The sequence below is a fragment of the Simochromis diagramma genome, unplaced genomic scaffold (genome assembly GCF_900408965.1).
Source record: "Simochromis diagramma unplaced genomic scaffold, fSimDia1.1 OVJJ01000091.1, whole genome shotgun sequence".
Lineage (NCBI taxonomy): Eukaryota > Metazoa > Chordata > Actinopteri > Cichliformes > Cichlidae > Simochromis > Simochromis diagramma.
The window spans coordinates 1,664,130-1,726,502 of NW_024386901.1; the positions used below are offsets into that span (position 1 = coordinate 1,664,130).

At 42.4% G+C, this 62,373-nt stretch overlaps 1 protein-coding gene across 2 annotated transcripts; it reads left to right on the top strand.

Annotated features, from left to right (window-relative positions):
* The first annotated feature begins 13,331 nt into the window (after window positions 1-13,331).
* arhgap20 (Rho GTPase activating protein 20) lies at window positions 13,332-58,861 on the top strand. 2 transcript variants are annotated; one of them, XR_005696238.1, is made up of 16 exons: window positions 13,332-13,648; window positions 16,303-16,388; window positions 23,496-23,672; window positions 24,775-24,924; window positions 25,473-25,514; window positions 25,777-25,861; window positions 26,009-26,086; window positions 26,322-26,388; window positions 28,056-28,265; window positions 32,157-32,347; window positions 32,958-33,122; window positions 33,836-33,939; window positions 34,385-34,574; window positions 42,099-42,210; window positions 43,534-45,894; window positions 58,851-58,861. XR_005696238.1 is itself a non-coding variant. In XM_040034731.1 (15 exons), exons 1-15 carry the CDS (start codon window positions 13,556-13,558, stop codon window positions 45,216-45,218), a joined length of 3,435 nt encoding a protein of 1,144 aa, XP_039890665.1. In that variant the 5' UTR covers window positions 13,332-13,555; the 3' UTR covers window positions 45,219-46,668. The 2 variants fall into 2 exon arrangements, 1 of the variants encoding a protein (XP_039890665.1); XM_040034731.1 differs by lacking the exon at window positions 58,851-58,861 and having other exon boundaries at window positions 43,534-46,668.
* The last annotated feature ends 3,512 nt before the right edge of the window (window positions 58,862-62,373 follow it).

A 62,373-nucleotide genomic window follows, 5' to 3' on the forward strand; every position in this document is an offset into this window, starting at 1 on the left:
TAAAAGGATGAGGCTGCTGACTGAAGTGTACATAAACACAGTTGAAAGTGTCTGATTGATTAGCGCTTCCTTCTCTGCTGCCTGTCTGACTCCTCCAGCAGAGAGCAACCAGTGTCATGAATCCCTGAGTGACTCTCTGTCTCCTCCTGTCTCCTGGCTGAGCTTCCAGACACATTATTCACAATCTAATGTGAGTCAGCACAAAAGAAGATGCTCAGATCTTTTATGCAAATTAGTATCTAGCTGGGTACCAGTTCAGGAAAGTTTTCCATCTATTGTTGTTGTTATTAACTCAATTAAAGCATCTCAGATGACAATTAAAATCGTTAGAAGTGGAAGGAAAGGATGGATACCTGCAGTGTGTATAGTGTTGTATAGTTTCTGCATAAACAGAACACACAGCCGCTGCATTAAAACAATGTGGATGGAGAACTGAAATACAGCAAAGTTGTCAGATTAAAAAAGAAATGACACAAATTGCTGTTAACACTCAAATGTGACCAGAGGAGCTATTATACTGAAGTGAGAGAGATTTTCTAATGAGTTTGTATTATTCGCTCCACCTCATCAAGCTGTCAGACAAGTCGCTGGCAGGGCTGATGGGGTCAGCACTTCAAGTCCTGCTGAGAGGGCTCAGCTGATGGACCGGATGGGAACAGATATTAAATGCCTGATGAGCGACAGTGTTGGCTTGCAGGGGGTGGGGCAGACTGACTGCAATTCTAGCTGGTAGAATAAGAACGGGTGGTAACCCAAGTTAACTATCTAACTATCCATAGTCTAGCATGCAAAGATAATACATTTTCAGTGGCACAGAGACCCTCAGGCTCAAGAATAACTAGCAAATAGGGTTTGACATCAAGTTCTGGACAATTCTGACATGGACAAAGACACGTGCTTGTACATGCTGTTTTCCAGCAGATCTGCCCATAAAGTTGTTCTGCTTGCTCTTTACTGGCAATCCACTCGTCATATACAGGTTTTAAGAAAACGTGCAGCAACCTGAAAAAGTTGTGCACTGAATAATCTCATGCACATTATCTCTGGCCAGCTGATCCTCTGCACCAAGGTCAAACTGCTTGAGTGCAATTCTTGCTTTAGGCTCTCATATTTTGGGAGTGCCATAACTTACGGGGGTAAACATGACCACGTTTTTACTTAAACAGTTCACATTTTAGAAATTATCCAGAATCCTATCTGCTGTCTTTGATTGTGCATTATCCTTTCTTTGTGTTGCTGTGCAAACGGGTCAAACGTGATCGTGTTTACTTTGGGAAAATATGCTGCTCAGCTGATTTAAGGGTGACCTCTGCGCATACCCGTCATAGTCATTTCCCGGAGGGATTTGTTCCTACATTTTTCCCTAAAAAAATACTAAAAAAAGACATGTTGAAGTGATGTTTCCCGTGTTGTTTAGATGACAAAGTTTCAAAACATTACAGTCAGAAACTGCCAGAAATAGATGCAACATTTCCTGGCAGCTTCGTGATATATTGTATCAACAATTCTGAAGTAACTCCTTTTCCTTTTCTTGACTGAGAAAGAAAATAATCAGATATGGATTTTACACTGAAGCATTTTTTTTTCACTGTTTATGGAAGAATATGGCTGCAAAGTGCAGTTAAAAGATTACCTTTGTTTGAAGATGTCATTGCTCAGTGGATGGGGTCGTGAGGGTCAGCCTGCAGGGATCTGAGCCTGTAGCTCCAGTATGTGCTTCCGAAACAGACTGCTGAGTAAGTGCAATGGTTTCATTACTTGGTGAGCAGTGGAAGAGCAGTAATTGATAGAGCTAATATTTTTATTAAACATGTATGATTAAAGTGTTATTGGTTGTATTACTGGTGTGCATCAAACTGTGCAGACCATGAATTTGCAGCGATCCTGGAATAATAAGAACAGTACACTTTCAGGTTTTCCACTCTATGGATTAATCAACACTTTGGAAGCTTCAGTATAACCATCAGACATTTTTATATTACACTGTGAAATGTGTGCAGAGGACAGGCTGTCTCAAGTGAGGATCAAAAGTTCTCCAAGTTCAGTATAATTTATAAATATTTAATCTTTGACCCAGACTGCGGGCGTAAATGTGCACAACTCTCCTACTTTGGAGAAGCCTGTGGAAAGGTTCTGCTGGTGCCTGATGCTGCAGGTATGTAAAACACTCAAATTAAACAGTGCTATTAACATCTGGAAAAAGACGATTTTTAGCCTCCTTTGGCATTTTAGCCAAAACTGATCATTCACTGCCTACAGGTGGTATCCTGAAGCTGCAATTTAATTGAAAAAATAATGTGTAAAGCATATAAAACTGAAGAGAACAGTGAATTAGAGGTGTGTGGATTGATCCAAATATCCATAGTATTAATATACATGCAGGTATTGGTATCAGAGCTATACCAGCACAATAGGACACAATCATATTTTTTTATCCTCTAATTTTAGCATGTCATCCACAAATTGTGTTAAATTATTTTATTTCTTTAATGAACAAATATAACTCAATCATTCACAATGAAAAGTGTCTGAACCTTTTTGTACTGATCGACACATCTGCGTTTTTTTTATAGCCCCTGTCACATTTATACAGCAGGCACTGACCAGTGATGCTTTAGAGACAGACACACAAAAGCGACAGTTTTTTTCAAATACATGAAAAGCTGAAAGGTGTATTTCTTGTGTTAACTCATTATTGTGGACATAAAAAATCAATGTGATATAAAAAATCAATGTGATTTAATAGTCATTAAAATGTGTTCAGAATGATTCACCTCATAAATTATGGCACTCTGCTGTCCCCTACATGAGCTACCTCTATACGTTAAAAACACATCAGTGTCGGTATCGATATCGGCGATGCTGGAGACTCGGTACCTATAAAAGCAGTTCTGTGTGCGCCTCTGGCAGCACGATGCGTGTTGTAATCCGTTCCGATTTTATCCATCATTCAGTAGAAAGCGGGTTTTAAAAATTCACCAGCGTTTTGAGGCTATAGTTTGCGTTCTCCAGAGCGAGAATTTTCGAGATGCTAGGAGCAGCAGATGGGTGGGGTGCAGCGCAACGTGCAAATTTTCAGGTAAGCTTCATCTGAAACAGCTGCATACCTCGAATAGCTCACACTAGAGAATGTCACTCACACCCTGGAGACGTTTAAAAGAGGAACACGCACCTTTTCTAAGTTTGGAGGAATGTGATGAAGCCACACCAACTTACTTAAATTAGCTGACTTTAAGACACAGGTGCACATAGATAGTGCCCCTTAATACTTGATTTTATAGAAACGGGGGATATCCAGGGATAGGCGCACGTGTGCCACAACATCCCAGTACCACATTGGCTGATCCACAGCGTCAGTGCACAGAGGATCTCTGGCTCTGTAACACAGAAATGTGGTGTGGTTGAATCTGCACCACGCACAACATTTTTTGAGTTCTGATTAAATAACCTAACCCGTGTTGCTGCATCCTTAAGATATCTGTGGGCGAGCACGCGTAAACACATGTAAGCAAAACATGTGCACACTCTCCCATATACGCAGGAAAAAGGAATCCCTGATTATGAGCCAAGTCTCAAAAGCTAAATGAGTCCAAATTGTGGAAAATCACACGGAATTAAATTAAAGCGTAATGAATGTATTCTTTTTTTTTTTTTTTTGTCCCGTTTGGATCTATGGCCATCAGAATTGTTGTCTTAAGGCCAAGAAAGATGCCAAGCGGATTTATTTTACCAAGTGGATCATCATGGCCTTGCCATATTGGTCCATTTGATTGACCTTTATTATAATTATGAATTTATTTCATTTTCAGTTGCTACAAACGGGACAGACATGACTGGGGGATAGGACAGGGAGAAAGAATGAAAGAAAGAGAGGGAGAGAAAGAAAAACAGAGGGGAGAAGAGACGGTGAGAAGGGGGGGAAGAGAGAAAAAAAAACAAAAAAACAAAACAAACAAAACACCTGGGTCACCTGTACGGAGAAAAAAAACAGAAGAGAAAGCAAACAACAAAGAGCAACATAATAAAAAAAAACGGCACCATTACAATAAACTAGCTAGCAGTAGATATCAGCAGTAGATACTAAATAATAAACGATATTGTGCAGCACGCAAGATAGACAGCGCACAATGTGTTTTGAGGCAGCAGCCAAGAAAGGTGTAGTCCGCGTCTGTGAATACCCGTGTGTACACCTGTGTGGATCAGCATGCTTGTATTCCAAAGGTTTCTCCATGTAACGATCTGCTAGGGAGTGCACTTACTCCACACTCAACCAACGTGGAGACAGACATAAAGAGACGCTGTACACACGGTCACACTCCCCAAGCGTACTCTACGTACTCTAGGTACCCTTGCCCCTGGAGGGGGGAACTGCACCCAGACCCAGGTGGTGTTACCCTTTTCCCTGCGGTGGGGAGAGGCAGACCGCCCCGACTCCGTAGCAGCAGGGAGGCCCCACACTCCAGACCGCAGTCGGACGGCCAACTCCTCCTCCTAGCCCCCCCGCTCCAGCAGGTCGCAGAGAACGGGGGTGAGAGAAGACTCCAAACCTCCCTCCACCCGCTCATTGTAGTGTTGATGCATGTGTGTTCTAAGGTGCAATTAAAACCCAGGAGGGCATGGAGCTACCTGCCAGAGAGCAGCAGGTAAGCGCATGGTCCCTCCTGCTAGCCCTCAATGTCTACGTGTATTTAAAATTGAGAGGTGGGCAACGACGCCAGGGGTGAGGTGTACACCCTGATGGTAATTTGGACTCCGTGTATCGTGCCCACCCCCAAGATCCTATATGTATGCGTAATGAGAGTGTGAGTAATGTGAATGTCTAAGTTGTGGGATAAAATTGAGGCAGAGGCAGCCAGAAGGGGACAGGGGGGGGGGGGGGGGGGGTAGCCTCCTCTGCACCCTGGTGACATACCCCTACTCCAAGGCCCTGCATGTGTGGGTGGTTGTGGTGGAGCGGGAAGAGGGAGGCAGCTGGAGATGGGGAGGGAAGGAAGGGAGGGGCAGGTGACCCCTCCCTGGGGCCAGCTCCCCCGCTGACCCCAGTAGGCACTCCCATACTCCGCGACCCGCCAGGGAAAGGGGGCCCAGGCCCATCCAGACCGGGACCCAGCGCAGCAGCGCCCCCCGGCCCCACAGAGCCTGGGACAGTCCACCCAACCCCACCACAGAGAAAACTGCACCCACCCCACCATCCACTCATCTTCCAGACTACATGAGACAATAGACGCCCAGGCTGAGATCTTCCTCCACCTCTCCTGTATCTCCCCCTCCTGCAGAGAGTTCCTGAGGAGAGGAAAGCTCCTGCAAGGTGTGACAATCTCCCCCACCAGTTGAAGAGCCCCCCAGGTGGCTCGACGCACCGGCGGCACCCTGCGCCAGGGGTGGGCCCCCATGCACCCACCCGCCCACAACCCCGGCAACACACCAACCAGGACCCAAGGCCCCGAGGCCCGGCCAGGGCCCCAGCCCAGAGACGGAGCGCCCCCAGAACCTCACGCCCATCCCGGACCCACCCAGGGGCAGCCAGGCTACCAGGTCAGTAACCCACGTCCGTCAGCACAGACCCTCCCCTAGCCCCGCTGCACACAGCCACGAGGAAACAGTCACCTGAGAGCCAAAAGAGCCCCTAACCGGACATGATCGCTACCCCGAGTTGAGCCCCCCAAGGAAGATGCCTCCGGGGAACCCCCCGACGCCCTAAGCCTGTCCCTACCCCCACACCAATCACAACAGTGAAGGCGGGACCAAACTATGACCCCCCACCCCCACTAGGTGATGGAGCTGATCATGAATGTATTCTAAATGGCTTCTATGTTCTGGATCTGAGTTTAGCTTGATATATTTCGTATCGTTAAGATACTGGATGCAATGCACACTGCAAACTAAGCGAGTGATATAGTGACAGAGAGTCCATCACAACAACTATAAAGCACAAACCTTCAGTGCATCAGTAGCATCTTTCACTCTGTAGGGATACTGTGCTAATCAGATTACAAGGGCTAGAGGGTTTGAAGGCAGGAGGGTGTGTGTGTGTGTGTGTGTGTGTGTGTGTGTGTGTGTGTGTGTGTGTGTGTGTGTGTGTGTGTGTGTGTGTGTGTGTGTGTGTGTGCGCGCACCTAACTAGAGAGCAGATGTAGCAGGCCAGCAGCCAGGCTTAGACCGTCTGTTTCTCTGATTTCAGTCTCAGTATCTCTGACTGAGTGAATGACAGTCTGTCTGTCTGTCTGTTTTTCTCAGACAGCAACGTTTTAGACAGCAGGAGGTTTCACACAATTCAAAATGGCCATTAAAAAAAATGCATTTTTCACACATCCTCCTTGTTTCAACAATCAATTGAAATTGTTTTTTGGGTTGTTTTTGCTTTCTGTCTCAGAGTTTTATGCTTGTTCCCAGGACAGGGCAACAAAATGGATTGTTTGACCTTTTTTAATGTACTGAAAACAGCTTTACAAGTTGGAGAGGCAGTCCTTAGACCCTCTGTTTGCAAAGAGCCGCCAGTAAGAAGAAAGCTGGCTTAAAGGGAGTGAGGCTAATTTTTTTTTTATAAATGGCTGCTTCCACAGTCTCTCTACAGCACTCACCATACTTCTACTAGATTAGTTAAACTCTTCCTCTTTTCATTAATAAAGAATAGAATAGAATAGAACAGAATAGATCTTTATTGTCACTGTTACAAAAACAATGGGTTTGGCATCTCTCCATTAGCAACATGTAGATTTTTACATTAATGTGGCTTTAGAAGGGGAAAAACAGTTTAAGAGGTGCCTACACAGGGAATGTATGTAATAACGTATAAATAAAGTTGAGCAACTTCTGTTTTTGAAGCTATACACCGATCAGAGATAGCATTTTGACTACTGACAGGTGACATGAATAAATCTTATTCTCTTATCATGACACCTGTTGGTTGGTGGGATGTTTTAGGAAGCAAATGAACATTTTATTCTTAAAGTTGGTGTGTTGGAAGCAGGAAAAACAGGCACGTATAAGGATTGGAGCATGTTTGACAAAGGGTTCAATTGCATGTAGGGATGCATAGCTGCAGATCAGTCAGGGTGCTCATCCTGACCCCTGTCCATTGCCAAAAGCACCAACAATAGAAAAGTGAGCATCAGAACTGGAGCAGAGAGCAATGGGAGAAGGTGGCCTAGTCTGATACACACAGCATGCCTTCAGGGGCCTAGTGGAGTCCATGTCTTGATGGGTCGGGGCTGTTCTGGCAGTAAAAGGGGGACCAACAAAATATTAGGCTTCAGGTTGTGAACTTGGCAGCTCCACCCACCTGCTGGACCAACCTTTCATTTGCAAGAGGCAGCCAATCCGAGAGCTGAAACAATATGTTTAAGACAGTGGATGGAGTGTGAACTGAGGATATACATCAAGGTCAGTTACTGTGAATTTTACTCTGGTAGAGCCCTTGAACATACGCATGTGGCAGAACTGAGCATAACAGCTTTACTCCAAACGAGAAGAAATGTGACGTATGAACCACAACCCACAAGATAATTATAGAAAGCATAAGTAACTTTTAGAACAATTTCTCCAGGATTATAGGCTGGATATATATACTATATACTGTCCTAAAAACCAGCTAATTTTGTGCCATAGTGCTATGATTAAAAAACCCTGTCTTTTATCTAGTAAACAGGCAAATAGAAAACCAAAGGAAGTTCTCAGTTTGGCCTGAAACAAAGAAAACAAACAGCATTTTGGTATACAACTTGTGGGGCATAGTCTGCTTTAAAGTGGCCTTAACGTGATTGAGACCTGACTGTTATGTAATTTAAAAAGCTTAAAACCAGCCCTGAAAATGGCGCACCACTTGAGACAGATCTGTTAGAAACAGTTGCCAGCTAACCCACAATTTCCATCTCCAACACAATATTGTTTAGACGTCTTTCTTCGCTCTCCTCCACCTGACTCAGTCTCTCACCGCAGGCTTTGTCACAGTCTGTTTCGCCCAGGCCGCCTCCGTCTGTCTCCTCCACATGTCTCCGAGGTCTGATATGCCTCGGCCTCCCCACGCCACAGTGTTTAGACAAACCGAGAGGCACAGAGACACGCTGACTATGGCAAAGAGAGATGCTAAAATTTCTTGCCTTCTCTTGCTCTGAAACTTATCCTGATATTGGTCTCAGAGGCTTTAAAGACTGGATGGTTAAATCCCATAGGAGTAAACAGATGATGGGCTCAGTATGGGAAAACCCAAACAGTGGAAATGAAAACTAGCTTTCACTTTCAGCTGTAGATGAGCTTTCACTATAAACATATTAGGAATTCCCCCGTAAAGGTTTAATCAGAATAGAGTTAGGGGTTTTAAATTCTTCGTGCCTGTCCTCATCTGAAAAAAGAGAGCACAATTTACTTTTTCAAACACTTAATATACATATTAGCAGGAACACGAAAAGGCCAAACACCGAGAGTGTTGTAACAAAGAAACATGCCTTATGGAAAATGCTGGGTGTGCAAAGCATTTGGTTTAAATGGTTTGAATCCAGTGTCCTGGCAAAATTTATTCTTGTTCCATGAACAATATTTTCCCTGCATAAATGAAGCCGTTTCTTGCCTAACTACTACTAATACTATGAAATACAGACTGGAGTATCCGCGGGTTGAGCCACTGACCCTCTGACTGATAGATAACCTGTTCTCCTTCCAGAGCTACAGCCGGCCCATAGTACCAACTTTAGTACTAATAATTAGAAATATTTGTTTTCTGTATCACTCTTTATCAGTCCCTCAAACATCAATGTGGAGGAATTTTGGCCCATTGTTCTTAACATTGTTGCTTCAGTTCATTGAGGTTTGTGGGTATTTATTAACGCACAGCTCTCTTAAGGTCCAACCACAGCGTTTTAATCAGGTTACGTCGGGACTTTGATTGGACAATTTCAACACTTTGATTCCTTATTTTTTCAGCTATTCTGTTGTAGATTTACTGCTGTGTTTGTGTTGCATGACCCAGTATCAGCCAAGCATTAGCTTTCTAGGACAGATGGCCTCACATTTGACTCTAGAATACTTTGGCATACAGAGGAGTTCATGGTCAGTCACGACTGCAAGGTGCCCAAGGTCCTGTGGCTGCAAAACAAACCCAAATCATCACCCTTTTAACCACGTGTTTTGAGGTCTCTGTGCTGATATGCTGTATTCGGTTTTCACCAAACGTCATGCTGCACATTATCGTCAAAATTCGTCACTTTGGTCTCGTCTGTCCAAAGGACATTGTTCCTGAAGTCCTTTGGTTTGATCAGGTGCAACTTTGCAGACCTACAGTAAGCTGTGCTACTATGTTCTGTTTAGAGAGAAGAGGTTTTGTGCTGGCAACCCTTTCAAACAAGCCATACTTGTTCAGTATTTTTTAAATTGTACTATTATTAACTTTAACACTTCACATGCTAAATGAGGTCTGCAGAGTCTGAGCTGTAGCTCTTATGTTTTTGTTTTTACAATTTCTATGAGCAATGCACAATCTTTTAAGTCACACCTGAATGTTCCAGAGCAACAAACTGTCAACATTTCTGCTTTTATAGAGGTGCTCACACCTACTGGTAATCAGTTAACTGAGCGAATTTGATTTGCTGCACTTGGCTGCTACTTACCCTCTTAATTCCTATAGAAGCTGTAAGGTTTTACTTAGTTTTTCACATAACTGAATAGATTTTTGTGAAAACTTTCCTTTTCAGTAATAATTGATTATTCAAGAAAGATTCCAGCCACGTGGAAGTCTGGCTTTTTAAAGTAGCAGCAGCGACAGTGGCTGCTGCAGTGGCGGTCGAGGCTACGGTGGTGGATGCCGTTTTGGGTCACAGTTACTCCCTGTCTGCCTGAAGTGTCTCCGTCATCTAACACACATGTATATGTCCCTGAATCCGTCTATCCGTTTATCCACTAGAGCCTGTCATCAACCCCTCCCCGTACACGAGTATGTGTGTTTGTAAGTGCGCTCTTTAAATAGACACTCTGCTATGTGTTTAAAATGCAAAGTGAAAGCCTAACACCATAACCCTCCAAAGACATGAATGAATCCTTCATAAACAGCTCCTGTCAAAACCCTGGACTCTCTCCAGCTCACTGTCTCTCTCAGGAATCTACTGTTTGTTGTCCAAGTCAATACTCTCCTCGCCTTCAGGTTTTCAATAGCCCAGCTTCCTGGGTGTGACAGAGACATTCCCTCTTCCCACACTTCAAAGAAAACGTCAGATGAAATTCTCAAGGACACGTATTGAAGGTCTGTGTTTCATGCCAGGACAGAATCCCTAGAGCAGATTAAGCTCCCAGTTGTTTCTTCTGACCTGAAGCCATTTGGGCAAACTTGGTTCAGCTTGGTTGGAGTTTGGGGCTGCCGTCTGACACAGAGATTCGTGACCCAATTTGGATTTCTGGCACGAATTAAAAGTGTGCTTTTTGAGCTACCATGCAGAAATGTATTGCTTTGCCATGGTTACCAAAAACAAAATCCAAAGCACACTTTTTATTGGTGCAATCTAAAGTGGAACATTTAGGTGGTAAAAGAAAAAACAGTGCAGTGCAGTGCAGAGGCAGTCATGGTCAACCATTGGTGTTTCCAACCACATTTCTGACACACCCTCAATTTAGTCTAACTTTTTTTCTTTTTGTTTCCTTTTTCTTTCTTTTTTTGGTGTTTTTTTTTCTTCGTTTTGTTTGTTTTTTGCTTTGGGTCCCTCCAAACAGCAGGAAGCAAAGGCAGTCATTTAACCCCTAAAAAATAGAGTGCACAAAGTGCAGTTTAGGTTCAGGGACAAATATGACTTGGCCGCACTCTGTTCTGGAATAAAAGCATTGATTTAGTGGCAGAATAAAGGAATGCAGCTTTTTGTGCATCAAGCTATTTTCTCTAGACAGAATCCAGGTTCCCCGGCTGCTGTCTCACGTAACTCGTGACGTGATCAAAGAGGATGGTCAAACACTATCAATGTGTTCTTATCATTCGATGCATGCCACTTTTCACAGGACAGATAAGATGGAACAACCACTGCATACCTTTACGTTTGTGCAGAAGAGACAATGGTCTACAGTGGGCCGTTATTGTTCTTTAGCTTTGGAATTTCATAGACAGCAAGGCAAAGAAGAGAAAGAAAGACGACTTGGTACCTACATGTTCTTCCAGGTGAGCCAAACGCTTTTTAAAGCTTTGAAACACACCGCAGTGGCACAAAAATACAGATGTATTCAGATATCATTTATATCAGGTAACACTCATGTTGCTGTTGATTTTATACTCCCTGGTTTCTCCTGTATATGTAAGTCCTAACCGTGAAACCAGTGGACATGTGCAAGAGCTTAAAATTCAGTTCACAGACTCAATAAATCAGTTTAGCTTCAGTGGTGGTGGGTGCTTTTTGATTGCCTTCAGACTTTTAAAAGTAAACACTCTCAATCCACAGAGGAAGGTATCCCACTGAGGTTTACTGTAGCTGCAGCTAAAATTCAAATGAGTCAAGCGTCATGCCTGTGTTAAAAAAAAAAAAAAATACTGTGGACATTCCTCCTCATCAGTTATTATTATTATTGGCCCTGGAAGTACATTCTTACACCTGAACTGGATCCTCTGTAAACTGCATTACTGTACTGCAGAAACAGGCGTCCTCTATATGGCACCGACTGCCAAAGAAAACACGGAGGGCGCTTCAAATGAAAACACACTCACATGCATATATACACGGGCGGTTTAAGAGTGAAACTAAAGCGTGATTTTAGCAACAGAACTGGGTCAAAACATGAAGATTAGGCCATGACGGGCAGTCTTCAAAATAAAAGGGCCAAATTTGGCACTCATATGAACAACTTATAATAATTAGATAGAAAGTCTTCATTTGACATCAGTTTTTGTTGCAATACAAAAACTGCACTGAAGTCAATTCAAATGCTTGAAACAAGATTCTTTTATTTTGTTTTTACTGACATGTGTCTGTGGAAGGGACATTGCAAGCAATAATTTACATAATCATAATTTTTAGCATCCTGGTGCCATCATAGTGTTTTCAGTGTTGTCACTGACATCCACCCTCTCTCACAAATGCATACTTGCTCCTGCCACAAATTTGTTCCTTTTACATCAACCAGTCATCAGTGATGTTGGAGTCACCGGTGGACTGAAACAATTATTCAGGCTAATCTTCTGATTCTGTTCCAGGCCTCTCAGACCAGTTATATTCATATTTTAATGTTTAATGTTTATTGCATTTGTCTTGTTTCTATGGGAAAGTGGAGTCTGTAAGCATAACTGTGCCCAAAAAAGTCATTATTTAGACACCTTTTCATAGAGTGATACACAAAGTAAGTTTAACTATCTTAGATTGAAGTATTACACAAAACTGCTCGCACGTTTCCTGAAAATGAACGAATTCTTCCTTTCTCTCATTAATCTTTGCTTTTCCTTGTGACAATCGTTTACTTTAGGGCAGGGGTGTCAAACTCAAATACACAGTGGGCCAAAATTCAAAACTGGAACAAGGTCGCAGGCTAACATTAATATTTATTGAAAAAAAATTCTTCCTCTAGATATAAGAATGAATCTTTTCTTATGGACTCAAACACGTTTTGCTGAAAAACTGAATATGGAACAAGCAAAGCTTAATACTAAACAATATATATATTAGCTGTATAATACCAGTAGGCCAGCTCTGATAATAATTTGGTATGGCTTCGCGGGCCAAATGTAATTAGGCTGCGGGCCAAATTTGGCCCGCGGGCCAGAGTTTGACACCTATGCTTTAGGGAGCTGAAATATTATCAAATGTTGCCTGCCTTGTCTGGACTCTGCACGTGCGCCCTTGTGCGCGTCTTGTGCGCACTGCTTCCAGAGTTTATCTGCCAGAGCAGAGTGTGGCTTGATGTGTGGATTCTGAGAACCCACTGAGAATCTTACTTGTTTATTTTACAGTCGAGCTGACTGTTGACGGTAGGCCAAATGACCCTTTAGCTGCCGGGAAATATCCCGGTGCTTCCAGCCGGCAGTCCGCCTCTGCTTTGGAATTTATTAAACCACTTTCAGGCTTCCGGAAGCTGTTTGCTCTCCACAGACATCGAGCTGTTCTTCAACTAGTCTACGCTCACTGAATTTCTAATTTGAACAAACACTGCAATATTCACCATTCACCACTGCTGTTGTTATTTTTATATCGACTTGTATGTATATATATATATATATATATATATATATATATATATATATGTTATAGTTTTGTTTTTGATTTACAAAAATGTCTCGTGATATCTTTGGATGGGCTGAAAAGTGACTTCATTTTGAAAAGCACGGACGGAAGCTGTGTACCTCATTGTTTTTAACTTTGAAGTTCAGAGTGAGCCGAAGTACACCGTAACCGCTGCGCTCAGAGCAAACAGCGCTCAGAGAGAGACACACAGACAGAAGAGAGCAGTCACCTCTTTTCATACTTCAGATCAGACCTCTCCATCATGGGTTCGTTTCTGGCTCGCTCTCCCTTCTCCGCCGGATAAACTTTTGGACTTACTTACGTATCATGGGAATATACCGTGGGTGCGCTCGGACCCGTGGATTTATACAGCCTTGATGGAAATCATGTCACCGCAGCAGGGGACCATGGGACAGAACAGGTCCGACTCTCTGACGGGAGAGAGCAAGGCGCTTCCCGACAGCAAAAAGGTACATCTGAAGTAATGTAACGTTATCTAGGCGCACTTTCTGTTCATGTGTGCGCGTTTTTGCGCATCGGGTGCGCTTGTTGTGGGTCTTCTTTTACTTTTGAATGACAATATGAGATGTAAGACACAGAGCAGTATCTGCAAGAGTGAGTTAAAAGACCGAACGCACGTTTCTGTTCCTGGCTTGTTCATTGTGTTATTTTCTGATATGTGTCTTTTTTAAATGTATTTTTAAAAATCAGTCTTTAAACCCTCATCTGTGTGCTGCGCATCACGTCTAGAGGATCTGAATTAAGACGCTTGACTGTTCCTCGTCCATGTCATTGTGAATGTAAATAGTATGAGCGTTTATGTGATCACAGTTTTTCACAGGCTTGATCAAGGTTTGTCCTTGAAATTCAAATTCAAATTCAAATTCAAATTTTATTTGTCACGTACACAGTCATACACAGTACGATATGTAGTGAAATGCTTGGACAACTGCTCGTGACCTAAAGAAAACAAAAAAGGAAAAGGCTATGAATAAGATAGGAAGACTTGTGTGGATCCACCCTGTGCACGTGGAATAGTGTAATCTTAAGTGTGGAAAAAAGAAAAGCAAAACCAGAGGACTGGATTCTGGTCTTTCCAACTTGTGATTTATTATTATTATTATTATTCTATAAAAAGTTGAACTTTTTACCCAAGAAAAACTCTTGAAAAACAAAACGGGTCATTACTTTGTTTTTTCATGCTGAGTGCAGAAAGTATGGCTGAAGCCAAACAACAGAAAAAAATATAAAGAGCGATTATTTGTTAATTTCACAGGCAACACGGGCATGGATGTTGCGCTTCGGTTAGTTGCGTGGCTTCTCTTCACTGAGAGCATAGAGTATTTAAACAGAAGAGGGGAAAAATAAACACAATTTTGCGTGTCATTCCACATTACCGCCTGTGCTGTAAATCGAGGGCTATGCATTACAATTATTTCATGTAAATATTTCCCTCCAGATCTTCGTCGCTGATAGAGCAGACGATTCCCAGCGGCTGCTGAACGAACGCGTAGCGCCCCCTCCTCACGCCTGTTTAAAGCAAGTAACTGCAGCTTTCAGCATGGGAGGATGTGAGCGCTAAGTGTGAACATAAAAGTGCCGAAATGCCTTCTGAAAGCAACAAGTGGGTTAGAAAAGTTGACCATAGGTTAACAGGATGTGCGTGATGGTTGGCAAATATAATATGTACTCATATGATCTCCACTAGTTACTTCTGCACAGTACACTGGTGTTTTCTAAGTATTTCACCACTTTCCAGGCCTGGAATTTTATAGTGAAAAATAGTGTTATGGATTTACAAATGATGTTGCTGTAGCCCACCCCAACCCCTCCTTTCTCTTTCCCTTCTCTGAGCAATTGCTGCTCTTTGGCCTGTCTGCAACACACTGGGCTCTGCTCAGCCTTAGGAAGTTGTGAGAAATGCAATCTGTCAGCCAGAGCCTCACCGAGTGAGAAAATGCTCATGAAAATAGAGTTTCCACATGCATCTCTTTGAGTAGGACTTGTTTTTTCCTCTCGGATATTTCTGTGAGAATGTGCTTTCTTGAATTGTACGTGACAGGCATGACAGGTACATAATGTGTACTTGTCCTGCAGCTTTACAGTGCAGACTTCCTCTTTGGCTTTAGCACACAGGCTGCATAATTTAAGACTTGAGGCTTCAGGGTGTCCTGCCTCGTGTCAGTCACCACCGCAGAACAACGAGATGACACCTGTCACCAACGTCGCTGGTGCGTTTGAAAATCTGCGTGGAAACAAACTGAATTATCAAACTTACACAAAACGAATGGAAAAACCCAACCCGATTTAAAGGGTTTCCACAAAACCATGAAATCAATTCAACTAATTTGTAGGTGTCAGATATTCATCTCAGGCAAGACGTGTCACTGTGAATTATTGTTCCTTTTTTAAAAAAAGAAAATAAGCACATTGAAGCTGATGCTTCTTTCCTTTTTCCAAATGTCCAATAACTCACAGCATGTTGGGCTGGGCTGTAGCAACTCTGACCTCTATTACTAACAGGAGTTTGTTAAGAGAGGAATGTCACCCTTAAGTAACTCCAAAAAGATTCCAGGAAGCCGAGTCTTATTTAATTTGGGTCGCTACTTTAATTATTTCTTGCCTTCCTCTGATTGAATCACTGTAGTGTACGTCGTGGGGGAGGAGGAGGGGGAGGTATTGTGAGCTAACAAGGTTTTGGCATGCTGTAGGTTTAAATGAAATAGCTGTGGCGGATGCCTGTCATACTTCTGTGAGTGAGCGCACCATTTATCGTGCCACAGTGGGAATATGTGAACCATCATAAACATCACACGCCGATGATATATTTCCCAGCTCCGGCCATCTTTTCTGTCTCGCTGTCACTTATTTTTCTGTCTGCCTCCATCTCGCTCATTTCCTCTTTTCCCTCCTTTTTAACTGCCGTCACTTCTCCTATTAGTCGCTTTCTTCCCTTCTCTGTGAGTCCTGTATTTCCTGCATCGACCACAGCTAAACAGCAGTGCTGACTTTGTACTTTGCCTTCCGTCTCTGTAACCATTGCGTGTTGTACCAAACCGAAAACAGTGACGCAAAGTAATGTCTCTGACCCACGTCTCTCACCTCTCTCTCTCTGACTGTGCAGAAGATGAAGACCCTGGCGCAGAGACGACAGTCAGCTCCTTCACTCGTCATCAGCAAAGCACTCACCAGATCAAGAAGCACGTCCAGGTATCAGCAAACACACATACTGAGCTGCTGAGGTGCTGTCACCACTGTGTGCCATATTTCTCCCCTTTTTCTTCATAAACTATTGACCCTACCATGCATGCTTTATAAAGGCTTTATAAACTGAATTTAATGTATTGAAAGCAGGAAAAGTCCTTTTCCTGCTTTCTTTGCCTAGTAACCTGTTATTTTTTGCACGTACAGACTTTCTAGATTGTTTAAACATAACTTTTCTAGACTTCATGCATTTTGATGGATATTTGCACTGAGTCACAAACTTCCTAGAAAGTACTTACCTGTGGGTTTGATGAGGTGACAAGAAAGAAAGTATAGCTACGAGGCTGAGATAAAAATCACTGATTAGAAAATATATGCCTCTGATGAGCAAAAGTGGAAGCCTTTGGTTCCAGGTCTGAGGTGTTTAGTATTTCAGACACACATTAAAGTGTCTAATTTCATCACTTAGATTCAGATATCTCTCCCCTTTTCTGTCACATTCAGTGTCTTCAGACATCAGCATTAAGACTGCCAGGCCTTTCTGACTCATTCATCGAGGGCTTTTAAATCCTCACTTCCATCAGAACTATCGGGCTTTTCATCACCCTCGTATCTCACAAATCCCTTCATCCTCCTTCAACAGTTTCGGAAATAAGCTATTACAAACCCTCCAGGAAGGGTATTTGTTTACTAGAAACTTTGTTTCTGTTATGCACTCTGTTTAATTTTCTGCCAGTGCCAGCTTTTGGGGGTTTTTTAGAGGAAAAACACTTTGAGGCAGGCTGACTTTTCAAAACACTTTGAGGCTTTAGAAAGTTTTCATGTTGTCATGATTTCACCTACAAGCGAGTGCCTGGTGAATAAACCTGATGCCTTCCCACTGCCAGCGTTACATTATAGAGAATTGCTGTTGGCAGCTTTTATGGAGATCAGGAGGGTAAATCTTCACGATTTCGACAAAATCTTAAATAGGCCAGTGTTGTTGTAGGGTCTGTGTGTGTCTGTGTGTGCATATGTGCTAAACAGAGTTAGAAAGACAACTTAGATGCTCTGTTTGGATGCAGAGTGAGACACCATGAGACCGTTTATTGAGTGAAAGACAAACAGAAGCTGCCTGAGAGTCTGTCCAAGTCTGACCTGTGTGTGCGTGTGTGTGTGTGCGTGCGCGTGTGTGTGTGAGCTGACCTGACGCTCTCAGCTGTCACCCTTAACCCCTGACCTCACATCAGGAGGCTTAGAGGCCGGTGGAGGTCAGCTGGGGTCAGAACCTAACATGTCAGTGAGTGTGTGAAGTAGTTATTAAGGTCCGGATATGTGTGTGCAGGGGTGTAGCACTACCAGCAGAGTGCTTAGATGACTGAGAGTAGGTAAAGGCTGATGTGACTTTCATGCAGCAGGTGCTTTTCTTTCTTTCTTTCTTTCTTTCTTTCTTTATTAACTGGGCACTTTTTATTATGAATGCATATTTGTTGTTGTTAAGATTTGCAAACCACATGCAGGCTGTTATAAAACCCCGGAGCCCCAATTAAAGCAGTTAGAATGGGTATATCCATGTGCCAGCAGGTCTTGGCAGTGGGGTTGCACATCATTGTATCACTGCTGTGTTCTTTAAAAAGGCTCTACTGCTGTTACAAACTCTCCTTGCACAAATTTTTATTGTAAGCAGCTTTTTTGTTCTAGTTGATAACTTCTTGCCCTTATAGGCTAGGATTTATTGTCAAGTCTTTAACTTTATGCTTAAGAGCTCCTCTCTGAGAATAGCACTGACTTGCTGAGTGTCCTGTTGGTCTGGCATTTTCATCTTGTTCATGAAGCTGTTACTCACTCACAGTCAGTTCATTTTTCAGTATTGAGAACAGCTGGAAAAAAACAGGTTTAAATATTAAACAGTGCAGAGCAGCTAAAGCAGCTACAGAGTGAAACACACCTCAGGCTTTGATTTGAGTTTCTGTTTTGTTTTTTTGTCTCATCTCTGAACTCTTTCCCCCCTTTTTTTTCCTCTGCTCATGACTCGTGCAGTCAGTGAACAGCGCTGAGTTTTGGCTCCTGTTCACTTTTTAAAATAACAGTGCTACAATGAACTGAGTTCTGAGGTACCGGGGAAAAAAACAAAAAACAAAACGAAGGATTAAAAAAAAAATTGGCATGGTGAAGTTTCCATTGTTTGGAGTGTGTCTTTTTTCACAAGAGATTCTTTTTTCTTCTTTCCCTCCCCTCTGTCCCTGAGATGCGTCCTTGCCTGTGTTTCCCATCAGCCCTAAGAGGCACCGGAAGGGTCTCTGGACCTTTAGCGCAGCCATTTACATCACCTCCGTGCACAAACTCTCACACTTCATCTCGAAGTATAACGTCATCCCTTTGCCTCCCAACTACAGTGCGGGGGATTAAGGGTCTCCTTCAACCTTCAGGCAATGAAATCTATACACATGGACCCCTCCTGACCTCACACTTTCACGTGCTATCAGCCGCGCACACATAAATGTGACAACCACACGGCTCTTTACTTAATCTTAAATCTAATCTTATTTCTGAGTAATGACTTTTAGAAATGTAAAAAAAATTAAAAACATCTCAGTTTTCAGTTTTTTTCCTGGTTGTTGACATCTGGATCTCAAAATGACAAATTCAAGAACACACACCCACTTGCACATCATGCAAAAATCATTTCCTGGTTGTAATAATGAGCTCTGTTAAGGATATCATGGCTGACAGCCCCTAGGCAATTCTAGCTCCTGATTCTGACCTCATCCCTGTGTGTGTGTGTGTGTGTGTGTGTGTGTGTGTGTGTGTGTGTGTGTGTGTGTGTGTGTGTGTGTGTGTGTGTGTGTGCTTCCTCGTCTATATCAGGGCACTGGTGTCAGGATGAACTAACATTATATTTTGCCTATGAACCTATCTGATGCACGCAGAGCAAAAAAAGGTCAAGTTTTAATTGTTTTATGTGCAGTAGTGAGTTGTTAGTGAGTTATTGTTAATGGTTATTATAGTGTATCTGAATCAGATGTTGCCTGGCTGTTCAGTTTCCTTCAAATCTGTAGAGCTTTTTAGCCTTTTTTAGCTTTTGGTTTTGTGTTTTCCATCCTTTTAGGGGTCTAATTAGCAATAGAAAGATGCAAAATAGTCCCCTTTTCAGGTTTTAGGAAGGTTAAGGAGTTGTTCTGTAGAAGGAAAAAGGCACCTATCAAAGCTCCTGACCTAGTTACAACTATAGTAGGAATGTAATTCAGAAATGTGTGAGTAATGAAGTGAGTAATCTCTTTATTGCCAGTCTTACTGCAGCTTTCTGGGGTTTTTATGCCACGATAAACAAAAGCTTCCACTGTGATTCGGGCGATGGTGCGGAGTGGAGTGTGTTTATGCAAAAATGATGTCTTCCCAAATCCGCTTGTTAACAGACGGTCTCTTTTCACTGCTTCGTGCACAGAGATGCCAATTGTTGCTTGTCTGAAGATCTTTTATCTGGGACAAAGAGGTCAGGCTGTTGGTGATTCAACCCTCCTCGTACAGAAACATATGCAAAGGTTCAACGGGTGACATCTCTTATAGTTGGGGGAAGGAGGTCTCCAAATTAAATAACGTTATCTGCACTTCACCAGTCTCTCCTCTGCTCTCTGTTTCACTTTGCGCAGAGCAGAGGAGACAAAAGAAGAAACTAGCTTTGACTGAAGACTGCTGAACTGTGCTGAAATTTAATGAATGGTCACAAAAATGAATAAAATATTTAGCTTCTTACATTATTTTCCTTTCGATTTCTTCCCCCTTTAATTTCTTGTGGCTTGGGCTTCCCCTTTAAGGCGGTGAAAGAGGAAACACGGACATCTCTGTCTTTGCTTTTTCGTCCTATCTTTATTTTTATTCCCTGTCAGAATTTACGCGTTTCATGAGAAATAAGAGCGAGGCTGAAAGTTTGCTCTGAACACATTTCCATTTATTTGCTTCTTCTCGCCATGTGTTGACTTAATACAGGAAAAGCAGATTTGCCACCAAAGACAAATTAGCTGCAGACAAATTAATGACACAGATTATGCACAGAGACACATAAATGACACTCAGCGTTCTTCTCAGGGTTATTATCAAAGCTGAGCAGATGGACAGAGTTATATAAGTGTCATTTCTGCCCTGAGGGAGTCAGTCTGTTCTGTCTAGGCTGACTGTTTGACAGCTGGGGAGACTTTAAACTGTGCATCAAGACACAGCAATATAAGCAAAACAGCGCATCTAGCCCCACTAAGGTCCCGTTACAATGGGAAATACCTGGAACTGGAAATAAGTGGTAAAAAGAAAGTGGAAACAATGAGTGGAAAGAAAGCTAAGCAACAAACAAGACAAGCATAGAAAGTTCCAGCTGTTTGTCCAGCTGTTTTCCCTCTGGGTATGTAGCACTTACACCTGATGGATCATACTCATGTCCATGACTAAGGCTTTACTTATCTTCCTTCATGATTTAAATACTCGGTGCTTTTGCTGCATGAGGCTGAGGAGATGCCACAGCCACAGGCTTTTCTTTACACGTGAAAAAGCTCCATTTCTTTCTGCAGATGGGTTTTCATTTGGGCCGTCACAATAAGTTAACAGAGTCTGGCTCAGTGATGAGGATGCTTTTCTTTGTGATTCAAATTTGGCCTTTTTATTGAACACCGATTCTGTCTTCTTCATTCTCTGTAACGCTTGCTTTTCATAATTCCATCCCTCGAGCTTTATAACTTCGTAGTTCTCGGTTTCATGGTGTCGTTTTCTTTTCTCGATACGCTCAACTCCTCATCAATCAGGCGTTTAATGATTAGGAGCCATTTTTTCACAAATCTGTCAGTTTTTGCTGTGTAAATGAAACTCACTTGTGACTGTCAGACTGGGTGATTTATGCTTATAAGACTTCCATGCAGAAATGTTTCCCGCTCCTGCTTAAATATTCATGCGGGGACATTAGTATGCGGCGTTGTGCAGCTCATTGTACAACTCCCGCTCCCCCCTCCCATATCGTGTTTTAGAAAGTCAACAGTTCTCCTCACGGAGCCGTGCCTGAACAAAGGTGGCCATGTATGCGCGGGCGGGGTGGACGCTCAATTTATCAACATCACACGATGCACATTGGAGCCATTAGCTGTTCATCCGTCCGATTCAGCTGTCACTCTAACATTTAGGAGGAAGGGATGTGCGGTGAATACGGAAGATGTTGCCCTTTTTGTGGGGAAGTGAGATGTGAAAGAGGCTTTACAGGAAGGTGTTATTGTCCATGTTGATCTGTGCGTGTGTGTGTGTGTGTGGGCTCTTCTGACAGAAGCATTTCTCAACTACATTTCGGTGTCCCTCTCTGTTTTAGGGGGTGTGCAACATTACGTTATGGTGCCATCTTGAAAGATTTAATGAGAGCCAGCTATCAGCTGTGCTTTGGAGAATTTATATTTGTGATATGAAGGCGATGCAAAGAAAGAAATGCATTAGTTATATGACTGGAGGGTAAGGGTAAATAGACAAAAGAAATGAAACTGCGTCACATAGAAAGTATTTATTTTTAAGCTGTGAGTGTGCCCGTGTAGTCGTCCTGGATCCTGGTTCTGCAGGCCAACATGTTCCACTGAATCACTGATGCTCTGCTGGCTAAATTCATTGAACCTAATTAAATTTACTGAGCCCACATTTGAATTTATTTTTGGATGACACACAAAGAGAAATAATATGAAAGCACTCTAGCGTGGCCGTCTGGTTTTTGTTAATTAATTACGTAACCGCTTATGCTGTAGCTGGAAGGACTTTGGCGAGTCAGAGATTCATCTTCCCTGGCTTCCAAATATTGGTTCTTTCTCAGATTTTTGCAGCAGAAAAGTGTGTCCTTGCATGTGTCCTGGTAGGCATCAGGGGTGAGAAACTATCCTAAGAAGAGGGTGTGTGCATGCATTAGAGTGTGTGTGTTTGTGTTTGCACACGTCTGTTTACATGAAAGAGACTAAGAAAAGCGGAGAAAGATTTAAAATGTGTATGTAAGTGGATATTTGGGTCTTTTATCAGCCACCTCCAAATAAACAGGAAAGGATGGAGCTCTCAAATGATTTCCTCTTCCTCTAAAAAATGATTTTGTCTCGTCTTAAAAAATAGCCCTTCTGATTTTTCTTTGTAGCCAAACAATTTCCCTGATGTTCTAAAACTATAATCTTGTCTTTTTTTGTATTAGTTAGATTACGTGCGTTGGGAATAAGAGTCGGAATGAGGAGAAAAATGAGGAGGAATGCTCAAATTTGGAGGGTCAGCTAAGCCTTTTCACAGCTTGGCTCACATGCTACGTGGGATTCCTGCTTTCACTTACACGATTCCTGGTTGTTTCACATTCTGTATAAGGAAAAAAAAGGAAAAAAAACCCTCCACAAGAAAATATGCAGGAATAAAGAATAAAGTATTACTCCTCCAAACCAAATGTGTGTGGAAATAAAGTCGTGGTCTTGTGGCCAATATAATACAAAACGTTCAAGGTTGTTCAGATTTAGCTATACCATGGGTTTTGTTTCAAAACCGCAAAGCATTGACTCCCAACCTTAAAGTTGTAATAGCTTCCTCAGTGTTTACCGGGATGGAGCTAGTTTCCTCATACGATGCCAGGCAGAAATTTTATGCCTTAACGTCTTCCTGGTGGTAATCCAAATTAAAGGGAGGTAGTGTTTGAATTGCATCCTTCTAAGCTAATAGTCTTTCATTTGATTCTTGAGTTTCGTGATGGTGGTAGGTATCTCAGGGGCTGGGGGAGCCTGATTTGGATCCATTAGTAAGAAAGGTGCACACTTTCTTAAGTGTCTTGCTCAGACGAGTTACTTAAATCTCCTCTTTCTATCCTCACAGTGGATTACAACTGCTTTGCTCACTTTTTAGGTGTTTCAAGCTCACAATGTTTCTTCACTCTTTTTTATTCTTGTCACTCGGCAGCTTCTGTGAGCTATTCAGGAGCTCTGTGGCAATTTTGCAATAGCTGTTGAGCGAAGCAAAGAGAAATTCAGTCCAACGGTGTTTCCAAACCTGTTGTTTCAGTGCATGCTTCCACATACTCCAAACCACAAATTTCTCCTTTGGGGATCAATAGTGTAAATCATTCCTTGCATCTGCGTTGTCTCGGTTTTGTCCCCCCAGGGAAAGCTGCTTGACGCCAGTAAGCCCAGAGACTTGTCCTCTAGTCCAGGCCTTCCTGGCTGAGTGTCCAGGCCGTCTGTTCCTGGGTCACGCCCAAACACAGCTAAAGACCGGCTTGCAGATCCAGGAGAGACACCTTTTCCTCTTCACAGACACCCTGCTCGTCACCAAGGCCAAGTAAGTTTCTTTCAGTGTTTTGTGAAATGACAGGGAGATGTTTATACGTGGTTGTGAGTGTGAGAGGGGGCGGAACAGGAAATAGAGACAGAGTGACATAAACCGGGAAAAATAGGAACAAAAAGCGGCCGTGCTACATTTCATTGTTCCTAGTTGTTTCTCTGCTGGTCATAGCAAAAGAAAATTTGTGAAGGATGGAGTTTCCCCCTGTCTCTCTTTACATACTCTCCTGCTTCTTTTACTACTCTGTCCCTCATTTTTTCCCCCAGCATATAATTATTTCCCAGCCAATTAAATCCATATGAAGCCTGGCTCAGATCAAAGCCAAACTGGCTCGCCTTGGGCCTAAAGTATGGGGCTTCCCACCCACAAACTACACAACACAAGCACATTCAAATATAGAAAGCAAAGAGCACACACACACTCACACATACACATAAACACACAAGCTCTGCACACTTACAGTATGTACTTACTGTACACACAAACCCCTCAGTGCAGACACAGCAGGATGGCTGCGGTCTGTCCTGGGAGTCATGTGCCAGTGGGCGGAGCTGACCCTCTCAGTGGAGAGAGTGTATGCTATAATTGGCTTTAATACATTGTGGCTGAACCCAGGGTGAGTTAGAGGAATGTGTGTTGGTGTGTATGTGTTTGAAAGATAGCGATAGCAAGAGGGAGGAGGGGAAATTTTTAAAAGTTGAGTGGTGTGTGTGTCTGTGTGCGTGCGCCTTTATATCCATAAAGCAGAGAGTATGTGTTTGTTTGCCAAATGTATGCATTTGGATCATCTCCCTCGATAATTACAGATGCTGTGGCACATAAATACATGTCTACTGAGCATGCCTGTGTTTAACGTCTGAGAATAGCTGAATCTTTTAATATTTTGCTTCTATATTAAGTGTTTTTTTAGATTGCCATATGCCACAGGAGGTTTATGGACATCAGTTATTTAAAGAAAACTAAGTCAGATTCCACACTTAATGCCCAAAAAGTTCCTGGTGGAATGCCTTGAAACCCTGAAACCAGTTGATGGATATGAGCACTTATCACATTTATCACAAAACACTGTAATATAGCATGCTGTTTTGCTTGTTTGCAGGTCTCCTACTCATTTCAAGGTGAAGGCTCAGGTCCGGGTTTGCGAGATGTGGACGGCTAACTGCATGGAGGAAGTGTGCGAAGGAAGCACGAACCCCGAGAGGAGCTTTGTGATGGGCTGGCCCACCTGTAACTGTGTAGCCACCTTCAGGTATGTACAAATTGTTCACATCCAAGAATGGGAATTCCTAGAAGGTGAAATGTAGCCATGTTTTTTCAAATTATCTTGATTCGATCAAACAGGAGAAGCTTGAGGTAACTCAATTTCCTCTAAAGTATTCATTGCCAGCCCATTAACTGCTTACTCCTGAATATTTCTGGAAAAGTACGCAATGTACTGAGGTGCAGATGTACAGTGTAGTAGAGAACCCTACCGCAAAATCCATAAAAAGCTTAAGCACAAAGGCAGCTTTCAGTCATAAAGCTGTTCTCAGTAAAAATAGAGCGAGTAACCACACACAGGCACAAACATGCAGCACGTACAGATGTATTCAGCGCCGTATATTTGCACCTGCCTTAGCAGCATCTACACCTGTGTACCCATTCACAAACACACCCATTATATTTTCCATCAAGAGGAATCCAGTCATGGCTCCAGGGGGAAGTCTGGTTTTTAACGGCGGGAGTTACATAACAAAGCAAGAGTGACAGTTACTTTTCCTCTGATTGTGTTTTGTAACATCACTGATTTCATTTCAGCTCTGAAGAGACTAAGGACAAGTGGCTGGTGCTCGTCAACAGGTAACATATTGATTAAAGGTTCTTTTTCTTTGGCCCTAATGCTTTGTTTAGCTTAAAGTTCTTCCTTGCAAATCAGATTCCCCTTTACGGGCCAGAAAGGATTTGATTTTAAAGAATAAAATGATTAAGCTGAAGCCTCCACAGCATGAATGTTTTGTATTAACACACAAATTCATAAACTTATACAAAAGTGTTATTCTAAAACAATATTCTCGCTATAACACTGACCTCCTTCCCATTCCCTGTTTTCCACCAAACTCAGTCGGATAAGTGAGGGAAAAGAGAAGGACGACCCAAAGACCATTCCTCTGAAAATCTTCGCAAAGGATATTGGAAACTGTGCATATGTAAGTTTCCCTTCATCCCCCGTGAGTTTTTATTGCCTCTGTCAGCACAAAAACAGCTATTATAACATCTCTAGCACCACTATAACTTACGGATCACACAAACATCTACATATTTCCGTGATGTTTACCCAAAAATGTTTCCACCAGGCCAAGACGCTTGCGGTCAGCAACACAGACAGCACCACTGAAGTCATCCGCATGGCTCTGCTGCAGTTCAGCATATCAGTAAGTAACCGAAGGCCTGTGTTCAGGATCCACTGATTGATGATCGCTAGATATTAAACTTTGTCGTGCGATGCTACAAAACTCTCTCGAGGCTCTCAGTGATGGACCTTTTGGGATTCACAAGCTCTGTGAAACAGTGCAAAACCTGATGGCTGAAGTGGTGTCAGAGCAGTTTTTACTAAAGGAGTTTCTTTTTGCAATCTCATTAAAAGTGATTCTCTTTTTCTCTTCTTAGGGTTGCGTTAAAGACCACCGGCTGTGGGTGAGCTCCATTAAGGATGACCCTCCATATCCACTTATCGGTGAGTCCTACTGACATCACTGTATAAAACAAAATAATAAAAAATAGCTTAAAGCAGTCACATTATACCCCTTTTTAATGAGTTTATGTAAGTCTCACAGGTACCTCGAACTGGTTATGAAACAGAACTTTATTTCAGCCTTCATGAAGACCCCGCAGTTTTATCGGCGTTTTTAAATCCAACTAAGCCGTTGATGCCCACGGCCTTTTTAGGTAGCGCTCTGTGAATGAATGACTGCAGCAGCCAGTTGGCGCAGTAATCCATTCATATATCAGATGCAGCCATGATTTTGCTTCTGTCTTTCTCTCTAAGTCAGGGATGTCCAATTCTAGGCCTCGAGGGCCGGTGTCCTGCAGGTTTTAGATGTGCCCTTGATCCAACACAGCTGATCTAAATGGCTAAATTACCTCCTCAACATGTCTTGAAGTTCTCCAGAGGCCTGGTAATGAACTAATTTGCTTCAGGTGTGTTGACCCAGGGTGAGATCTAAAACCTGCAGGACACCGGCGCTTGAGGCCTGGAGTTGGACACCTCTGCTTTAAGTGATCATTTTAGATCTAAATGAGGCCAAATCATTGCACAGCGTAGGCCTCCGTGCGTGTATCATGATTTTATAAAATCAGGTTTTTATCAGTGCAGAGGGGGAAGCTTGGAACATGGTTTGCGCGTGCTACTTCATAGGCACGGTGTTGTCTGACAGCAGAAAATGAAAAGCACAGAAACAAGAGGGACCCTGCTGGGATTTCATGGGTTTTAAAATTCAGTACAGAGAAGGGAAGAAGTAAGCAGAGTAAAAATGGAGACAAAAAAAAGCAATCTGAGGTCAGTAAGGACCAGAGAACAAAAGAAAACATAAAAAACGCAGTAACTGACACACAGTCTTTTGTTTACTGGTTCCCATAATTTCCTATTCTCCCTCAACCTTCTGATATCATTAGCTGCGTAATTTGTTAACACTTGCTGGCACGTTGTGCTCGTAGAACAAACAGTTTGGCCCTTGAGTTTGGAGAAGCTGCTCTAGCTAGGAAATAACAATGGCTCACTGTCCTATTTTGGCAGATCTGCTGACCAGCTGGGGTATGTGCTTATCTAGTTTTGATGTCACAACCAGCTGCAAATCTGAGCGCCTCATTCAAAGACACACACTTTCTGATCTGCGGAGAAAAGGAACAAGGAGACAAGGTCTCTTTCTTGTGTTTTTATGGGTCTCCAGTCACATCGGGGACACACAATAGATATGGCTGATTTTGATTACCTTAAAATATTTCCCTTTTAAAGGCACCCTTAAAAGAAGTAGTTCAACAGTTGGGTAATGATGTAGGATGTGGTGAATAACAAAACGTACTGACATCTAGAAACACAGCGTCTCTTCCTCAATGAGTATTTAGAAAAAACTCTCCACTTCTCACTTCTATGCATGCATCAGTGGTTCAAAACTCACCATCTGGGAACATTTCAGAGGACGTGGTTTTCTTGTGGGTTTTTTGTGTTACCATAATCTTTTGTTTTGTAGTCCACACAGAATTCCTGACACGCAAACACAGAATTTATGAAGCTGTGTTGCAAAATACAATGCTGTATATGCCCCCTTTTTTTAAAGCATCATGTGAGGTGCACAGACTGCACACACCAGGCCCTCCAGCGCTAAACTTTGACCTTTCATTCAGGCCACGAGTTTCCCTTCAGCATCAAGATGAGCCACATTCGAGACGTTGGGAGCAATTGTGGAGGACTTGGAGGAGGAGGAGGGAAGGATGTGCTGAGTCCCACAGACTGCCCAGGGGTTCTTCTGTTGGACCAGTGTCTCCCTCCAGACACGCAGTGCCAATTTATACTGAAACCCAACAAGGCTGTCCTTGGGCAGACTCAACTTTTAGGTAAGGGATTTCATAGTCAGTATGTGTCTGGTATTTTGGTTGTGTTTATTAGTAGTAGGTATTAAAATTACATCCACCATTAAGTATTTAAAGTTAATCGTTTGGGGTTTAAAACGGTAGCATTCTGATGATGGCCCTTCATGCACCACGGAAGATTCATGAAGTGAGAGAAGTAAACATTGTTGTTTTTGTCATTACCGTGGCAGCTTAGGTTTTCTGAGTACATGGTTGGTCACTGTGAAGAATCCATCCATAAATCTAACTCTCTGTGAAACCACAAGAGGAAATATGAGGATACAGAAGTATTAATACAGAACTGAAAGTACTTCCCAGAGCGAGTTCCACTTATATAAAACGTTTCAGTATGTTTGTGCTCGTCTTTGAGGTTACCGTCGTGTTTGTTAGTCCTCAGTTTGAATCAGCAGGTGGACAAGAAGGGGAAAAAGGCGTCATCGACGGTGGGAAGAGCATTTTAATGGAGCGGTGGGTTACAGCAGGGGTTGGAACAGATGCGGTGTCAAAATAAGAAAAACATCGGACAGACAAAGAGGAAGAAACCCCAGAAGGACCGGATAAATGTGGGAATAGGAAGATGGAAAGTAGAAAGAGATGACACAGCTATTGAGTAAGTGTGGAAGGTCAGTAGAGGTGAAGGAAAAAGAAACAGACAACTATGGCAGAGAGAGAAAGGATTTGCAGACCAAAAGACTGAAACTTGGACCTTAAAGCGGAGAGGTACGGATAAATTAGGAGGAAGAAAAACAACATGACGGTGGACAGGAGTGAGGATGAACTGCGGGTACGGAGACCAGGATGGAAAAAGGACATGATGAGGTTTAGTGGCAGGAAGAAGCAGAGGAGAAAAAAAATGTGTGTTTTCCAGTCAAGTAGGCTCCAGTTTGCCAACCGCAAGCTTTGCCTCAGATTCCTTTGCTTCAGGCTCAACAGGGTCTTACGTAATCTCTCCATAACAGCCCCGCCACCATACATGCCTAATTGCTCACGCCCAACCAGAAAGCTAACGAATATGTGTTTACTGGCTTGTAGCCCTGACAAAAGCCTCATTTCAGCCATTTATTCTCAAACAATCACACAGGAAATTGTACATGTTTAACAACTAGCGGGTGTATGACAAATAAAACTCCTCCAGTTGTTCCCCAACATGCTTCATGTCCAGTTTGTGCCAGTCTACTGGGGAGATACTGTAACTGGACAAAAAGCCTTTGAGGTGGCTCATGGCAGCAACAGAGAGTGAGGCTGAACGTGGATAAAGAACCACTGCACACAGCAACACAGATCTATGCTGTCTCAGCACTTGAAAAATGAGCTAAGATTTTGTACTAGACCTATAAAAACAGGTATTGTTGTGCATTCAACTGCAAGAAGAGATTTTCTATGTTCCCATTACAATATGAACCATATTACTGGCATGTCCACCCTTGGAAGTGGCTTAAAGTCTGCTTGTCAAAGCATTCATTTCCTACAGTTCAGTAGAGCCCAGTGTTGCCAACTCCTCAGTAAGGAAAATCGCTATTGGCTGTCCTAAAAGTCGCTAGAAGTCGCTAAATGACATCATTGCCTAATTTGCATAATTTGTCATGCTTATGTAATTGTAACCTAACTTTTAGGAGAGAGAAATAGCATCCTGGAAGAGACGTAAAGTGAGTAAAAAACACCCTAAATGCATTCTGAATATATTTGGAACTACAAATTAAATTCTTTTAGCAATTATTGTTTTTTTAGTCATTCCAACCCTCCTCCTTTATCCGGGCTTGTGACCCAAAACAGCCCTCTGGCGGAGTTACACACACACATAGACACACAAAAAAGTCTGTGTGTGTGTGTTTTAAGTAGGTTTAAAGCTTGTGATCCACAAAAAGTAAGAGTAAAAGAAGAACTGACGTCATTACAGTCAGGGCTGGAGCAGCGGCTTCGCTCACTGGAGATTCATTTGCAGGATGCGTAGGGGTGAACGTCTCCTGCTCTGACAGCAGCTGGGGGGGAGTGTTGCGTGAGGACTATCCGCCGCCTGTGAGCGCTTCGGCACGGGCGAGGTGCCCACGGTAGCACCGCTGCTTGTTGAGAGTAAGAGCGATACGTGCTTTCACGTCAAAAAGTGGTCACACGTCTTCCTAATAACACCAGCAAAAGTCGCCATATTTGTCGTTAGTCGCTTTTTTGGAAAAAAAAAAGTCACTAAGGGGGTCTGAAAACTCGCAAAGTATAGCGACAAGGTTGCTAAGTTGGCAACACTGACAGAGCCAGGTTGGCCCATCCTCTGGAGCTAGCTACACTGCAGTGTTGATTTGGTTATTTGGAAAAACTAAGAATCGAATAGAATTATTGCATTTATGCAAAGATGAAAGATTATTCCATTTGCCTAAAAATGAAATAAGTAAACTACTAACATGTCAGCACCTGTAATCTGGGGTTTCTATTACAGGACACTGACGTCACTGTGTAGTCATGTCTGTGGTAATTTCATTGTCAATGAAGAGAAATACAACTTCTAGCACCTGTTTTATAACACAGTAGAAGATTAGTGTAAGATGACAGAGACTGCCCACCCAGACATGTCGTCTGTATCTGTTTCCTCATTCCACTGTCTCTAAAATGGTTCCGTGCCTCGAGAGCCGTAATGATGTAACACCTGATTTACACCAAGGTCATGTTTTTTCAGTGATGGGGAAGGCCTGCTGAGAAGTGCCAGAACAGGCCAGTAAATCTGTTACTGTTGAACTTTGTTCCAGAGTGTATTTGGGCATCATGCCACGGCAGATTGTTAAATAATGAATTCTATGTGAGGTATGCCGTGTATTCTGAGGGCCCTTTCGGGGCCGATGGGTCCCCCGCCCACCGAAAGAATCTTTTGTTTGTTAGGTTGAGTCCCACCCTTGGATACAAATCACCGACGCTTAATAACATAAATGTTATCATTTCAAGATTGTTGGCAATTCAAAGCTGCTACAATTACATTTCACTACAATGGCCCTTTAAGAGATTTAATGCACTGTTTGCACATTTTGCCCGTCTAAAAACGTCGGCGGTGGCTCAGAAAGGCAGTGCTGCCACAATTAGTGACGAATGAGTCATTATCATAACATTTGTGATATGAATCAAGGTTTTTGAAATGCATTTCAGCCCGGAGTGACATTTTATTTAATCAGCAGTCCAAAACACAAAGAAATTAAGTCATTATTAAATATACATTTCTTCTGTTTAGCAGCTAATTGTAATTCTAATGCGCTCCACGGGAGTTAATCATGCTAAAACTAGCTTTTTAAACTGCTTGTTTATTTTAGATGTCTAATTACACGCTAAAGTAAATGTACATTCTTATTTATAGGCACTTCAGTGCACACGTGCTATGCAAAAACATGCTGAGCTGGTGCTTGAACTACACAGGCAGACATTGTGCCTTTGCACTGCTGTGCAAAAACTTAGGAAAGGGAACACGCAGTCACATGCACATGTTCTTTTTAGCCTTTATTGAGACAGGAAAGCAGAGATGTGACCTATATCAGCTCGCTATGAGGTTTTGTTAAACGCACCCGCATGAGTAAACAGAGTAAACCATCGTCTATCACATCTGCTTTCATTGGTTTTCATTTCTCAACCATGAGCAGCGCGTTAGCATGATGCATGATGAAAAGCTCCTGCATCTGATGCTGATGGGCAATTCGTAAGCAGTTCTGCCCGAAATTCAAGCCCACAAAAGTAAACATTACGAAACAGTTTCTGAGTCTGCACTTTTGAAGCTATGTGAATCAAACAGTTTGGTTTCCTGAACGTACCTTGGGGCGCATTCGCCATCCATTACTCAACAACAAAAGTTTGATTATATCTCAAACTAAAGTTCTCCTTCCTCTATTTTTATTTTCCTACCCACAGAGCCTGGTCAGCAGAAGTCTTTTAAGAGAAAGAGATCTCTGATCAATTGGCCTTTCTGGAGAGGTTCGAGCACACAGCTGGACGGCGTGCCCCTGTCCCCAACCTTGCTCTCCGCCGCTCACGGTCGGCTGTTCGGACAGCCCTTGAGCTCCATCTGCTCTCCAGAAAACGGCCTGCCTAAACCTGTCATGGTAAGCCGAGTGGAGTTCACATAACAGGGGTCAGGACCCTGACTTGAGGGAACACAGGTTGACTGTTTAGTTAGGGAACGAGAGACTTGAGGGTGTGAGAAAGCAGATTATTTTTAGGAGCATTTTATTTGACTTCTACTGCTGCAATCTTACTATTCTATGACTTTAATACATCCACCAACCACTTAAAATAATTGGCGGACCCATTTTCCATTTTAGATTAAATCAGATTTTTTTTTCCTGGAAACAGAATATATTTTAATGTACACATTCTTCTTATTGGGAGTGAGTGACCCTCTCACTGAGGTGTCCTCTAAGAGAGACGTCTTTCTTTCGTTCTTTGTAGAAACACTGATTCAGACACGTTCCTCCTGTTGGTCCACAGAAGAATCTGTTAAAGGGAGGTGCCGAATTGAAATCGAGATAAAAATTCTGGCAGGAATTCTTTGCAATTAAGACCTCAGTGGAATGAAATGCCTTCTGCCATTAGGGCCTGTTTCCTAAGCTCCCGCTTGTGTAATCTCTGACATTAAGTTCTCCTGTTTCATCAAATGACATTGTTATTAAACTGAACAAGTTGGTAACCTTCTGTTTCGATGTTCCCCCAAAGGACATGCTGGCATTTCTGTACCTGGAGGGGCCATACACCAGAGGCGTCTTCAGGCGTTCAGCTGGAGCAAAAGCCTGCCGGGAGCTCCGAGACAGGCTGGACAGTGGGAGCGAGGACGCGGAGATCACACACCAGTCTGTGTTCGTCATCGCCGCTGTCCTCAAGGTAACCACACACACACAGCTCTTCCCCCGTCTCTCTTTCTTGTTTGAAACTGAAAACAGGCACGACTGATGTTGGTCCAAAGTCACCTTAGTCCAGACAGGATAATCTGTCTCTGCATAGCCAGGCAGGCGGCCAGTCACACACACAAGGTGCAGCATTGTTCAGGATCCAGGCCAAACGGCTGTCATACAGTCGGGCATCCAGGGAGTAGCTCGGGCCTTCTTCTTCTTCATTTATTTTTTTTTTTTTAGAGATGGTCCAGCTCCCTTTTGAAATTTTGTTTCACTTGTTTTCCACATAGAGTGCAAGGATTGTCAGCCTCCTGTGATATAAAGGGGTGGCTGTAGCCCTTTAAATTGCAGGACGGAGAGGAAGTCATTTACTAGTCTACCGGTTCAATCCCTGGCTGCTCCAGTCTGCATGCTAAAGTATCCTTGAGGAAGATATATCACTGTCAGCAATCATCACAACTCCTACCTGTTGTGCCAGTAGCCTAACTTTAATTTCACAAGTAAAAATGCACTAACATAATTGGATTTCTTCAGTGATTATTATACGACCACCAAGCTAGGATCGAAAGAACCACAACCACAGATGAAGCCATAAAAAAGTGAGAGCAGCAAAAATCCCTTTGACAGTTGTTTCCAGTCTATAATGCCTGTCTGTCAGTATAAGGCATTCTTCAGCTTCACTTATAAACGTTTTGCATACAGGACTTCCTGCGAAATATCCCAGGCAGCATGCTGTGCGTGGACCTGTATGACCAGTGGATGGAAGCGATGGAAGGAGGAGAGGAGAGGATACCAGCTGTCCAGAGGTAAGAGATCTCTCTTGAAATCCTAAAACATGCGATATCTAAGGCCGTGATCGTCCTGCTAATCGTATAGCTGTCAGTGTCTGACAAGAAGATGCAAATCCTACGCGCATTTTACATAAGTCAGCAACACAGGACAGGAAAGATTGAATAAATGGCTGTTCTGGTGGCCTGTGGTAGAGCAACACCTTAGACGCTGTTGGTTTTTTCCTTTAATTACCTACAGTTTATGTTTAGAATGAGAACTAAAAACAGAGAGCAGGGATGTGTGTATTTCCAGTAGCAACAAACAAAATTCCTTCTGCTTAGGAGAAAAAGCAACAGTGGAAATTCTCGTCCGGGCAGAAACAAGCAGCCGTACTGAAAGGAAGAAGCAGGGACCGAGGATGTTTTTCGTAATGTGTTTGATCTCATCTCCTCCCGTCATTTCCTGCCCCACTCCCATTAGGCTCCTCCACCTCCTTCCCAGTGACAATCTGCTTCTGCTGCGACACGTGATCGCGGTACTCCACTGCATACAGGGCAGTGCCGACGACAACCAGATGAACGCCTTCAACCTGTCTGTCTGCATTGCTCCCAGCATGCTCTGGTCTCCGGCGCCAAGCACCCCTGAGATGGAAGGGGAGGCCACTAAAAAGGTGAGACGGGACAGGCCTATGGACACTTTAGAGCAGGGGTAGGCAACGCCAGGCCTCAAGTGCCGGTGTCCTGCAGGTTTTTGATCTCACCCTGGGTCAACACACCTGAATCAAATGATAAGTTCATTACCAGGCCTCTGGAGAACTTCAAGACATGTTGAGGAGGTAATTTAGCCATTTAAATCATCTGTGTTGGATCAAGGACATCTAAAACCTGCAGAACACCGGCACTCGAGGCCTGGAGTTGCCTACCCCTGCTTTAGAGACTTATCCAAATATAAAATCTTTAACTTGGCTGGTCACATTTAGTACAATAATGTGACATGTTGGGGGAAACGCTTATCCAGCCTTCTTGCTGAGAGTTGAGGGAGATGTTTGTTGGAGTAATATGAGTCTCAGTGTAACAGCGGAGCAGTTTGCCTGCTCGGGGCCAAGAAATACTTCTGCACAGAACCTCTGGAAAAACCACAAATTTCTACACTTTGGTTTTTGTACATGCAAAATAAACGAGACACAGCATGAAACTTAAAGACTTTCAGAGGTGCTAATAGGAGGATTAGGTTACACAGAGCAAGGAGACCTACTTCCTTTGTTTCCCATCTACATACTACCCTGAGATCTGCTGCCTGCCGCTAAATTTTCTTAATGTATAGAGATTAGAGTAGTATCGTTGTTATCATCCCGCTCGCAAGAAAATGCGTTTCTCAAAAAGCCAAAGTGCTCTGATCTGCTTCCACAGGCAGTTTGCAGAGTGCGAGGAATTTAACATTTGGAGGGAAAAAACAGAAGCAAACTGCTCGTGACCAAGCAGAGACCTGAATTTGACTGACAGTTATGTTACAGAGGCTTCACTGACACAGGTGTATACGTACACTAAGTGCTCACATGCATACTTCACGTCAGGCCGAGAGCCATTTGTCTGCAGACTGAAGGCTTTCCCCGTGGACGTGACTGCCCACCTCAGATCAGGAGCTGACCCACTGCCACACAGCAGTCACGCACACGCAAACCCCCGTCCCACAGACGCGCACTGTCAGTCTCATTCACATGTGATCTTTGACAGTTACTCATAAGCCTCTTACATTCAGCTAAGCTTCAAATCCCCGAGTTTAGAACAAGACTCGGCAAGTTTAGCTTCTCGTATAGAGAAACATGCACAGCATCTAGTTTGGTGAGTGTCACCGGGGTTAATTCTCGTTAATTGTAAAGAAAAACAAGAACAAAAACAGGAAATTTAATTTACCTCTCGAACTACTTTGTGACAATGTTGGAGTAGAGTCTGCATGAATATCACTGCAGTTTCTCTGTATTTTTGTGTATATAAAGTGAAGTCTGCAGTGAAGCAACCGTATGTCTTAGCCAGCCATTCTGGCCTGGAATGGCTTAATTCTACAGCCAGAGCCCACATAGGAAGGCCCCTCGCCCACCAGAGCCCATCATATAGTCACTGAAACCCTAAGCATACAAAGTCTGCTGATTTGTGGTCTGTTTGGAAAGTTACAGTTATTTAGTTACACATAATCTCACTGGGTGGCTGTTTTGCTTATCTTTTCCAATCTGTGTGTGTGTGTGTGTGTGTGTGTGTGTGTGTGTGTGTGTGTGTGTGTGTGTGTGTGTGTGTGTGTGCGCGCGCGTGTGTGTGCGTGCGTGTTTGTCTAGAAGTGGTTGAGGTTCATTTGAGAAAACACGCAAAGAATTTCCTACAGAATCTGAGGACTGGGATGTTTTTGTGGAAAATTGTGTCACTGAAACACCCTCTTTCTCTCTCCATACACACACACACACACACACACACACACACACACACACACACTCACATAAGTGCTCGTTGGCAAAAAATACCCTCATCACCCACAAATACTTAAATATCAGCTTCACAAATACTCCCCTGATAACACTTTCCCTCTCGCACACCGCATATTTGTGTGTTCGTCTCGAGCACAGGCGGCTATTTTCTGGGGGGGGGAACAAATTTTCAGCATTCCCACCTTGCAGTCAAAGACAGGGGCCAATTTAAAACTTTTTTGGGGGGGATCGTGGATGTGTATTGGCCGGTTTTCAACCTTTTCCAAGGACATGTCTGTGCTCACTGTTGGCCAGTTCAGTTTAGCCTTCGTGTCCCTCCTGCTTTCATGAAGCATATAATTTAAAGGTTTTTGGCTGAACATATCCCTTAAAGAGCATCTGAGGTAAATGCAGTTTGCGTCTAACTTTAAATGGAGACAGGAAGAGATAAATCATTTAGAAGTAAGTTGTTTTTCCTCAGGCTTGGCTCTGGAGAATGCAACTTTTGCTTTTCTTCTGCTTTGTTTTGCTTTTCTATATTATAGTAAAATCACAGAAAAGTGATACCCAGCTCAGAATGCTGCACGGATGGTTTTCCAGCGTGCACAGTTGCAGCATTTTTACGCACATACACGCCCAAATACTGGAAGATTTCTTCCAAATCTTGCAGTACTATTGTATACTCTGACAGTAGGAATCTGCAGTTCATGCAACAGATACATATTTTGTGAATGATGCATAGAGTTCGTATTTCCTGGTTTTCTGAATGCTTGAGAGAGTTAAAGATGACATCTCACTGAGGTGAACAAGAGGTTCTGAATGGGCTGCTGATGGATGAATAAGTGAAAGTCTCCTGGATGCCCACAGGCTCCTTTTGTTCAGTGCTTTGCATCACGTAGCAGTGCTCACTCTCACTGGGTGACGGTGAGGAATGCTGAGTGTCGCCACAGTGGATGAATGCACAGATTTGATTCTGGGTAGATTTTTACACCTTCCTGATGCTAGCCTCCTATTTACGCTGCTGGTTTATATCAGCTAATTATTTGCTTCATTCGAAACACGCGTGTTGCCAACAGGGAAGTTGCCCTCTGGTTGACATACTATGCAAAGTCAACACCCATAACACGGTTGGAGGATCTTTCTCACCTGTTTTCTGTAATATTTAAATTTTATTAATGCCATTATCCATAGATAGATCTATAGATCCAGTATCTAACGAGAACAAAAAGAAGGAATCCAAGGTCTAGGTGTTTTATCATGGCCATATGGCACCAATTCCTCCTTTCCAAAGAAACCTAGGTTGTCAGTGTTGGGTTATTTAAAAAGTCTTGATCAGATATGTTATATCCAAAATATTGGAGGCGGATCAACTTTAAATACCCGTCTAATGTTAGCTCTGTTTGAAAATCAACAATTACCTTTCTGTTGCCTCCCATGCAGATGTAAAAAGTCAGTGTCAGGGGAGAGATTTGCAACAAGATCTATGTAAATCATTGCCAAGGTCTGGCAGGGACTTGTTTTGTTTTTGGTGGTTGGAACTGCGGCAGGTCCTGTATATTGATCGCAAGTTCCCAAAACTCGCACCCTGTTCACACATGTTTAGTTGTCTTCTTTAAAAACCTGACCCGAGTTTGCTGGAAGAGCAATTTACCCTCCAGGACTTTGCGGCAGCAAACTGTGAGCAACTGCAATATGACTCCTTTTATAGAAAATAGAAATAAAAAAACTAGTTCAACGAGTCATAAATAACCACATCATCCAGTTTTAAATGATGTTTCATTTGTAAACAGACGGATTTGGGACATAATTCAGATTGACTGGGTGCTGTTGATCACGAACGCCACCGTTTGATTGATAGCGTGCATGTATGACCTCAACTAAAGTTGTTTGTGATGATGATTGGCTTCCTGAACACTTCAAAGAAACAGTTGTGGAGTTCATTGCGTTACATAACTCTGAATGTACAGCTCATCATCCATCATCTGCTAGCTTAAATGTAAATAAATAAACTGTGAGTGGTAGTTTAAAAAGTGGATTTTTTTCAAGCTTTAATAAAACGCTGGGTTTAGAGGAAAGAAAACCATGTTAAATGACTTTTTAGCACAGCCTGATTACTCCTTGTTTGGACAGACGACGGTTTTCTGGCGCATACGGACACCGTGCAGACACAGACCAGACAACATCTGGCCCACAAACAAACAAATGAGTGTTTACCGGCGCAGTATTTCCATAGTGTCACAGGCTTATTTATGTACACATCAGGCAGATTTCAGTGGAAATTTCCCAGTGGCCCTGGCGTTTGCCAACTATTTGTGTCACAGGACGTCATGTGTGTAAATTTTGTCTGTTTAGTTTTAAAGGCAGCGGTTTCTGCCAAGTAGTGTGATTTGTTTGAGGATGGATTCCAACTGGGCTGATAAAACTCATAAAGCACAGACAGCGTTACAGTGTTTGAAAACATCAACTGAATGTGCTTAAATTAGTCGTTCAGCGGCGAACGACTGGTATTTGGATCCCTTTCAAAGATTCTTGCCCCTTTGTGACATTTGTGGCCGTGGTTTTGCTGCGAAAAGTCGTGATTGGCTTTAAGTAAAAAAAACCCCACAAAAGCACACAAAATGGGGAAAAAACTACACCTACATTGTATTCGGTATCAAAGCCAACTGATGATGTCATAGCCAGTATTATCAGGACATTTTCCAGGGCTGGTAAGAAGGAATGGACGGAGGAGAGGGAGTCGATGTTTTCCCGCTCACTGTGGAGGTTGACATCAACGCAAGCAAATGAAAAGAAATGTTTCCCCAAAATGATAATATGGAAAAAAAATGTTAAAAAGAGCTTTTGACAGCTGTTTGAAAACAGTGCCACAAAGTTATTTGGGTCACTATATCATAGAGCAGTGATATCACAAGTCAGTAGCTACAGTATTAACAACCACACACAAGTTTAAGCGCTCTGCTTCTCAGACGTTGTTCTGAGCATCTGTGTGACCCGTTTCCTGCTTTTCTGTCAAGTCAAAGTCAAATTTATTTATATAGCACATTTAAAACAAAAACCATTGACCAAGGTGCTGCACAATTAAGATAATTAAAAGAAATAAAAACATAGGGAGTTAAGAAAAAGAATCATAAAATTAGAAGATTTGAGTAAGAAATAAGATAAAAGTAATACAAACTCATTCTGATTTAAAAGCCAAGGAATAAAAGTGTCTTTTCAGATGGGTTTTAAAAGTGTCCAATTTTGGTGAGGTCCTGGTGTGAAGGGGCAGTTTGTTCCACAGTTTTGAATCAGTTACAGCAAAGGCCGGATCTCCCCTGTGCTTTAATCTGGACCTCGGGACAGCCAGGAGCAATTGATCTGCAGACCTCAGCGATCTTGCAGGAGCGTAGCAATGTAAAAGATCAGAAATGTATCAGGGTGCTGTGAAAATCTACACTTTTAAATGCTATTGGATAAATAGAAAGGTGTGAGATCTAAAAATACTTACATGTCTGCAGAATGTGCATCAAGTACAAGTATCAAGTTAAAAATTTGACACAGGCCGTTCACACGACCATGGCTGCACAAAACTCCGGTTTTTAGTCTTATTAAAAATGGATTGTGTCAGTAATTTCAAATGAAATCAGCAGTTGGTACCTACACACCGCCTGGGATGTGGTGGCAGCAGGCAGACCTCTTTCTGCTCCGATTCTGCTCCACACCTGGAGAAGAGAGACACGTATGCGAGAATGCTGTTTGTCTGTAGTCCCGGCCTGCTTCAAAATGGCCACCGTCGTCCCTGTACCCAAATCCTCCACCATCTCCTCACTGAACGACTGGCGACCTGTAGCCCTGACCCCCATCGTGAGCAAATGCTTCGAGAAGCTGGTCAGGGACTTCATCTGCTCTGCACTACCCGACTCACTGGACCCTCTACAGTTCGCATACCGCCACAACAGGTCCACTGATGATGCCATAGCCCTGACACTACACACTGCCCTGTCACACCTGGAGAAGAGAGACACGTATGTGAGAATGCTGTTTGTAGATTACAGCTCAGCATTCAATACCATCGTTCCCTCGAAGCTGGACAGGAAACTGCAGGATCTAGGACTGAGCAGCTCCCTCTGCAGCTGGATCCTTAGCTTCCTGTCTGACAGACGCCAAGTGGTCAGACTGGGCAGCATCACCTCATCCCCCGTCACACTGAACACTGGTGCTCCACAGGGGTGTGTACTGAGCCCTCTCCTATACTCACTCTACACCTACGACTGCATGGCCACTAACAACTCCAACATCATTGTGAAGTTTGCAGACGACACTACAGTGGTGGGTCTTATCACCAACGGTGATGAGACGGCTTACAGGGAGGAGGTCAGCGCCCTGACCCACTGGTGTCAAGACAACCATCTCACCCTCAACGTCGCAAAGACAAAGGAGTTGATAGTGGACTTCCGGAGGTGCAGAGAAGTACACACCCCCATCACCATCAACGGCGCTGCTGTGGAGAGAGTGAGCAGCTTCCGGTTCCTTGGTGTACATCTGGCTGAGGATCTTACATAGTCAGTACACACAAACAAAACAGTGAAGAAGGCGCAGCAGCGCCTCTTCTTTCTCAGGAGATTGAAAAGATTCGGCATGAGCCCCCGCATCCTCAGGACCTTCTATCGCTGTGCCATTGAGAGCATCCTCACTGGATGCATCACCACCTGGTATGGCAACAGCACCGCCTACAACTGCAAAGCTCTCCAGCGAGTAGTGCGGTGCTCTGAACGGATAATTGGAGGTGAGCTTCCCTCCCTCCAAGACATCTACAGGAAGCGCTGCCTGAGGAAAGCGGGGAGGATCATCAAGGACTCCAGTCACCCCAGCCATAAACTGTTCAGACTACTTCCATCAGGAAGGAGGTTCTGCAGCATCCGGTCCCGTACCAGCAGACTGAGAGACAGCTTTTTCCATCAGGCCATCAGACTGCTGAACACGTCATAGACACCTCAGCTTCACTACTGGAACTTTAACATTATGCACTCCATACTGTACAGTAATGCCACTGTTTTGCACATGTCTCAACTCTGTATATTTTATATATTTTATTTTATTGTTTACTCTAATTTGTAAAATATGTATACATACACACACACACACACACACACGCAGAAAAACATATTTAGTATACACATCCAGAAATGCATATACTGTATGCATATATATATATTGTACATATATTTATTAGTTTCAGATGTAGCCATTCTTATATTTTGCTTGTTTTACGTTATTGTATTTTGCACAACTCTGTTGCTTGTGAAGCTCGCGCACAAGAATTTCACTCACATGTACTGTACCAATGTACCTGCACATGTGATGTGACAATAAAAGTGATTTGATTTGATTTGATTTGCCTCTACATCGCTTTTATTGGACCACATGGCAACTGACTTAGACATAAATGTCTTTGTGCCCCAGGATGGAAAACACAAGCTGTCGGCTGGTGCAACCTAGTCACGACGCCACGTTTTGTGTTTCACGTTGCAGTTTGTGAGTCCGATCGGTATTGCACAGACACATAACAGTAAACTTTCTGTGTTGCTAAATGATGGCTGAACTGGCTGTTTCCGTGAGGTCCAGCTTCAGCAAATGAATCTGTAAACACAAACACCTCTTAATCTATAAGAGTGAAAACTAATCGTTTGCCACCGAAGTAGAGCAAAGTGAAGATGTTGGTGACAACATGAAATAATCAGGCGCTGTTTGTTCCTGCAGGTTTGTGAGCTTGTTCGCTTCCTAATAGAGAACTGCAGCACCCTCCTGGGGGACGTCACATCACTCTTCAGAACCTTCAGCCAGAAGAGCAGCAGCAGCGACCATGGATCTGGTAAGAACTGAGATTTAGGCCAGACAATAAAGAAAGGACAGAATATCAGTGGGAATTTAATTTAAAAACAGTTAATTAGGATGTACAGGCTTTTTCTTAACATTTTATGATTTTGTGATCCAGTTTAGTTGTATAAGCTTGTAGGAAAAAACTGTTAAGAATGGCCGAGACAGTGACAAAAAAGCCAAGAGGTATAGAAAATACTGCTCTCTAATAAAGTGCTTAGTATTGAGACTTGATTCCTACATTGTTAAAGAGTCTGATCCCATAAAAAAAAAAAAAAACAGGCTGCAACTGTAATGGAAACATTTACAGATTTTGCAATTTGGGTTTCTTTTGCTTTCAGTTTTCTGACTTAATAAATGCAAACTGAAACCGCACAGCCAGAGCTATTACAGGGAGAGGTGTGGCATTAAAAAAATCTTGAATTGAGTCTACTCCATTGACGCATAAGATGGTAAAATTCCACAATACTCTGCACGCTCGCCCCTACCATCAACTGAAACTGAAAAAGCCACTAATGTTGTTGCACATGTAGTTGTATAACCTGCTGGTAAAAAAAAGAAAGAAAAGCCTGTTAAACCTTATTTTGGGGGCAAAACCACCAAACATTTTAAGCGTTACTATCTAAGATTTAACTGGTTATTCTGAAAATGTATTTTAACCCAAAATAAATGCCTGGAGTTGATGACTCTCTTGTGGCAAAGCTTTGTTCTAGGAGGGTTTTTAGCACAGCTAGTCCTGTGAAAAAACATAAAAGAAAAACAGATGCACATGGAGACGATGTTCTTGTGTCACATTTGTTCTAAAGGTCAAGTGTGTGTGTTTTGTGTGTGTGGGATAAAGGATCCTTTATTTATTATCTGAAAAAGTACTGATAAAGCCTCACTGTGTTGCATCAAGGTGGTTTGGGACTGACTAGCTTGCTCTGTGTGGGTGCAGCTGAATTGCCCAGGAGCTTTAAGTCATGTTGAGTGGGGTCAACAAATTGATCTGCAGTAATTTCAATGATTGCCAGGATCACATGATTAAGATAGCACTGAATATCCTCATTCATGCTGTTAGCTCTTCCTCATGCTGTAAGTAACCACCGGGGGTCAAAAAGCACATAGCAGAGATATGCTTTGTCCTCTGTTCTCCTCATGTGCACCAGTGAACTGTGACTTTGTTCATTCAGCTCAGGAAATGCTCTCAGTTAATTGAATCTTTTTTTTTGTCCTCTAGCAATGGCAACCAATCAGTTAAAGCGACTCTTTACAGTGAAAAATAGCACTGTTGCTAATTGCTAATAAAGTGAACCATGTTTTCTCCTTTTCTTCCCAGATGTGTCGTCCTTCCAGATGAACGACTCGTCTTACGACAGTCTGGAGAACGAGCTGAACGATGATCCCGAGTCTCCCTTCCAGGAACAGCTTCCGCTTCGCGACAAAGACAAGCCGGACAGCTGCAGCCGTGACTCTGTCATCACGCTCAGTGATGGCGACCCCGAACCTGACCCCGATTCTAACCTTTTGCTGCAGCTCCCGCCTCTGGCCAGACCCAGTAGGTTCAGTCCCGTGGTTCGACAGCCTCGCGTACGCCACGCCAACGGCTCGTCGCAGGGTCCTAGGAGACTGAGGAGGAGCTCAGAACCGGCCTTAGCCCTGGCTAGCATGCCGAGTTCAAGCATGGTGTTGGCTCATGCTGATAACCGCCACCCGTCAGTGAGGAAGGCGAGCTACGATGCTGCCATGGAGGGGGAAGCAGATGTGGATGAGGTTTTTCTTGAACAGGGGCTGAACGGGCTGCAGCTGAAAGAGGAGGGAGAGGATGGCTGTGAGAAGAGAGGAGTCAAAATCCAGAACAGCGGGCGGAGGAAGACGAAGCATGCCCCTCCACCGCCACTGCGACTGGATGCCAGTTGTTCCAGTCTGTCTTCACCGGCAACCTCACCAACCGGCTCCTCCCTCAGCTCCTTAGACTCTGCCTTCTCACAGTACTCCACTGACTACGCCACAAATGTGCCACTTCCGTTAAATGAACCCCTTCCTCTCTCCCCCCTTTTTCCTGGACGCCCACAGCAGTCCTCAAGGAGCTCTCCCCCTCAGAGAGAAGCGCTGGCTCATTGGCCACAAGCCACCCACCCCCCTCGAACCTGCCAAAGTGCTTCTCACTCTCATGGCCTCCACCCTAACACGTGGCTTAAAAAGGACCGGTGCCTGACGCTAAGGCAGCCCGATAGTGGACACACTGAGGAGGACCTGCCCGTGGTTAACGGGAAATCCTTCTCAACCACTAACTGCTTCTCTGTCAGTGCCCAGGAGGCCATGGTGACAAATCAAAACTGCAGACATAGGTCAAGCAGCCCTCCATCTTACCAGCAGGCTCTGCTGCAGCTGCAGCACAGCCACTCTCCTTTTTACGGTGCGACAGAGAAGCCTCTGACAGTCAAAGATCTGAGACAGCTCCATGACCAGACCTCTCCTAACAAACTCAAACCAAACCCAGGAGCTGAGATCGCACAGAGGCTGGCTGAAGGTGGCTGCGTGCAGCCCCCAAAAGGTGGCTGCGTGCAGCCCCCAAAAGGTGTTTTCTTTGGACAGAGTGCCACCACTCTGGTGCTCCAAAGACAAAAGTCCCACTCTCTAACTCCTGCCATGGACATCCACAGAGGGAGGAAGACCCTTCCTCGCCGAGCATCTGAGCCTGCTAAGGTCAATGTGAACTCTAACCGCGGCCCCAGCCTTATCTTAGACAGACTTCCTGCTTCTAAAGCCCGGCCCCAAGACGGCAGAGCGTCAGATAACCACGCCAAGCCGCGCCTCTGCTTGTCGCCCTCTGCCACCAGGGCTGTAAGGGACTACTTTTCCTCACAAGGTCAAGAGGATGTGGACGCCTGCCTGCAGAGGAGTCATGAGGTCGCGCTAGCAATTGTGCAGGGTAAGAAGGAGTGGCAGAACAGGCGGTGCAGTGACCCGCGGCTGGAGGACTTTGAGCAACTTTTTTTTGCAGAAGAATCGTATGTGTAAAAAGGAACTTTGGAAAGACAAACTGTACAGGGGAGACTGACTTTCATGTGATATTGTAACTTGTACACAACTGTCTTTTTATTGTATTATTTTTCATATACTCCTTTAACCTGTTGCTGACTACTGTAATGGTACATCAGCGGTTTAAGATTTTTATGAGGTACAGATGCAGCGTCAGTGTAGCGTCTCGAACACCAAAAATCTGGTTTCTCTGGACAAAATGTTTCTCTCACCGCGTCCTTGTGCACCTTCCAGATCTATGGTTGTTTCTTTTTCAGCATGTGATGAAAGTCTGGAGAGCTTGTCAGCAGTAAGAAAAAGAAACGACAAAGAAATCCTTTTTTTTCATGTTCGGGAAGCTTGCAAAATGTTTAGAAAGCAAGCAGAACATCCATTACAGCTGATGGGAAACGAAGGCCGTGACAGTACAAACAGTAACATTAAAAACTTGAGCAACATTCGTGCCGCTCGTGACCGATCGCAACCATGAAGTGAACTAATTCTTTTCCAGTGACTGAAGTGTTTGTCTGAGTCAGTGAGTCGGTGGGGGCAGTTTTTGTGTTCGTATAAGCATCCTGCAGACACACAGCACAGCGTCGTCCTCAGTAAGTCTGGTTAATATCTCTGACCTGGAAGGAGAAGATATCTGCGTGTGTGTGTGTGTGTGTGTGTGTGTGTAAAAGAAAGCATTGCTGATTGTCAGCGTGTCCTGAGCCAAAAGAAAATCAGTGCCGCTGAAAGAGAAATCGCTTTTAGTTTTGCTTTCAAAGCACTTAATTATCCTCATCAGGACCCTTTGGGTATCGCAAGGAGACACCTTGTTGAGCAAGTGCATGTTGAGTTGGATGTACCAGTTTGTGTGTTTTGTCCATACATGTATGATCTTTTTGTTCCAGCGCTGCAGTGTTGACTCCATAGTGACACTTAACAGTAAATGGCCTTATTCCACTGTCTATTACCGTGATGAAAAGTATGTAAATACATACCCACAGATAATGTTAGCTATTGTTAGTTTGCACCAGTAATAAACAGTGTTATCTCTTACATAGCTTCTTCACAGGACCACACACACAGAAGTAAGGCCATTGTCATGTGCTGCCATTTCAAATGATCTCATAGAGTACTTTGTCCTGTATTATTATTAATATTATTATCTCCTTTACAGAACTGTGTTCAGCCTGTATAGTTCTCCATATTTATGATGCAGATATATATATATATGTATAAATCTCTATATGAATATATTATCTTGTTGTTTCGTATGTGGTGTGTGGTGTGAGGAAATCAAATGTGTATTTTTGTACATGCCAATTCTGCTGCTGCTGTCTTTATAGAAAGAGTATTTGCTACCAAATGCACCCTTTGTATATTGTGTACATCTGAATTCCAGCAGGAATTCACAAGAACCAAAATATAATTGATTTCAATAAATGTTGCTCTTGTGAAACTACTTTGCCAGTCAAATGTGAAATTTGTTCACAAGGGTGGTTTCGCGTGACAGTTTTGTGGCTATCACCAGGGTGGGATACAGGATGAGGATCATCATTAACATTTATTGCAAACAAATGAACAGCGTGTGGACACACTCCACCCTTTGATGGCTCTGCTCGGAAACCGAGGCCAGTTTGCTGTAAGGTACACCTTGCTGTAATGGGTTGGATTCACTTTTGCCTTCACAACATCCTTAATTGTTTGTGTAGCTTTAACAAGCTGCTTGGAAACATCCCCCAGAGATTTTGGTACATCACACAATTACTGAAGATTTGTCTGCTGCACCACCGTGATCTCCTGATATGGTGACAGTGGAGGCATTTAAGTGCAGTGAACTCCAAGTAAACTAGTTTGGTTCAGGCTCAGATCATCACAATCACCAGCCTGAACTGTTGATACAAGGCAGGATGGATCCATGCTTTCATGCTGTTCCTGCCAAATTCTGACACTATCATCCTTATGTTGCAACAGAAATCAAGACTCAGACTAGGCAACATTTATTTTCCAATCTTCTGTTGTTGCTGCACACATCTCTCGGCTGACTGTAGATCAAGAGGTACAGCAGATTGGTTGGAAGTTTAACAGTTTGATCCCTGGCTGCAGCACACTGCATGCAAGACTTCTTGTGCAAAATAATGAACCCCAAGTTGCTCTCTGATGCATCAAGTGTTAGAGAGAAAGCTCTTAGAAAAAGCACAGAAAAACATGCTAGCAGGGATCTGTGTGAATGGGTGAATCAGCCCATTTACCACAGCTGAACAGGTGTGTCTAATAAAGTGGCAAGTGAGTGTAAGCAATCCAGAACTGCACCAGAATTTAAAATGTCTTCAAATTTCCTGAAATCCAGCTTGGTAGTCATTACTAATCTTACTACAACATAGGCGAGCATTAAAAAAAGTGTAAGTGTAAATATCCAAATATAAACTGTAAAATACGTCTCTGTCCTGAGACCTAGTGGAACTGAAATCTGATTAATAAATTCCAAAATATGACAAAAGTGATGTTTAAAAACACTGGTCTATAAAGAGCTCATTACAGCTACATTTAAAGCTAAAAAAATAACACTTCTATCCATATTTTAATAAGTCAGCTTGTAAAGGAGGTCAGCTAATCAGAGCGCTACTCAAAAGTAGAGATGGCACGATACCACTTTTTTATGTCCGATACCGATACCGATATCATAAATTTGGATATCTGCCAATACCGATATGAATCCGATATAGTGTTTTTTAATCAACAAAACTGTTTTTTAAATATCTTGCTGCATTTTGTATAAGTTCATACTCAAGTTTAAAACAACAACTACACTAAAGCTATTCTGTTATACCTGTATGCAAAAAAAAATATTTCATAGTTCAGCAATACTGATCAATCTAATAAACTTAAACCTACACCATCCTCCCTATTCTGGTATTTTAAAGAGTACTTAGCATAAATATTAAGCAACCTAACTAATAGGGTTCCAACTCCCAGCAACAACAAAAATAAATAAATAAAAAATAGGGAACCACCCCTCACGCTCCACCTCATGATGCTTAATCAACGTAATCAACTTTAATTTGATGCAGTGTGAAAAAAAATGCACAGAAATCAATTATTTTTCAAGAAATATTAAATAGATTCAACATCTTTCTTCAACAAAATTGCAGACTGCACAGATGGTACCTTCCCAAAGGAAAAAGTACTATAGCTTACTAGGGTATATATATTAGACTTAATAGTTACTATATACAGTAATGGACTTCTATTCATTTTGCATCAAATTAAAACTTTGGGTGTCAGATAATTATTTATTAAAAGCTCGACATTTTAAATGAGAATAAGAAAGAAAAGTATGTCTTTGTGCCCCCTTTTCCCTGTTAATGCCCTATCGGCCCCCCTGGCTAAACTTTGCTAGATCCGCCCCTGCACAGTTACCAGCCGTCAGCTACGTAGAAAAAGATCCTCGAGTAGAAAGTAATATTAAATAAATTCTAACAACAGCTGATCAAGCTTAAACGTGCTGCTGTTGTTCAGCCGCTGGTTTCCTCTTTCTGGTGCAAAGTGGGCCAAAAACAAACAAGAGAGACGGACTCCCGACAGAAAAGCCGATCAGCTGATCGTTAAGCAGTTTCATGATTGAAGTAGCAGCAAGAAGAGGCAGTCGCTTGTTAAGCTTAACGCAGGAATGCTTTACAAACATTCAGAGATGGACTTACACACTTGCTGTACTTCTCTCGGGGATAACTTTGTCGGAGATGAAATGCCGGGTTGCTAGCGAAGCTCCAAATGCTATCCAGACCACCGACAGGTCCCGCATGCCACAGCCGCTCTATCACGTGATGCATACTGCTCGACGTGCTAACGTTCTGAGGTGAGTTACGGCGTGTTGCAAGTTTTGTGAGGTGCTTTCGTGATATTTAATGGATCGGATTACATTTTTTATTTTTCTCCGATATCCGATCCAGTAATTTAGGTCAGTATCGGACCGATACCGATACGTAATATCGGATCGGTCCATCTCTACTCAAAAGTACAGCTTAACAAAGCAAGAACATAAGAAAACAATCTGGCCTAATGAGTACGGTTGAATAGTCCAAAAAATTTACCTCATATCGTGTTTAGCATTTAGTTTAAAAAGGTACAATTCCCTAAAGCCAACACTTATTCCAGCTGACCCAGAGTCTAAACTGATTCATGATTCTTCATGCATGACAACACCTTGACAAGAAACGGATCGTATTAAGGCAGCGTAATGTTCACAGGCTGTTTTCAAAAATCAAAACATATCAGTGTGCTGTGGCACGAAGTGGAAAGCACATGTTTTATTAACGTTTCCACGATCTCCACCACTTTATCAGTTTTGGTGACAAAAGTTTTGCTGGGGCATATTTACTGATCTTCAGAAGGTGAATCACTATGAATTATGGGATGGCAGTATCTTCGTTTCCTTGATAAAGTATGGTGTGATGTATCCTGTGCTAAAGACGGTTTAACAAATCAGTGAAAAAGTAGTGAAAACCAAATGCACTCCTCATCATTTAGAATAAAGTGTTGTGTGACGAAATGCGTTGAAACAAATTACCAAACAAGCTGCGCGTGTGCTGTGAAACTCTCATGACTGCAGCAAAAAGGAAATTAAATCTGGCAACGGTGCGGGAGAGGGAGAAACTTTAGACCTGCACGTCTGATTAATGTGAGCGCAGAGAGTGGATGAATATCACCAAACTTGTTTCGAGTGTGTGGTTGTGGATACGGCCATCACAGCAACCGTGACGTCACCTACTGGTTAGTGAAGTCCCTTTGTGAAGGCTGGAGCTGAGCGACTTTGCGGGGGGTGATTCTGACTGAGGAACTAAAGAACACTGCATGCTCAAGGTCGACGTCTTTTGACTTGCTGGAGGTTTTCATAAGAGTTCAAACTCATTACGAGCATCTTAAAACCAAAGATAAAGGGAACAAGTGTCCATGTTTCCATTCCTCTATTGGGTTTTCTCTTACATGTTTTCCAAGTTTTGATCTTTTCCTTTATCACTCCATGAGTTTTTCTTCTCCTTGGACATCTCTGAATCGGTTTGATAACTTGAAATTAAGTTTTTTTTATGAACAATCCCTAGCTACATTATTATATAATCAAGGCTCACAAATCATGGTGGGATTCTTACAAAAAATCCCCAGTATGATTCCTACACAGCGGCAGAGGAAGAATTAAGTGGGGCTTTGTGATGGTTTCTCTAACCCTTGTTTATGAGTTTTTGTGAAAACCTTCAACACCGGCAGCCACGGTTGACTCATATATTTACAAGAAAACTTTGTAAGACGTCAACACCAAAAGAAATATAGACAGAATCATCAAAACCTTTCACATCTGTACACTTATGGGCCACATGTTTTCCACTAATGCATGATGTGGAGATATACAGGCACAAGCTGATGTTGCTAGGGGGACAGGTTGCACAGCAGGTTGGGAGAATTAGTCAAAACACAGCTTTGTCGGACAAACGGAGAGGTTCAGCTCAGTGTTAGAGGAACTACAGGCAAAAACGGGTTTTCTTACTATGAGTTCTTCAAGAACTCATGAGTGGCTGATCTCTCTCAGCCATATCTGACAACCAGCAGGCACCCTAACACCTGCTGGCCTCCTGATTTTTGCAAACTTCTGTTATGGGGGTAACAGAGCAAAATAGAGGAACATGTTCAGAGCAGCAAAATCTTCTAAAGATGTAATAAATCAAGTTGTTTGATGCTGTGCAAAAGTCTTGAGCGACCCCTCACTGTCTTTATATGTCAGTAGAAAAATGAGAAATGGGTGCATTTATAGCATTTATAGCATTTATTGAAATATGTGCAAACACACATTGAAATGACATTTAGAGCTTTTTTTGGGATGTTGGCTGCCTTTTGTTCTGTTTGATCCCGATGATCCCACACTGCTTCAGTAATGTTGAGGTCCAATGTGGAATTCATTGTGTGTTTTTCTATCCAGGTATGCTTTTACTGCACTGGCGTTGTGTCTGGGATCATTGTCGCACTGAAAGTGAAGCCTTTACCAACCAGATGCTTCCAGCTTTTATTGCACGGATCAAAATCTGACAGCAATTTTCTGTGTTTATAATTCAAACTGATCGAGTAGTATTTGAAATTGCCTTTGTTCTTGTTTTTTCCTGCTGCTGCTTCGTATTTTTATGCAATGCTGTTGTTCTCTATAATGGATCGGTCTACAAACTTTTAAGGGCAAGAATGCAGGTATTCTTGAGGTTCGTACTCTATTTTAGGTCTCTTGCTGGTTTTACAGGTGCAGTTTGCGCTTCCAGACCTTAAGTTGCTCCCGTAGCAACAGAAAGATTTGCTTTTATTTTCAGAAGGATGATAAAGGTTGTTTAACAGCCGCTTGGCTTCTCCATGAGATTCCTCAGCCAACGCCGAACTCGATGCACAGTGAGGTCACACTTGATCCCAGTCATGAATTTCAGACAAATCAGCAATCAGTATGGTTTCCCTCCCTTTGCTATACTGTTGACCCACTCTGAAAAGCATGCAACTCCCTGGGCAGTAACCCTGGTGTTATTCCCACATATTGTTTTTCTGACACACATTCTCCAGTTTTGGTGAAGCAGTAACGCTGCAGCAGGCGTGAGTGAACTCCCATTCGCTAAGACCCGCTGGACCCTGAATGTGATGTTGATTAATTTTCTAAAGGCAAAATACAGGATCACAACACAACTGCACTAACACAGCAATACAACTGTAGAAACCTTCACAATGTTTTATAGAAGCTGCTGTAAAGAACCAAGCATGTTATGGCATTGTTTCTCCCTAGCTGAAAATTTATAAAATAAGATTGTGTGATGGTTTATGGGGCTAGGTAGATGTACACAGAAGAATGTAAGACCTCCGACAAAGCTTAGTTACATAATAGGAGAGAAGATTTATGGGGCTGAAAAAATGTGGTCAAGAGAGCCTGGTAAAAACACCTGGTAAGAAGTCAGTGACGGAAAAGACTGGATATGTGAAGGCATTTGAGCATATTAATGTGTATTCCCACTGAAATACTGTACGCAAAGCTATTTCTCAAACTTAATATTTCATGCGGTCAGTTTTAATGACATTAGCCATTTTCTACATGTTGCTGTGTGCTCAGCTAGCTAATGAGCTTGATTGTGTCATATTTGACTCAAACTGTATATAAAAAATATACTTAGTCTCCAAAAAGCGTAAAGCAAGAGGGAAGATTCAAGGGTTAACTATGATAGGGTTAAAGTTGGAGTTTTCAGTGGCAAGAAGGTGGCTTTCCTTTTACCATTGACAAGAAGCGTGATGCAAAGGTGACAAGTGTTGGTGTGATTATTTGGAAATAGAAGAAATATAAAATCATGTTGGTCTGGAGCTCCAGGCAAAATGTTGCCTCGTGGGGTAAGGACTCGGAGGGCCATGAGAAAGGTGGTGGATTGCTCCAAAACTACACGGATAGAGGTTGTTTGTGATTTGAAGTGAGTTAGGACCACAGTCCCCAAGAACACCATTGGTAACTCACTATTCTATAATGGACTTAAATGTTGCAGTGCCCAAAAGGTCCCAGTGCTCAAGAAGGCACATGTACAAGCCTGTCTTAAGTTTACCATCTACCTGGGAGAAAGAGCTTGACCTTCCATTGTTGGAGGAAAAGAAATGCTGAGTATGACCCAAGGAACACCATCCCCACAGTCAACCACACAGGTGGAAACATTAAACTTTGGGCTGTTTATCTGCTAAGGGTAGACACTTGTTATTAATCTCTGTCTTTCTTCCACAGCATGTCTTTTATCCTGTTTTCCTTCTCTCAGCCCAACCGGTCGCAGCAGATGGCCCCGCCCCTCCCTGAGCCTGGTTCTGCTGGAGGTTTCTTCCTGTTAAAAGGGAGTTTTTCCTTCACACTGTCGCCAAAGTGCTTGCTCATAGGGGTCATATGATTGTTCGTTTTTTTTCTCTGTGTGTATCCGGTTGTTCAGTCTGACGTCACTAGCCGTGTCTGGACCTAAACTCCGCTGCAGGTCCATACTGTATATCAAACGATCACTATGGCATTACTGAGAGTTGAAAAACTGTCTAAAGTCTTTCATCTTTAATAAAATGATCAGCGTTCTGCTCTACCAGGTGTAACAATTGAGTTTAACATCCAGGCATCCATGAAAACGGAATTTATGACATTTAACGGAGTTAGAAGTTAGCAGGGAGTTAGCTCGCTAGCTTCTATCTAAATACAATATAGCATGTCCTGACTGCGGGGTTTTGGAAACAAATTAAAACTTACAGCTCTGTTATCACTTCCAGCATAAATGAAGACAGAAAACTAAAAAGCAGTGACGTTTGTAAGGTTACTGAAGTTGGGCTAGCTGGTATATAATGATGTGCTACGTGACCGCTAGCGACACAGCTATGTTAGCATAATATAAACAAGATTACTTTTTTTCCACTCGATAAAAGTTAACCTGAGTGTTCTCGGTGGTCAGGAACAAATGTAATCGCATGGCAGGATGCTGTAAAAGGACCAAACTTCAGCCAGGAGAACAACTGAGATAATCCATCCATAATACGAGGTTAGTCATTCATATACTGCTGCATGGGCTGGACTGTAGTTACATCCTAAGGTTTTAAAAACTGAGCTTAAATAAATGATTAGTGGTAATAAAAGCCGAGGGAGGTCAACAGTGATCACTGACTGTTTTAGGAGCTTTTTGAGATCTAATAGAAGAAATTACATAACATTAAACATGTTAACAACACAAAAGCCATATTAAACGCAGACTACTTTAGGCCCGGAAGTAGGATTCGTCGTGTCATCACTGAACAACCAGATTACTGTAGGGTCAACCTTAAAATATAAAGCGCCTTGAGGCGACTGTTGTTGTGATTTGGCGCTATATAAATAAAATTGAATTGAATAAGGGTACAGGACAACTTCACTGCATTGAGGGTCAAATACATACTGTCAAGACTACAGCAGAGCGGTTAAAGAAGAATCACATTAAGGTCATGGAGTGGTCTAGTCAGTCTCCAGACCTCAGTGTTATAGAAAATCTTTGGAAGGAGCTGAAGCTTTGAGTTGCCAAGTGGCACCCAAGAAACCTAAAAGATTTAAATAGTTTCAGTAAAGAGGAGTGGGTCAAAATCCTTCCTAAGATGTGTGCAAACCTGGTGACCAACTGCAACAAATGTCTTACTGCTGTGCTTGCCAACAAAGGTTTCTCAACCAAGTACTAAGTCGTGTTTTGCTTGGAGATCAAATACTCTGTCTCCCAAAACAATGAAAGTACCTTAAGAATAAGACTGTTCATTAAAACTTCAGCAGGGGATCAAAAAAGTGCTTCTTCCATTCTAAATGGGATGCATTGCAAAAGGCAAATTATCCTACTGCTTATTAAAAGTGTGATCTGAGTAAACAATTTTGTGATGTGTTTATGCGCTCAGTCCCTAGTTTCATACAGTTTGATACAGTTCGTAAGTAATGGTCCTATCCAGAGTAATAATAAAATAAATCATGGGTGTTATGTTGGATTTGGGGGTTTTATTTGCCATCCGGTCTTTAAGTCTGATGTCGTTAGCAATGTCTGGGCCCAAACTCTGCTGCAGGTCCCTAAGTCACACGATCACCGCGGGATCACTGAGAGTTGAAAAACTGTCTAAATTCTTTCGTCTGTAATAAAATGATCAGTGTGGCTGCTCTACCAGGTGTAACAATTAAGTTAAACATCCAGGCATCCATGAAAACGGAATTTATTAAATTTAACGGAGTCAGAAGTTAGCAGGAAGTTAGCTCGCTAGTTTCCATCTAAATATAATATACCATGTTCTGACTGAGAGATTTCTGAAACAAATTCAAACGTACAGCTCTTCCAACATAAATGAAGACAAAGTAAACAGCAGTGACGTTTGTAGGGTTACTGAAGTTTGGCTAGCTGGTATATAACGATGTGCTACGTGATCGCTAGCGACACAGCTATGTTAGCATAATATAAACAGTGAAGCTGGAGGATGAACGCTAATTTTTTCCACTTGATAAAAGTTAACACGAGGGCTCCCAATGGTCAGGAACAAATGCAGTCGCGTGGCAGGCTGTAAACGGACCAAACTTCGGCCAGGAGAACAACTGAGATAATCCATCCAGAATACGAGGTTAGTCATTCATATACTGCTGCATGGGCTGGGCTGTAGTTACATCTAAGGTCTTAAAAACTGAGCTTTAAAATGATTAGCGGTAATAAAAACCGAGAGGAAACAGAGTGAAAAACAGTCACTGACTGTTTTTAGGGGCTTTTTGAGATTAAATAGAATAAGATACAAAGCATTAAAACATGTCAAAAACACAACAGTCTTATTAAACGCAGGGTAGTTTGGGCCCGGAAGCAGGATTAATCACGTCATCACTTAAAGACCGGATTGACAATTTGCTACTGTATGCTGAGTCAGCACTACCTTGCATGTCACTTCAATTTAAAACAAACCAACAAACAAACAAACAAACAAACAAACAAACAAACAGCAAAATTATGACCTTTAATTCAGAAGACCTAAATAAAATGGTTGAAGTCCCCCCTTGGCTGTGTGTGTTTTATATACACCCATAGTCAAGCCCAAATGTGAATTAAAGAGCTAAAACATCTGTGATATTTGATTCTTGACATGCCACCCCCTCATTGTTGTGAGGCACCTCGGATGAAAAGCTCCATCATTAAATGGCTAAAAATGACCCTGCATCATTTTCCCTTTCATCTACAAAGAGTTACGTCTCTATTGCTGTCCTGTCTACAGCTCCCTTTAAACAAGTCATCCTCATCCTCCCCGTCTCTTCTATTATTCTCAAGGAAGCACACATGTCCACTTATTGATAACTAACACTTTTTTCATATCCACAAACAACAAATAGTAAATCTGTTATTTGTCTGTGATATGCAGAAACCTCAGTACAACTCCAGTGCTGTTTTCCACATGCTGGGCTATGCATTTGTGTATTCCTGTACCCTTTATGTGGGTGCCAGGGGAGGTGGGTGGGAAGGCACATGAGTCTGACCTTTGCTGGCATTAAAAGAAACAGATTAAGCCCAACTTTCATCTGCCTCTTTGTTATCCACACCAACGCTCCCATCCGTGTTCCCCCATGAAATCAATAAAAAATGCTTTGAAGGCCTTTTTTAAAACTGCTGTTGGAGGGGAAACCCCAGAATATTCTTTGGGAACCACTCTGTAAGGTGATCTTACTGTACATCATACAAGTAGCCTTCCACAGAAATGCTAAAGTTCTTCTTCACATATAGTTAGCTGTAGTTGTAGTCCATATGGAGTACAGAGCGTGACCCTAATATATAACATAGAGCAGTTATCTAAGTGCTTAGATAGTGCTTAGATATCCATGTCCCCTCTCTCTATAGATAACTGATATTTATCAGGAGAGAGAGGGAAAACTTGAGAATAGCCCTCTTTCTACATGCAGCATTTAAAATAAGCAAAGTTATTCAAAAATACTACAGTATACACTGTAACCTATAGCCTTCATGTGGTGTGCCTGGGGGATTCCCAAGTGAGTTTTTGAGAGAGCACCCAGAGCCTTAGCACACATTAAAAACTCAGTATTCAGATAAACTACTTGGTCAGTCCCAAATTTCAGTATTTTGCCGTCTGGATAACTTTGCTCCCAGCAGAACATAGTGGTCAACACTGGGCCAGCCTGGCACCAGTTACATCAACACGTAGGGGTAGCCTAAGAAAAATAGCGGTCTGGTGGTTTGCATGAACAGGGTGGCCTGGTATGGACTCAAAATTCCCAGCCTTAATTATTGTTTTTGTCTGCCCCTGTGTTTAAACCTGAAGCTTTCATTGTACATGCGCGGAAGCAGGGTATGGTTAGTGAAGGAAAAGTTTTGAAATGAAAAATTAGCATGACATTATTATTTATTTATTCTTTTTTTTTTTTTGCATCTTCAAGCGCACCTTAAGGAGAAATCATTTATTTAGTTTTTCAACCTCAGTCAAAACAAATGTGAAATAAAGCAATTGTTCAAAATAAAACAACATTATAAAGCCAGAAAACCACATTAAAGGTTAAGTCACTGTCATTATCAGCAGCTATTATGACTTAACTATTTCAGAACACCAGCACAGCTGATGGGAAGCCTAACAACCAAAGGTGGCATCACAAAACTTTTCCAGAGGACAGCCGATTTCTCCTTTTAGTAATAAGCTCGCCAGCTTTGTTTTGCAGTTTCTATTTTTAACTTTTAACTGATCCTTCAACTCTTTGTTTTGGCTGGCAGCGAACACTGAAACATGAAACATGAGAGGGGGAGAAAAAGGGCAGGTGAGGTGGGGGTGCTGCGATGACCTTTGAGTAAAACTGAGCACATCAAGAACCACTGATTTCTCCTACCAAACATCAAGGTCCTAAAAGCACATTGTCCTCCCCTCTTCAACACCGACACCCCATGTTCCTCTCTGATGACTGACACACACGTGACTGATGTTTGTTGGCTGGTCAGTGCTACTCCTGTTGAAGGTATAAAGTGTGTTTTTATGGATTCACCTCAGGTATCAACCATCTTGCTTCTTTGACCCTCTGTCTGTTTTGGCCTTCCTGTAGCAGACTTCAGTGACCTGTTTTAAAGCTGCTGTATGATTTAACAAATGCCTTACGGTTGGGTCAATGATTTGTTGGGCACATTGTTTAGAGGTTTGCCTTTTGGACACCACCACAGTAGATTTTAAACAATCTACTGTGCAGTCTTTCAGCATTAATTCAATTTTAATTAAAAGGAAATTCAACACCTTGAATCTACTTCAGATGTCTGCATCATTTTTATAACATAACAAGGAAATGCTTTATCTCATGGCATCAGTCCAGTTACTTTTGAGTTTCTAAAAGTTGGGGACTGTCTATCAAAATGTCTTTGATTCCTAAATGGTTATTCCAAAAACCGTTTAGGAATACATTTGGGCATTTATTTTCATTCATATTGTTCATCTTCTCTCCTTTTTCTTCTTCATCTGCCTCTCTTATAATTGCTACTTCACACGGAGCAACAAATTCAGGTAATGTATAGAGATACAGTGTTTTGTTTTGTTTTTTGGCTTGGGAAATCTTTTTGTAGCCTAAGCCTGCTTTAAATTTCTCAATAACTTTATCCCTGACCTGTCTGGTGTGCTCTTTGGACTTCATGGTGTTGTTGCTCCCAATATTCTCTTAGACAACCTCTGAGGCCGTCACAGAGCAGCTGTATTTGTACTGACATTAGATTACACACAGGTGCACTCTATTTAGTCATTAGCACTCATCAGGCAACGTCTATGTGCAACTGACTGCACTCAGACCAAAGGGGGCTGAATAATTACGCACACCCCACTTTGCAGTTATTTATTTGAAAAAAAAAAGTTTGGAATCATGTATGATTTTCGTTCCACTTCTCACTTTGTGTTGGTCTTTCACGTGGAAATCCAATAAAATTGATTCATTTTTGTGGCTGTAATGTGACAAAATGTGGAAAAGTTCAAGGGGGCCGAGTACTTTTGCAAACCACTGTACCTTTGTTCGACACCTAAGTGCTTTCTAACCAACATTCACACTATGATGGATGCATCAGACCTCCTGAGCTACAGCAACCCAAAATACAGTCAGGTATACATATGTGTGCATAGGTGTTTGTGTGGACCAAGCATCCCCATAGAGAACTTGGCTGTCAGGTGAGATGCAGATGAAGTGTGTATGTGTTTTATATGCCTTTACCTGCCCGCTATATTCATAACTTACAACCCCCTTACATAACCCTTCTTGTTTACTGCACCCAGGACTTTTCACAGACTGTAAAATGTCCAAAATATGAATGTGTTTCAGGCTACTTCCCAAGAAGTGACTCAGAGCTGGCTTTAAGGTGACATTAAACACCTTCTGAACCCCTTTTGGAGGTCTCCAGCTCTATTGAAAGAGTATTTTTGTACAGGTAATTGAGTTTGAGAACCTCTAACATCACCCACAGTCATATCTGTTGAGTTCTGACCAAAAGAATAAGTTTACAGATATAAAGGTGAGGCTCTTTGTACTGCAAAATACTGTAGAAACAACCAGGATAAGTACTTACATCCCAACTATATGGAAAGGGGAACAAATGTTCAAGTTAGTAGAGCTGAACAACATAATTTATAATGGTAGACGGCATATATGTAGGGATAGTAAGATGGATATTTAAGGCGAATATTCAGAAACTGTCTCTGTGCACAAAATCAAAGCAACTAAAAGCGACCAGTTTGAGCCTAGTAAACATCATTCTTTGCACAACAAGTAATTCCAACATGAATTTGGAGACTTTAATGTCTTGTTTCAACATGACATCACTCCTGTGTATAAAGCCAGATCCTCAAATAAAAGTTTTCCCAGTTCTGTGTGGATGAACCTGACTGGTTGGCCCTCAGCTTTAGGCAGAACTCAAACCTCATCACTCAACGTCTGTGTTAGACCTCACCAACTCTTTCTGAAATAAATGATGGCTGATGAACAAGTTCAGCACCTGGGGGAATGCTGCTTGGATATCACCATACGTGATCACATTTTTCCAGGTTGTAAAATTGGTAATTTCCAAATCTAAAAAAGCCGAGCATAGAATTTCTCAAATAAGTTCAATGTGAGCTCTTATTTCCGGATTCACCCTGGTGTCTAGATGATGACTTCACTGTTTCTTCTCCTTCTCTGCATCCAAAAACATTTCCAATTTTATAAAAGATAACAGAAGAAAGTGCACACACAGCTGAAAAAAATCAAATGAAAAAACTGAAACCCGTACTGTCCATATCAGGGCATGCTGTGACTCCTTCATGCTACATTTTGCTGGCATGGTTTGGATCTACTTGAGGCAGTGGATCACTCCAAATCAGCACTAATTCTGAGATTTTTGTTTGTTTTTATTCTAGGACGTGTTATACAGTGACTCGCGTTTTTTAATCAGGACCAAAGCCCCAGCCAACACTTATCTCCAGTCTTAAATTTGACTTTACCCTGCACCCAGTAGGAGTATCCTTTGTGAACTTTGCTTCACTTTTCATTATTCCTCCCATGAGTATCACATCCAGGAAAGTTCGTCATATTCTTGCCTGTTTTTCGCAATCAGGAAAAAATCAGGGATGCTGTCGCTGCCTAAATGTTGCTTCTGGTAGAGTGTAAATGCCTAAGCTGTGTAACACACTAAACGGGTTCAGTTCAGGCTCACATTACATTCATAACTGAAAAGAAAGCACAGTACACACCCCCACCCCAGTCAAAATAACCAGCATCTGTAGTAACCAGTATAGATGACATCATGGTTTCATAACAGTAGTCAGCACAAAGGGGAAGTTGGTTGTGTAACCATAAATGTTTGTCAGTCCTGCAGCGAATGCAAATATGCTGGTTTATTTCAATGGGATTTGCCCAACACCTAAAAGCTGCTGCGCCTGTTCAAATATCACCGTCACTCCTGTTTGTGGCCAATATGCTGAAAGAATGATTTTCTCTGCGCTTGGTCAATAGCAAATTGGTCTCAATCCCAAGTCGTTGCTCAATAATAATCGGGACCCTGGGTGTTGTAGGAACTGCTCTTTTAATGTGTGCTTATCACTGTAAAGCAGGGCTGTCTAATTTTCTATCGTGGGCCACATACAGGCCGGACCAGTTTAATTCACTTTGTCGCAACCCACTAAACAGCAAAAAAATCTTATCTGGCACATCACACACAAAAACAATTAACCACCAGATAGTTAGTGTCAGTAGAAAACAAGTATTTATTTTACAGTTAAGGCAAACCAACCAATTACAGGACAAAAATAAACAACCACAGGGAAGCTTTAAGCTTCAGGGTCTCAAAATGTTTTTCAAAAGTGGTTTCATGAAAATCTGTATAACGGTTTTAACTGTGGACAAAACCTCCTGCATCCTCAAACACACTTTATAGGATGAGTCCCAAAGTGATGGAGCGCGAGAACAACTCTAACTACGTTTTATCATAGTGAGTATAAAAGAGAACTATTCCACACATCCTTTGTTTTAAGGTCACATTCATGAAGTGAAGAACTCAGGAAATTATCAACAGTGGACCGAACCACTGCAAGGCCTACAAGGGGGGAGTCCATTTACAAACCTTTGCTCTTTTAACCAGTATGAAAAGCAGTGCATGTTATTATTGTATTAGCATCCTCTCTCTTATCCAAATAACTTTGTTACCTTTCCACATAACTGAATGATTTAACCTAATCAAATGGAGACAGAAAAGTTAACTATAGCACATTTAAAAAAACAAACAAACTTAAACTGACACTGAAAAAATGGTAAAAATCAAAATCTCCTTCCCAGTGTGTCAGAGGGGAGAGGGAATACCGATGTCTGATTTGTTTTTGTAGTTCTTCAGTATTTTTAATGGCAAAACAAAGGACTACAATTTAGTTTATTGCAATAACACGCTTATCTTACTGTCTAAACTGTCTAAACTTCTACCGTTTACATCATATAATGTGACGGTAATAGTTTTATTTATCAAAATGTCAGTCCATATCAGTATATTGATTTATTGCTTTCTTACAGCTCTCCCACATTAGACATCCATTCATACTGTATCTCAACAACAGTTACAGGACATCTTTAGCAGATGCCACAATAAGATGAACAGTTTTGAGTTTTCAGCAGCTCGTTAAATCCCTCAGAGGGATTTAGTTTTACAATATACAAAAAATAAAAACCATTCCAATCTGATTAATATCATCATCATTAAGTAAAAGGCTTTGGTCCAATTTGGTTTATATGACAAACTGAACAATAAGAGGAGGAAAACTAATATTCAGGCACATATCCATCACTGATGGGAGTATAATCTACCATGCTGACCCACTTTCTGGTTTTTGCTTTTCTATTGGCTCACAGCCCAGCAGTTGTCGGGGGAGACAGAGTTCACCAGCTGTCATTCACCGGCCTGTTTGCTGGGACACAGTTCAGATTATCCGGTTTATCCCTCGCAATACTTATTTTGAAAGGACGTAAATCTGTCCTCGCAAAGTTTTAGTGTGAAGACTTTGTTTGAGGTTAGCTCCAGGTTATGGCTGGGATAAAAGGTTAAGACAATTAATGTAAATAATGTAATGTTTACTTAATTTATGAATGCTGCGTGTGTGTGTGTCTAAAAGAGAGATTTCAAAGGCAGAG

Excerpts from the sequence above, each read along its gene's own strand:
- arhgap20 (XM_040034731.1), top strand. The coding sequence starts at position 13,556 with ATGGAAATCATGTCACCGCAGCAGGGGACCATGGGACAGAACAGGTCC. Across the intron at positions 26,389-28,055 it reads CCCTCCATATCCACTTATCG|GCCACGAGTTTCCCTTCAGC; the intron begins GTGAGTCCTACT and ends CCTTTCATTCAG. Across the intron at positions 28,266-32,156 it reads TGGGCAGACTCAACTTTTAG|AGCCTGGTCAGCAGAAGTCT; the intron begins GTAAGGGATTTC and ends TCCTACCCACAG.